General features: G+C 41.5%; 1 protein-coding gene across 1 annotated transcript; it reads left to right on the top strand.

The window, feature by feature from the left end:
* The first annotated feature begins 11,796 nt into the window (after positions 1-11,796).
* On the top strand, positions 11,797-54,151 carry CDH17 (cadherin 17). Its single transcript, XM_067535785.1, has 17 exons — positions 11,797-11,847; positions 21,175-21,276; positions 22,280-22,417; positions 25,064-25,202; positions 29,827-29,985; positions 31,989-32,188; positions 34,721-34,852; positions 37,228-37,378; positions 39,666-39,881; positions 41,267-41,343; positions 43,149-43,340; positions 45,239-45,483; positions 47,299-47,429; positions 49,342-49,578; positions 51,714-51,830; positions 51,948-52,064; positions 54,042-54,151. The coding sequence occupies exons 1-17, from the start codon at positions 11,797-11,799 to the stop codon at positions 54,149-54,151; spliced, it is 2,514 nt and encodes an 837-aa protein (XP_067391886.1).
* Positions 54,152-72,089: the final 17,938 nt, after the last annotated feature.

Here is a 72,089-nt window from a genome sequence, read left to right as displayed (position 1 = left end):
ATGTGAAGCATGGGGCAGGGTCGTCCAGTGGCGCGGCAGGGATCAGAACCTCTTTTCCACGCTGGATGGCTCTAGCCAGGCCCAGCACTCCGGCTCTGGGATGCAGGAGGCAGAAGAGGGGTGCTCTGGTAGGGTCCCATTTTTCTTTGCTACTGCACAGTGAGAGGAGATTGAGTTCTCATGAACTTTGTTATATAGTACAGGAGGGATAAGGGACAGAAATTAAGAACAGAGCCTGTCCATCTATGCAGCGGGGCCATGGTGGAAAAGTTTGTTAATGTACACAGGGATGTCCCAGGAATCCTCCATAGAGATCTGTAGGAACCTTTCCTGTAGGTATTCTGCAATCCTCTGCTGAAGGTTCCTTGGCAGAGCTGCCTTGTTTCTCCCCTCATTGTAAGAAACTTTGCCGCACCACTGAGTAATTATTTCTTCAGGGACTAGATTGGCACACAGATGAGCAGCATACAGAGCCAGTTTGAAGCCCCATGTATGCAGGAGATGCACCCTTGCATCATGGGTTACCCTTAGGAGTGAGATATTGGATTTGATTGTCCTAGCCTTTGGAAAAAGGTACCAATATTCAGAATAGGCTCCCTACCCACCTATAGTAACTCCCTTCGCAAACCACCCTTTTTTCTTGCCAATCCTCCTGCCCACCGTTGCCTCCCCCTACAAACTCACCATATTTGGGACTCACACAGACCTGCGTACTGGCAAAAGGAGAGTGAGAAATTGGTGTGTGTAACTTTTGTGATTCATGGCTGTCAGCGCACTCACAATACTGTCTCCATTCAATGTTTTACTTTGCCCTTCTGCAGATGTGCCCTTGAAGACCCACTCCTCGACACTGGTGGAGTGCATCTGCCAGATAAGATGCCGAACCAGGAGGAATAAGAAGAATATGTTTCACAAAGTGCTGCAGTCAACAGACGCAGTACATAGTGCAGGGATCAGCAACCTACGGCACATGTGCCAAACGTGGCATGTGAGATGATTTTGAGCGGCACACATCAGGGACAGGGAGAGGTGAGGAGGGAGGGAAGGAGTGGGGCTGGGAGCGGGGATCAGCCATCACGTGGCACTGCTTGGGGGCGGGAGCAGCTCCTGGCCGGGGCCGGTGGCGTACTGGGAGGGGGGAGCCATGCCCCCAGGCACCGGCCTGTGGGGAGGAGGGGCGCCAGCCAGGCCCTCGGAGGAGGAGTCGCCCTCCCCGCTGAAATCCCCAGTGGCCGTGCTGAACTGGCCCCTCAGACTCCCGTCCTCCCAGCCCCTCCTCTGCCCCCGTGCTGGGCCCATCAAGGGAGCTGCAGGGACACCGGGCATGCAGAAGCCAGGCAGCCTTCTCTCCCCCTGCTGCTGGGCAGCCCGGGGGGCATCTGCCCCTCTCATTCCTGCTCCCTGCTGGAGAGATCGGGTTGACACGGCCACCAGGCATGTCAGCGAGGGGCAGTTCCTCAAAGGAGGACGTGGCCAGCACCCCCCCAGGCTGGTACCCGGGGGCATGGCCTCCTCAGTATGCCACTGCTGCTGCACTGCCACCCCTGCAGCAGGGGGTGAAGTGGGAGAGCAGGAAATGGGCCTGCAGACCCTTCCCCCCCGCCATTGCTGCTGCCGCTGCCGAAGGGGGGTGTAAATACAAAGAGTGACACCCATATGCCACTGGCCAGGGCACTGGACCCATAGCCCTGGGATCTTTTGATGAGACTCTGGAGCAATGGAATTCATATACTGAGCATTTTCAGCTTTTTGTTATTGCAAATGAAATTACAGATGCAAAGAACATGCCCATTTTCTTAAGTGTTGTGGGAGCTAAAACCTATAGTTTACTGTGAAGCTTAGTGCACCCTGATAAGCCAGAGACAAAATCTTACGGTAACATTGTGATAATCCTGGAGGCACATTTTTCTGCAAAATTACTGGTAATTGCAGAACGATTTAGCTTCTGCAAAAGGAATCAAGAAGAAGGTGAAACAATTATGCAATTTGTAGCAGCTCTGAAGAAGCTTGCTGAGCACTGTGAATTTAATGATGTGTTAGATGACACCCTGTGTGTTAGGTTAGTGTGTGGTCTGCACAATGAAGCAATAGAGAAGCACCTATTGACAGGGGCCAAGCTCACCTTGCAGAAGGCCATTGAAATTGCAGTCTCTGTGGAGCTGGCAGAAAAGGAAGCACAACAGCTCAATGCATCAACCAGAGTTCATAAGGTGTCACAAGAACCTACCCACAAGAGAGTTGGGAATGTCAACCGCTGTGGAAAGCCTGGTTACCATGCATTGGAATGCTGGTGTAAAGACCTAGTGTGTTGACACTGTGGCAAAAATGGGCACATTGAGCGTGCCTGCAAACGAAAGAAAGAAGAGTCAAACAAAACAGGCCAATAGGAGAAAAAGAAGTCTGCTGTCTGGCGGAACAAAAAGGAAAATCTGCACATGGTAGAGCAGACAAAGGACGATTAAAGTGACACCCAGTCAGAAGAAGAAGTGCCACTCCACATCTTGTCCATGGCAGTTGGCTCACATGAATACTGGGTAACCCCGCTGTCAGAAGGTAAACCTGTACACATGGAACTGGACATGGGTGCAGCATTTTCGCTGGCCTCAGACACTGTGTATAAGGAAAAGCTAAAGCATCTCCTGCTAAAGTCAACAAAAATTGTTCTGAAGACATACATTGGAGAAGCTGTACCCATGTTGGGCACTACTGATGTTAAGGTGGAGCTCAATGGACAGAATGTTAAAGTGCCACTGTTTGTGGTGGAAGGCAATTACCCAGCCTTAATGGGAAGGTCATGGTTTAGGAAGATCCAGCTGAACTGGGAGAGAAGTGCACAGGATGGCAAAAGAAGAAACCGGTCTGACAGCTGTATTAAAGAAACATGCTGCTGTTTTTGGAAAGGACATGGAAAATATGAAGGGAATCACTGTGAAATTGAACATTAAGCCTGACAGCCAACCGAAATATCTGAAAACCAGAATGGTGCCATATGCCATCAGGCCAAAAGTTGAAGTGGACCTGGAGTGCTTGATCAAAAATGAAGTCCAAGTACCAGTTACCCATAGCCATTGGAAAACTATACTTGTTCCAGTATTGAAGAAAGATGGCTCCATTCGGATTTGTGAGGATTTCAAGGTCACTGTTAACCTGGTGTTGTGTGCAGAGCAATACCCTCTTCTCCACATCGATGACCTCTTCACTGGCTTGGCTGGTGGACAAAAGTTCAGAAAGATTGATTTGAGTCAGGCGTATTTACAGATGCACATCGATGAGAAGTCCCAAGAGCTGTTGACTATCATGACGCATAAAGGGCTGTACTAATACTGTTGCTTGCCCTTTGGAATAACATCCACTCCAGTTGTGTTCCAGAGGGCTATGGACCAGATCTTGAGTGGCTTGCCAGGAGTCCAGTGCTATCTTGATGACATCCTGGTCACTGGCAAGAATGAGGAGGCTCACCTTAAGAACTTGGATGCTACCCTACAAAGACTGGAAGAGTATGATCTATGAGTCCGCAAAGACAAAAGTGAATTCTTCCAGCTCTCTGTTGAATATTTGGGACATATCATAGATGCTACTGGCCTTTGTAAGGTTTCTGCAAATTTCAAGGTTATTGTGGAAGCTCCACTTCCGCAAAACGTAAGCCAACTTCGCTCTTTTTTAGGGCTATTGAATTATTATGGAAAGTTTATTCCACAGTTAGCAACACTACTAAAACCACTACATGAACTCCTTGCCCAGAACAAGGTCTGGAAGTAGACTGAAGCCTATGATGTTGCATTTAAAAAGGCTAAACGTGCATTGCTAAATTCAGAGGTTTTGACACATTTTGATCCGTCCTTACCTCTACAGTTGGCCTGCGATGCCTCCCCTTATGGTGTGGGAGCAGTTGCATCACACATTATGCCTTCTGGAGAGGAGAGACCCATTGCTTTTGCATCATGCACCTTAAGAAAGGCAGAAACTAACTATGCCCAAATTGAACGTGAAGCACTGGGAATCGTTTTCGGAATTCAGAAATTTCACCAGTACTTGTTTAGACCGAATTTCACACTTCTCTCGTATCATCGACCTCTAACATCCATTTTTGGACCACGCACAGGCATTCCACCATTGGCTGCAAATCATATGCAACGATGGGCATTGTTGCTTTCCGCACACACATATGAGATCAAATATTGGAGATCCACTCTGCACTGCAACACAGATGGTCTCTTAAGACTGCCTTTACCACTTAAACATCAAGATATTAGCCAAAAAGAAATCTTCTACTTTGAACAGGTAGAGAACACACCTATCACTGCTAGTCAAGTAAGGAGGGAAACTCGTGTTGATCCAGTACTATCCCAAGTTATGGACCTAGTGATACATGGAACGTCTCTACAGAACTCTCAGGTCTGACCCAACCTTCATCCCTACATGTCTAGGAGGAAGGGGTTATCAATCCATTCTGGTTGCTTGTTGTGGGGAATGCAAGTCATTATTCCATCACTACTGAGATTGCAGATGTTGGAACAGCTACATTCAGGTCATTGTGGAATAGTGCGCATGAAAGAAATTGAACAAAGCTACTTTTGGTGGCCTGGACTGGACAGTGCCATTGAAGAAAAGGCAAGAGCTTGTACCTTATGTCAGAGTGTGAGAAACGCACCTCAGTTGGCGCCCCTACAACCCTGGGACGGGCAGCAGAGGGAACCCATATCTCTGAGCCACTATGGGCGGCGGGGGTTGCCCAGAGCTCCTAGCCACTGCAGGGGTCACCTGGAGCTCTGAGCTGGGACCATGCAGCTCCCTGCCAATGTTGGAGGAGGGAGCTCTGAGCTCCCACAGATGGCAGGGGCACCCTGAGACTCTGAGCCCCCGCAGGCAGAGTGACCCTGGGACATGGAGCTCCCACAACTCCCTGCCGCCATGGTTGGCGGGTGGAGCCCGGAACTCAGCCAGTCCCCACAGATCTCTGGTGGTGGGAGCTGTGAGCCACCAGGGCAGAGGGTGCTGACCCCATACCCCTCTACTCCTCTCCTGCAGCAGGGCTTGGGCTCTCATCCCCCCCATCAGCCACATTTTGCTATGGTTATTTTTAGTAAAAATCAGGGACACGTTACGGTTCTGTGAATTTTTGTTTACTGCCCATGACCTGTTTGTGACTTTTACTAAAAATAACCGTGACAACATCTTAACCTTACCCATGATCTTTAGGAAAATTTGCAATGGCAAAATTTCAGCCTTAAAGATCAATTTGCAATTTGCAATTTTCATGATGAAAAGCATGAGAGGCCACCTACACACTTAGATCATCCAAATCAGGGACTGCTTACAAGCTACAGGCATCCTGGATCCTAAAGGCCAGCTGCCCTTGCATTTTCACTGGTGTACATTGTTATAATCAAATAAATATGTCATTCTGCCAGTCTGCCAGTTCACTAGATCATTTCTGGTCATAATATAGTATCTCTGCTTTCTAAACAGGATTAACCCAGTGTAACAGGAAGCAGGAACTGTTGCGCCCACTCCCCCCCCCATTCAGTTCTGATGCTACATTATGTCTTGCATCTCATAACATTTGGAGACATCTTTTCATAAACAAAAAATGGCCAATAGCTGCAAAAAGTTGCTTTTCCAGAATTTAGGAACAAATAACAATCATCATTTGGAACTAAAAGGTGGTAATAAACTTGGAAATACACAATTCATAATTGATGTGCATACTTCACTCTAAATTCAGACTAGAATTAGGCCGAGGTCTAAATGAATATTTAAAGAAAATGAATTTCTCTAAGGCATAGTGCTGCTGTCCTTTGCAACTTCAGTATGAAACACTAGCTTTTAATCTCTTTTGGAGCTCTTACAATATATAGTGTAAATAAAAGTAATCACTAGAACATGCACTATTTATTCCAAAGGAGTTATTTGGCTCCGTTACATCACAACCTACATGGATAATAAGAGCAACTAAAGTCTAACACCTCTCTTTGGTGCCAGCTCACTGCAAATCACAATGATGCTACTATAAAAGAAATGTGCTCCACAACACATTTTGAAAAGGTGTCAGAAAAGTAACAATAATCTCAATATAAGCAGATAAGAAAAGATACTGTAGTTATAGAGGTTCATCCAATTGTGCAAGAGGAGGATGTACAACAAGGATGTAATGACATCAGTTTAAGTGAGGAGATGAGTAAAAGAAAATGGAATAGCAAAAGAGAAGTAGAGGAGTGGGAGCAATGTCCAAGATGAAAAATGGGTAGGCCGAGGAGGATATGAGCAAAGATGTGGGGAGTGCTGTCTCTGGAAAAACTGACTCGCTTAACTATGAATCACACAATAAACACATGAACACTTGGCTTCTTTTCATCACATTTGCTCAAAGAAACAGCTGGATCAAGAAACCAGCCTCCTTACTGAGTTTCTTCTTGTTGCAATTTAATCTGCAGCACCATGTTATGACTGCTGAAAAGCCTTAAGTGCTTCTGGACATTGTAATGTTTTTGACATCATGACATTTTTTTTTCTTGTCTGGCTACAATCAGGAGGCAGTAGCTTTGCACCTAAGAAATTATTCCAATCAGGGAAGGAGAAAAGGGGTGAACAGACTTTCCTGGTGATATGCTATTATGTCTAAAAAGTACGTCACAACCAAAACCAAACATTTTTCTAAGCTCTAACTGTATGTGCATTTAGTTAAACAGAACTTGCAACTTAAGCCTCTGGAATGATACTACCTTGTAGCTCCTTATAATAGGCATCATAGAGTTCTAGGACCAAATTTGACTCTCATTTACACCAGTACAATTTCATTTAATTCAAGAGTTATTCTGAATTTTATCATTATAAAAGAGAACTAATTTTGTCCCTCAGTCTTTTGTTTATGTGCACTTAACTGTTATAGCCAGTAAGCCTTCTAACCATTTTGAAAAATAATTAATTATATGGAAAATAGCTTTACTGCTTTTTTCACTTGTGACTTCAATAAAAAAAAATCAGACAGTATAAGACATTTGACTTCAAGCCATTTACATCAGAGATGGATTTTGTCCCACTCATACACTATATATAATATTATACTGCTTCTACATAGCTTAAAATAGAGATCTGATGAAGGAGCTGGATCTGTACTGTGCTCTAAAGATAATTTGCTCCTAAAGTGCAACTTTTGAGAGGATCAGCATCCTTTGTGACGCACAGTACAGTTTGCGCAGGAAAGCATGTTAAAATCGTTAATAAATCAAAACTCTCGTCTTTCAGGAATAAATATCAAAATATTGATTTCAGGTTGAGAGTGTGATCTGGAGTTAAAGAGAAAGCTAACCTTTTCTAGCACTGTACCCCATCAAGCTGCAATTGATTTAAAATGTGCTTGTTTTTTGAAAAGATAGAATAGGAACTCACGAAATGCTTCAGGCATTACAGAAGTAATAAAGGAACAATTAAAAGTGTGATAGGTAAGGTTAAGATTTTGTCATGGTTATTTTTAGTAAAAGTCACAGACAGGTCACAGGCAGTAAACAAAAATTCACGGACCTGTGACCTGTCCCTGACTTTTACTAAAAATAACTATGACAAAATGGGGCTGCTGTGGGAGAGGAATAGAGGTGTGTGGGGTCCAGCACCCCTGCCCTGGAGGCTCAGAGCTCTTGGGGCCCCCGCCGCCTGGAGCTCCCCCCACCGACCATAGTGGCAGGGAGCTGTGGTGGCTTGGAGCCCCGGGGTCCTCCTACCACCTGCAGCAGCTCAGAGCTCCCTCCACTGCCGGCGGTATGGAGCTATAGGGTCCCCCGCTACCCATGGTGGCAGGGAGCGCTGGGGTTTCAGCTCAGAGCTCCGGGCTCCCCTCATGGTGGCTAGGAGCTCTGGGCGACCCTGTTGCCAGCGGTGGCTCAGAGCTCTGGGTTCCGTCCACTTCCCATGGGATCTTGGAACCCTGGGGGATCCCCACCACCTGGAGTCCCCCTGCCAGCTGGGGCCGTTCGGTGCTCCGGGCACATCCTGCCACCTGGTGCCACTCAGAGCTGTAGGGTTCCCCCACCACCTGTTGTGGCCCACGGTGGCTCTGAGCTCCCTCCATTGTCTGCGGTGGCTGGGAGCTGCAGGAGTTCCTTCACCACACACAGCAGCTGGGAGCTTCAGAGGGTCCCGGCAGCAGCTGAGAGCTGCGGAGCTCCCCACAGTGGCTCAGAGCTCTGGGGCTGGTGGCTGGGAGCTGTGGAGGTCCCCCGCCACCTGCAGTTGCCTGGAGCTCATAGAGGCCCCCTACCAGTCACAGAAGCTGAGAGCTGTGGGGTCTGCCACCTGGAGGACCCACCCCTGGGAGCTCCATGGCCCCCACCAGCTGACAGCACCAGCCCCAGCTGAAATGGAAAATGTCACAGAGGTCTCTGGAAGTCACAGAAGTGAGTTCTGTGTCCTCCATGACATAATCTTATCCCTAGTGATAAGATATTTAGGAAAGCTAAAATGGAAGTTAGAATCTAGATAAGGATTAACATCTGCATCTTTATTTCAAAACATTGGGCAAGAAAGTAAACCTATTGTGGACTCAAAACATATGAAATAAAAAGAAAACTAAGAAATTAGAATAAAAAAGAAGCCTAGCACATCACATGGTAGAATTTTAAACACTGCTACTCATCCTGAGTATAGTTTCAACAGTATTTTATTTACTTTTTGCATGCAATAACAACTAGAAGCCCCAACTGAACTCAGCACCTCATTGTACTAGCTATTGTACACACAAAAAGGTAAAAGATATTCTTTGATTTGAAGAGTTTACAATCTAAACTGACATGAAAGAAAAAAGGTGGGATGACGGAAATATTATCCCCATTTTCAGATGGAATTAAATGACTTGCCCAAAGTCAATCCCTTGGAAATCTGTGCTAGAGCTAGAAACTGAACCCAAATATCCAAAGTCCCAGTCCAGTGCACTATTCCCAGTGAACAGACTCTCTTCCCTGAGCATTGATCAACAGTCACAAAGACAAGTCACCTTCATGGCCAAGTCTTTGTCTTCTGATCTTGAGTCATCACCGTTACTAACAAAGAAACAACGAGAATTTCTCCCCAGAAGGACAGTGCCCTTTGTACATTCCCTTCCGATTCCTCTCTTACAGATAGGAATGATTTCTCCCCTCAGCCTTTATCTATGTAACTAGTTACCTTTAGCTCCTTGAATTCTTATTAAAAAGCATATTCAGGTTGAAAATACAAAGGTAAATTCAAATATTTTAAGAGGGGCAGATTATTTCACAATTATACTGCTTCCTTTCAGAGCTGCCAGTTCGTGCCACACCTAGTCATTATAGCTCAACAGTAATCAGTGTAGTTAATGTTTGACCCAACATGTAGGGAGAATCTGAAAACCCATAAACTGTGCAGAGATACACAGAGAGACATCGTTAACCGCAGCAGGTGATTCCAAGGGCTTAAAGAGGAAAATAGATTTTAGAGAGAAACAAAATTTTCATACTACAGGTAAGGGGTGATCTAACTAACTAACTAACTAACATTTCTTTGGAAGATTTTTAAGTGCTGAGGCAAGTGATTTGGGTTTTTGGTGATGTTAGCAACTTGGTGGCCTGCAGTTTTCCTTTTCCTGGAAAATGGATGGTTATATTGCTAATGTTAGGAATGGTTTGTATCTAATGCAGATCAATTTTTCTCCTTCAAGGCATAGTGGTTTATACTTTAAAACTTGAATCTCTAAAACAAAAAGTACAAAATAGGCATTTAAATTATTTTTTTAACTTTTATGTAACCAGATACTTTTAATTCTTCACTGCAAATATGTACTATATTCATAGAGCATTTATTTACCAAAAGCTGCATGTATATTTGCATATTGGATATTGTAGAGTCAGATATATTTCATTTTTAAGTGTTTTTAGACAAAGGATCCATAAAAAAGATCAGTAGGGATATCCAAACTGGTTAGGAAGAGAGAAGTGGGGGAAAATGAACTTGTCCAACCCTCAGCCTGGATCTCAGCTGTCAACTCTGTTTTTTGGTGTGTTTTAGAAAGAGTTTAGGTAAATATTGCTTCCTCTGCTTAACCCTAAACTGATCTTGTATGTGAGCTAAAACCCTTCTCTGAATCTCAGCAGGTTTTGCTTTCTATATTGGACCAGTTGAGTTGGATCAATTGGATTTATGAGTTCTGGGGTTTCCTGTGCCACAGGGATAGTGCATTTCAGGGGCTTCTGACCCCTGGGAATGCCAGAGTGCAAGAGATCTGGTAAGAACTTCTAGCCACCTGAGAAACACTGATCCTACCTTGGAGCGTGCAAGGCTAAGATGAAGAAATAAGCATTGATCAAATCTCTGTTCTAGGTCTTATCAACAGCGGCCTGTTTTCTAAACATTTTTATAAGGAATTATATTAAATTTGGAGGAAAAGAAATAGGCAGATTATCACCCTTCCCCAAACTATAATTTACCAAACCAATGTATCCCTCATATGACCATACTTCTCACTCATGTTGGGATTGTTTTAAGTGGATGAGATAGTACGTAACCAGCTGTGTGACTGGGTGCCTTTCCCAACCTACTCTACTACACAGTCCACATGGACTGTATGTAAAGTTCAAACTCATTCCCCTTTCTGAATTTTGGCTTTATTAAAAAAGGGGGGAAAAAATCCAACAGTAAGATTATATAAAGATCAGTTGAAATCCCTTCCCCCAGGTTTAGCTGCTCCTAGGGTTTCTCTTTCAGTACTTCTCAGCTCACATCCAAGATCTGGCCCCAGAGATAATAGTGAGTCATCTTCTTCATGTAACCCTTTTTCAGAGGAATCAATACCTGACAACCGGGTGTGGCATGAACCCATTTCCTGGCAAATAGCTATTTTTCAGTTTATCTAAATTCTTCCTGTAGTTTCACAGGAGTGCAGTTTTCTTCTTCACTTTCTATACCACTGCAATTAGTCCTTGTTCGTGCAAGGAGCCCGCCTGATTTCAGTGGGATTACTTGTACCACTAATGCCCGCTCATTTGGGTAAGGAGATTGCAAAGTCAAGCTCCTATTGTGTAGCGTTGTATGCAGTCAAACAAGTGCTGCCTTCCATGGCAGAGTGCTGGGCACCAGTGCTGGACAATATAGTTCCTACACAAAATTCTAGGAACTCCTTCATCTGTGGGTTGTAGAGGAGAAAAAAGAATTAAATGGGATGGAAAAGTCCTAAAAGGAGGGAATATAGAAAGGGCTGTGCTTCCATAATATGTTCTTCCCTCCCTGTGGTTGGGGCTTGGTAGCTTAAGGTTTTATACTGGGGAATGGGGGAAAGCCAAGATGTAGAGGCGCTGAGCACTCACGACAGCAATATGGATTATCAATGCAGAGGCTACCACAACTTTTTTGCAACATTAACTTTCACTGCACCTCAGCACTGATCTACAGAATCAGCCTCGTCCTTTAAGTTAACATGTACTAACCTGAGAAGAGAATTTCATTTTCATCAGTCCATTAGATTTACGACATGAAATGATGCACAGAACTGAGTCCACAGTTTTCAAAGCTGGCTTTCTTATGCTGGGCTCTTAATTGTAAGAGTACTGAACAGCCGTGTCTGTCATTGAGAGCTAGGCGTGCTCAGTCCTTTTTAAATTTGGAACACTTTAATTTTGGTGCCTAAATATCAATTTAGGCACTTAACTTTTAGCACCCAGGTTTAAAAAGTTTGGCATAAACCTTTATTCATAAATATATTAAATGATAATTCTGACAGATTAAGATAGCTTGAATGCATTGTAAACTATCATCTAATCATTCACAGGAGACAAAATAAAAGAAATCATCAAGATGTTTAAACTCAGTGGACTTCATCTACTCTATCTCCTGGTATTTCACTTGGTAAGTGATTGCTTTTCCTTTTGTTTAGTTGGTAAAAAATCTATGAATATCAGCAGATGTATCCAGGCCCTTAAACTATGATCCGCAAATGGCATTTCAGTATAAAAGTAGGATAGGCAGCATATTCCAAATAGGACTTTTATAATACTGACTGTGGACATAAATTCTGGACATTCATGTCCTTATTCAAAAGTTTAGAATTAATGTCAGACATTTAAAAAAAAAAGTTTGGTGACAAGCTTTAAAAAAAAAAGGAAAAAAAAGATCAGTCTGCTTCTTATACGTCTATAGTAACTGAATCTGCTAAGGGAGAGATACTGACATAGTGTCACATTTCTCTTTGCTGGAGCTGATCCTCACATTAATAAAACTTTGAAAATGACACTGCTATATCATCAAACTGTGAAGCCTTTTTATACTAGCTTTATGCTGTGCTCTGTATTATAACTTCCACTTGCGCTTCTATATTAAATGTGTTTTCCTAGGACATACAGTGCTATATCATTTAGATCATATCTATTATTTATTTTACTTAATTTCATATCTCCATTTATATCAATTTGCAGTGGATTGTCTAAGGCCTAAACCTTCAATCTTTATGCATATGAGTAATTGCCATTTATGGGGCAGGCCTATTGAAATCAATGACATTACTGATATTTGTAAAGGCTGAAGGATTGGGGCTTTAACCTGCATTTGTAATTAACATAAAGTATAAAAAAAGTCAGATCCAAACCTATAATAAAACAATGACCCCCAAATATGGAGACAAGAATAATCATTACTCTCATAAATCCTATTACCTTCAGTAGGTTACTTGTGTGAACAAAGGATTGCAAGACTGAGCCTATATTCCTTATTGTACTTCAAATTTTTATTGCCAGTGGATGCACCTATAGAACTCTTGAAATTGTACTGCAATGGTTGCAGTTAGTTTGTACAGGATTGTAGCAACTGCCAAACAGAAACTGGTCCAAAGAGATAAACAGCTCTCCCTTGTTGGTTCATGAATAGTGATTCACAATGTATTAATGCATTAGGAAATGTTTATGGCTCACATAAAGCTGTTTTAATTGACAGGAAGTGATAGCTGTTGCTTGAAACAAGAGCTAAACTTTGAACCCTGCAGTTACACTGACTGCACAGTGTTAGCATTTGCTTCTTCAGAATGGGTGTGTCATCCTATAAAAATGACAAAGTAAAATCCCGCCAAAACCAATGGTAAAAAAACCCCAAACAGTTTACAATCTATAAGGCTGTATTCTGCCTTCTTTGCTCTTGCTAAGAGGTATTTTACTTCACCAGTAGTCCTTCTGAACTCTCGGAGCCTACTTGCACAATAGAGTACAAACACTATGCAAGTAAAGATGGCAGATCCATGGTCATTATTCTGTCACAATAGGATCCAACATCATCTGAACCTGACCTGGGATACAGCACAATAGTATTTCATAGTTGTTGTTCTTTCTTCAAATTCGAAGATGACCAGGACATCACTGGTTGGTTTGTGTTCTGTGAACACATGAGTGGCTGATCAGGTCAATTTGAGCTTTGAACTGTTTGTGGCACACTGAAAAAGAGATGCTGCTGTGGGTTGCTTGATTAACAGCAGATGTGTTGCTATTGCGAGATTTACGCTGCTGGCACTTCTGCTCTACCTCAGCAGTTCTCCTCTGCTCATCGACTGCAGCTCCAGTGTGGATGAGACTTCACCAGGTAGGATGATCATGAACAAGATTTTCCCAAAACTCTGGGTCAATGTTGAAATGCCCCAAGGATAACTCGAGGGAGTCCTTGAAACATTTCTTCTGGCCTCCCTGAGAGCACTTTCCCTCCTTTAGCTTGCCTTAAAAGATCTTCTTTGGCAGTCGCTCATCTGACATTCTGGTGACATGACCTACCCATCTCATCTGTGATTTCATTCACAGAGTATGGATGCTTGGAATATCTGCTCATATGAGAACCTCATATCTGTAACCTTGTTTTGCCATCTTATCCTCATCAGTTTCCTCAGACAGCCCATGTGAAAGCAATTCAGCTTCACAGCATGGCGCCTGTCCGCCTTCCAGGTTTCGCATGTGTGCCTCAGAGTAGGCAACACAATAGCTTTGTAGACCTTCCATTCTGTTTGTTGAGTAATGCCTCTGCACTCCCACACATTTGCACATAGTCTGGCAAAGGCCGCACTTGCTTTGGCAATTCTGGCGTTGGTTTCATCATCGATGTGACTGCACGTGACAGCGTACTGCCGAGGCAGGTGAACTTGTTTGGCCATTCACTGTGATAGCAGGTGTCCATAAGGCTTTCCTAGTGCAGGCTACTACATCACTTCTGTCTTGTTGATGTTGATTGTGAGACCAAAGTTATGACAAGCTGATGAGAAATAGTCCTTACTCCGCTGCATGTCAGACTCAGATTTGGCATTCAGGGAACAGTCGTCAGCAAACAGAAGATCACAGTCACTTCCTGTACCTTTGTCTTCGCCTATAGTCTCCTCAACTTCAAGAGCTTGCCATCAGTCCAATTTCTGATGCCAATCCCGGTGTCACAGTCACAAAAGGCATCTGTAAACATGGAAGAAAACATCATACTGAAGTGGGCTGGGGCCAACACACAGCCCTGCTTGATGCCATTGGTGGCTGGGAACGGTTCAGATCAGTGGTTCTCAACTGGGGTACGCTTACCCCTGGGACCGCACATGTCTTCTAGGGGGTATATCAACTCGCCTGGATATTTGCCTAGTTTTTACAACGGACTATATAAAAAGCACTAGCAAAGTAAGTACAAACTAAAATTTCATATAGACAAAATGAGAAAGCAAGTGATTTTGCAGTAATAGTGTTCTGTGACACTTCTGTATTTTTATGTCTGATTTTGTAAGCAAGTAGTTTTTAAAGTGAAGTAAAACTTGGGATACGCAAGACAAATCAGACTCCAAAAATGGGTACAGTAGTCTAGAAAGGTTGAGAATCACTGGTTCAGATGACTCACTGTCGTCCACAACGTGAGCAAACATGCCATCATGGAATTGTTGAATCTTTGTGATGAATTTCTCTGGGGAACTGAATTTTAATTGTTACAGAATTGTCTGTTGCCTTTCTGCTTGTACAAGTGGATGATAGATCCATCCTTATACTCCTGGGGTATAGTTCCTTGAGTCCACATTGATTGAATTTTTCCAGTCAGTTTCAGAGCTGTGTGCCAGCCTTCAGCCTTGTAGACTTTTGCTGGTATAACATCTTCTCCAGGTGCTTTGCCATTTGACATCAGGTTAATCGCTTTCGTAGTTTAAGTCAGCACTGGGGGATCAGCAAGAGATATTGATCTAAGGCAGTCAATCAATGGCCTCCTCACTAATAGATGTTGTTAAACTGTTTTGCCCCCTTTGCAATATCTTTTCTTTGTCAGTGAGCAGAGTGGTGCCTTGAGCACTCAGTATTGGAGATGTTCCTGATGACCCTGGCCCACAGATTGGATCGTGGCCCTCAGAGCATCATAGAAGTTTTTCATATCATTCCTGTCTGTGTAGACTGAATCTCTTCTGCCTTATTGCTCAACCAAGAGTGTTGCATCTTTCTAAGTTTGCGTTGGACAGTCCTCTTCATGTTGTTGAAGGCTGCCTTCTTAGGTGTTGAAGTGCTGTCTTCTAAACAGGCCTTATAGAGCCGATGTTTCTCATTCAATAGTCTCCCTATGTCTATCATTTTCATCAAACCAATCTTGATGTTTACATGTGGTGGAATCGAGGGTATTGGATGCAGCTGAGTACACAGAGTGTCTAAAGGATGTCCAATTTTCCTCTGTGTTATTAGAATTCACATCAATTGTTGCAAGCTGGCTGTGTAGTTCTTCAACAAAAGCTTGTTTCACATTCTCCTTTTTCAGCAGGATGAGTGCATTGTTGTTGCATTTCCCAAGACCATTTTTTCCGATAATACTTGGCCATGCCTGGTAATCTGCACCAACTCTAGCATTGAAGTCACCAAGGATGAAAAGCTTGTCTACCTTCAGCACTTCTATGATAAGAGACCCCAGGTCTTCATAAAATTTGTCCTTGATCACATCTGGGTTGGTCATTGCGGGTGCATAGACACTGACAATAGTTGCACATCTTTTCCTGAACAATGGAAGTTTCATTAGCATCAGTCTATCATTCACACCCTTTGGGAAATTTGTAAGCTTGCTAAATAGCTGTGTTTTGATGGCAAACCGAACACCAGCTTCACGTCGCTCTTCTTGACTATGGCCACTCCAGAAAAAGGGATAGCTGGTACTTCATGGTAAATTGTATTGAACCTTGCAAGTCCTCTGTTACAACCTGTATAAAGTCGTTTCCTTGAAAGTATGTATGGAAGCATGTACTTTGAATACACTTGTCTTTAATGCAGCTGCACTTTGCTGCATCGTATCCAGGGGCTAGATCCACAAAGGGAACTTAAGCTCAACATTGTTCTACTTTGTATAAATAATTAAATATTCAGTGGGCCTGAGAGAGTGAAACTAATGCTGTAGCCTACAGGGTTAAGGTACGGATGTAGGAGACCAAGTTCCTGTTCCAATGACTATATACTTATTTATACAAAGTAGAAGAGTTTCAAGGGAAGAGATTGAAAGGAACAGCACCACCTCAGAAAATCCCATAGCCTAGTGGTTGGGGTGCTTTCCTGGAAGATATGGGAGCAAATCTCTGATCCAAATCAGGCAGAGGGGGGATATGAAACTGAGAGCCTACTTCTCAGAATATCTATGGAACTGAGCCCTACAGGCAAGATAGGCAGGGAACACTTAGTCTGAGGATCCCACTGGGGATAAGGTGTGAGATTGGTGATGGGTGTTAGGGTTTACTTAGGCAGCTGTGTGCATGTTTACTGATAGATTCCAGATTTGTAGGGGACATTACTGGCAGAAATTTAGGTGCTTAGATTCTTTAGTTGCCTACTGGGTGAGACAGCAGCTGAGCAATGATTTTGAGGATCTAAATTTTGGATGTAGGTACCTAACATAGCAGTTAGGTGCCTAAATCCCTTTGAGGCTCTAGCCTTGTGAGTCTGGATTTCTGTTGTAAATTTCTCCACAAAGGATTGAATCGCTTTCATGGTGAAAGGTATCCAACAGACAAGATTCACTCACAGGGCTTATCTCCACGAGGAAACTGTGCAGCAGAACACAGCAGTATAATTATACCACTCTAGCTATACTGCTATAATTCTTCATGTGGACACTGTGTTCTGGAATAACAGTGATTTTATTCCAGAATAATTAATTAGACTAATGCATTATGATGAAGTCTTTAATTACATGATCATATACTATTTTCTGCACAGGACCCCTGCCTCATTCAGTGCACTGGTTGGATGGGGCCCACTCAATGAATATTTTGATTTATTCTCAATGATCAAACGCTGCTCTGAAGACAGAATTATTAATTTTCTCATAGGCTTTTCTATGGCACTGATGCTCTACAAGCATTAGTTCATTTATCTTCACAACACCTTTGTAAGGGGTGGGGTTGGTATTATCCACATTTTACAGATGAAGAGCTAAGGCATGAGGAGATTAGGGTGAAAAGTCTCCACTAATTTTGGGTGTCCAATTTGAGATATTTAGTACCTATTTTTTCAGTGTACTTAGCATTATGTAGTACTTAATATGATCAAAACAGAGCTCCCACTGACTTCAGTTGCAGCTGTGAGTGCTCAGCACCTCTGAAATTCAGGCCGCAGGATCCCAGTTTGGGCACCCAGAAAATGATGAACATGCAATTAGTGACCACCTGGGAAAAGTTTGGTTTAAGTGATTTGTTTAGCATCACATAGGAATTCTGTGGCAGACGCAGGGAGAGAATTCAGTTTTCAAGGGTGACATTCAACTGTCTCAATTATTAGACCCTCCTTTCTCTTCCTGCAATCCTCTGCCTTATTCACTATACACCTTCCAACTTCTACCACAAATGAGTTGAGGGGGTTCCTACAGACAACAGCCTCCTTCCCTACACGAATTTGATTCACCCCCAAAGCAGATCCAGCCTATGCACTGAAGGAGATGGGTTCTGTGTAAATAACAGTAGGTAATCATGAAATTAGAGACTATCCTAATGCATATGAACAAAGGGGTTGAATCAAGGTTGCCAGGCAACCTTTATTCTGACCGTTCCAAACTTTTGAGTGCTTGACTTCAAACTTAATAGTGTTCTTTTAACATAGTTTTTGTGTGTAATAAACAACTACTATGGTGTTATGTTTTTATTTAGGAAATTGAATTGACATCACATTCCATGTGCCTACTTTAAGCAGGTATCATTATGGTGATCAGTTGTTGTTCTGTATTTTCCCTGGCAAAACAAAAAGAAAATTAATGGGAAGGAAATGATTTGCACTATGGACATTCTTAATGTTGCACATTATTAATCCATTAAAAGCACTTTTAAAAAATGTTCCGTAAATTTTGGAGCTTATTGAAACATTAACGTATCTATGTTAAAAGCTGCTTCTTGAAACTGGTTTGGTTCATGTTTTTTATAACACAGCAAGAACAGCCCTGAGGGATTAGATCAGGAAGCAGACTTTGAAAATCATGCCCGCGCATAGGCTGCTTTGGTCATAATAACCACAGATGTTCTGCTGGAACACTAGCGTTTACATTGAACATCAGTCCCAGTAAAAAGACGATAACTACAGCTATGTGTTTACCTTGTAATCTCAGTAGTGAAGTGCCTGAGTGAGTAGGGAAGACTATTGCTGTATAGTCTGTCGTTTAGATTTGTCAGTCAGTGACATGAAGCAAGTCAGTTTTAAACAAGAAGAAAAAAAGAATATGAATCTCGGAAATCAGGGGACAGAATCCACAAGCAATCACTGTGAAGGATTTTATTTATCATTTTGGAAAATCACTTTTCCTCACTGTTTGCAGATAAGAATCACCCTTTAGAGACTTCTTATGCCCCACCACTCTCTGCTCTCAGCTCAAACCACTAGCTTATATTGGGCAAGATTGTCACTTCCCCTTATGTGGCCAAACAGAGGAGTAAGGGCCATAAGCCCTGATGCCCATTGTTGGAGGCGCAGTACAATTTGAGTTGCTTGATCACTGTCCTACAGGCCTAGCATAGTTTTAGTTGCTTGCTTGGCTATTCTGACCCCTGTAGCACGACATCTTCCAGTTGGCAGAGATGAATAGGACTATTGAGTAACCTTATAGATGTCTCAATTTCTGCATAGCACGGCACATAATAAGACAAAATACAGATACTGTATGCTTGCAGCTGCACACAGATAACAGTGATGGGAACAACAAGTTATCCTTGAACGACTGGGGTACACTGTTTTATTGCCAAGGAGCATACTTTTACACTGCTCCTCTTACCACCAGATATTGTTTTGACAACCCCAATTATTATGGTGAGAATGGAATGTAGTTAAGGGTGAAAACCCAATGTAAGTAATTAGCATATATAATAATGAGTAGAGAGATAATTAGGTGAAGGTTGTTTATGGAAGGGTATAAGAAGTCACCACTTAGACAAAGAGGTGTGCTCCATCAACACCTGACTCCTCGGGAGGTGCTGCCAGTTGGACCAGAAGATCCACTGACTCCCTGGAGGAGCCCCTGAAGAAAGCCGTTCCTGTATACAGCCTTCTGAGTAACTGCTTAGCTCTCCAGGCTTAGTGCGTATGATATATTGTAGGCAATTTTAGGCTTTTTATCTAACTAATATATTTATAGAAAACTTTGCACATTAAACCTTATTGATCTGCAAATCGGGCATACTGTGACTCACTGGTATCCACACTCATCACAAAGTATCCAGTATCAACACCCATCCCCCTGTTGGGGCACTCTGAGCAGGGAATGGAAGAGCCAGCTCCTCAGCCCCCCACCCCCAAATACTATAGGCAAGTGGGCCGGGAGTGAGCCGAGCCTCCAGCATGCTGGCCAGGAGGAAAGTAAGCTGCTCCTGGGGCAGCGTAGCTGCCTGCTTTCCCTTATATGGGGCTAGACACAGGGCCATAACCAGAGTGAGGTAGGCACAAAGTCAGGTGGGTGGAAAAATGGGACAGCGTGTGCAGGACATGCGTGGTCATGTGTTCCCCCCAGATTTCCGCCTTCCATTTAGCACAGAGCTTTTCAAACTGTGGGGTGTGCCCACCGATGGGGGAGCGCCGCACAGCTTGAAATCAGTCACTTCTTGCCAGGAGCCAGCAGATTGGAAGCTGTTGGGAGCTGCCCAGCCTGCTTGGGCCTTAGCTCTCCCTGCTTTGAGAGCCGGGGTGCTGGCTGGTGACCTTGGTCCCTGAGCTGGGCCACCTCTGCACGACCAGGTGCTCCCCAGGCAGGGTGGGCAGCACCACTTCAAGCTGCATCCTGATGTGTTCTTGCTTTGCCCTGAAGGAGTCTGGTGCCAGCCAGCAATGCCCTGTGGAGCTGCCCACTGCCTGGCACTCCTGGCTTTGCTGCTGCTCTGCAGCAGTGCGTGAGCACCTCAGGGAGCAACTCACGGCAGCTGGGCTCCATGGGCAGGGGCCAGCTCCAGGGGGCATTGCTGGCTGGCGCCAGGCTCCTTTGGGGGACAGGCGAGAGCACGTTGGGGTGAAGTTCGGAGCTGTGCCTCTCATCCTGCCTGGTGAACTCTTGGCTGTGGAGAGATGGCCTGCCTTGGGGACCAGGGCAGGGAGGGCTGCTGGGCAGCCAGTCAGCACGCAAGCTCCCACAGCTAGGAGAGCCAAGGGCCCGAGCGAGCTGGGCAGCTCCCACCAGTTTCTGATCCGGCAGCTTCTGGCAAGAAGCGACTGTTTTCAAACTATGGGGCGTTCCCCCATAAGTGGGCACACCCCACAGTTTGAAAACCTCCGTGATAAATAGAAGGCAGAAATCGGCAGAAAAGCACATGACCCTGCATGCCCCCACCTTCCCCACATCACTGCTTCGGGCACAAATAGGCTCACTCGCCCCGGGTGCTAAAATGCCTAGTTGTGGCTGTGGCTAGATATATGTTCTCAATCTAGCCCTGAGTCCTTTTGTGCACACAAACTGGTTCCTTTTGCAAGCTGAGCATGCAACATTTCATTAAGTAATGTATTTATTTCGGCAAAAGGAAGCATTTAAATATTTGTTTTGAAATACAATTTTTAAAATGATATTAACTTTAAAAAATGGATCTGCATTAAAAACCAAGCTAGCCATTATCAGCACTGTTAACTTAACATTATTTTAGGGCAAAATTAAAAATAAAAAGCTTCTCTCATACTGCAGTGATGCTAAAGCTGCTGTTGAATTGCAGCTAGCATAGAAAAGATATTGATCATCTTCCTCCATTTCCCTCCCCCACAGACTGCGTGCCATGGCGTGAAGGACTTGAACCTAAGTGGACCTCTGCAAGACATGACTTTCTCTGTTCAAGAAGGTACAACCAGAGTTCATGTAATATACCAGGTAATCATTAACTCTGGGTGTTAGCTCTTTGTTCAAAATACCCATCCTATGATCATTGATCTCAATGAAATTTTGCTGTTGAATTCAATAGGAGCAGCAGCCCTGAGATGTGTTATGATATAAATGTTGACTTCCATTTTCTGATAATTCAGTGCTTTCTGATCAAATGCAAAACATCAGCCTCTATCAAACAAGCCTCAAGAGGATAAATCTAAAATGGATATTGCTATAAGTAGCATTCCTAGAGAATGATTTTAAGAAATTAAGTGCATCGCGTGTTCAGTCTGTCAGACAAAGGTGTAACAAGATCCATTGGCTGAAAGTTGAAGTGAGACAAATTCAGACTGGAAATAACACCTACATTTTTAACAGTCAGGGTAATCTTAACCATTGGAACAATTTACCATGAGTTGTGGTGGATTCTCCATCACTATCAATTTTTAATTCAAGATTAGATTTTTTTTAAAAGATATGCTCTTCAAAAGGAAATTTTTGGGGCCAATTCTAAGGTCTATGTTATACAACAGGTCAGATTAGATTATCACAATGATCCTTTCTGGCCTTGGCTTCTCTGAATCTATAAATCTATGAGCTGCATTCTATCTGATTTCCTTTTCTTTAGAGATTCCCATTATCACAGTGATAGTCACTCCAAGTGTTACAAGCTTTGTTTCTAGTAGAAGATGAATGGCAGAGCCAAGACTCAAATAGATGGAGGATGAGTGTGTTATTTTTTTCCATTCCTGTACTCAGACCAGCTTCTCTTTTTTTTTGCTTTCCCTTACTGCATCCTAGAGTTGGGAAAGTAATGTGATCAATGAATCATCAACTAATTTAAGACATGAAAACCACCAATGTGTTTGAATATCATTTGCCCAGCTCTAGCAGTTCTTGACCAATGTGGACAATGCATTTAAAAAATTGTGAATTAAATTAGTTAAACTCTCTGAAATATTCCTGAAAAGGAACATTTCCCCCCTAACTTTTCTCTTTTCCTCTCTAGTTTACGATTGAGCCGCCTGCTGTCAGTTTGAGACTGTCTGGTGAAAAAGATGGCATCATTGAGATTGCGTCAGAGAGAGGATATCTGTATCTCAACGGGTCTCTAGACAGGGAAAACAAAGAAATCCACAGGCTACAGGTGAAATAAACCAGAAAGAAAGCAGGTTGAAAAAAGGAGAGCGAGGTGTTATTAATTTTTCTTTTCTTTTTTTTTTTTGCCAAAATTTGAAATTAACACTTCTGTTGAAATTTAAGATTGTTCCTCCTAACCTCTGTTTGATGCCAACTAATTCACTGTCAATAGTGAGTTTGACTCCAGGACATTCCTCCTTACCTAGAAACATTGGGACAGCTGGCTATGTTATATTCATTTATTTGCGTGCTTGTTTCCATTTTTACAGTGGAGGGTTACTGTCGTCTGAGGAGAGGGGTTGGAACACTGAAAATGTGTTTTGAATGCTTTGTACCTGGGCAAACCTTTTATAAATGATCCACGTCTGACTGTACTATATCAGGGCTGGTACAGCCACCTATTACTATGGCTGCCTGACACATTCCATTATAAGACCTTGTTTTCACTAGCTTATAACTTTGCCAAATTGTAACCATTTGGGTTGAAATTTTGCATGCTGGGTATCTGCCCCAGACTGATTTTTTTTTTTTTAAATTTTAGTCAGTGTGGTTCAGCTCTTTCCAAGAATGAGGCTAGGAAAAGAAATGGTTTTGCCCATGTTAAAATTTTCTGGCATCCTTTTCTTTGAACAGCACTAATGAGTCTATGCTTTGGAGCAGGGACTTGAAATTTAGCAGAAGGAATGCCTTTGTGTTAAGGATTTGCCCTAGGCCATCCTAGGGAAAATCTGTCCAAATTTGGACAAGTTAGAAGCTTTTGAAAAGTTGCAGTTTGCACATGCTCAGGGGAGCAATCTCCAATCTGCAATTTTAGCAGCTAAAATTGATGAAGATTCTACCCATGTTCAAGCCTCTCACACCTCCTAGTGCTGGCCACCCAGTGTATCATCCTCACAGAGTGACTGAACATGCTCGAGACAGCAATACAGGGGTGAAACCAGACTTTCCCTGTAATTACTGCAATAGGGCAGGGTGGGGCCAGCACCAGAATTCAAAGCAGGGAGCCTGTCTTTCTGGTCGTCTCATTGAGCCCCCCTGCTGGAATCCAGGCAGCATGGAGAAGGAATCTGTCTAATTCAAATACAAAGGAGACAAGAGCTGGATTGTGGGGGCGGAGTGAATGGAGTAGATTGGGCCAAGGAGTCTGGTAAGACTGGGACTGGAGGTGGGAAGAGAAACTGGGACAGGGAGTCAGGGGGTGACTGGGACTGGTTGGGCTAAGAGACAGGGACTGGGAGCTGGGTGGGAGAGGAGGCTGGGACTGGGAGCTGAAGGGGACTCTGGGAAAGTTGGCTGGGGAGGCTGTGACTGGTTGGGCAAGGAGACTGGGATGAGGAACAAGTGTGGGGGGAAGAGGGGCAAGAGGAGACAGATCTCACAAGGATCTGGGTGCAAGGGAGAACTGGGACTGCCTGAGCAAATGAGTCTGGGACTAGGGACTGGGAGGAAATGTCGGGGAAACTGAGGTTGGATGAGGAACCTGGAGAGGGACGCTGGGACTGGGAAGAGAAGACAGATGTAGATCAGATCAGGTAAGGAACTGGGAGGGAGGATCAGAGACTGGCTGGAAGAAGAGACTGGGAGTAGGGAGAGGGAGACATTGGGAGTGGGAAGGGGAGATTGAAACTTGCACATGGAACATGGAGAGGGAAGATTAGGATTGGATGGGCATGGAACTTGGACTGGAATGAGAAGACTGAGGTGTGGAGACCTGCACTGGGTAGGCAGGGAGAATGGGACTTGGACAAAGAGGCAGGGCTGGAGAAGAGACAAGACTGGGACAGGGATGGGTTGGAGGGGAGGGGATGGGACAGGAGAGGTACAGAAGGTTAGGGGAAAAAGGCAGAAGAGAGTCTATGTTCGCAAGAGCACACTCCCCTTCAGAGCCTGGAACAGAACCCAAGATTCCTGAGTCTCACCCTTCCTCTGCTGTCAGCAAAAAGCTGTGAAACCCTGGCAAAGTGTTGACTCATTCCTCTCGAGTGCTGGCTCATATAGAGAATGACAGCCTACTTTGCTATCAATCACTCTGTTAGCTCAAGTGGCAAAGGTCTGTGCTGTGGACATAAGTTTCCAACTCTGTTTATGACCAATGTGGGTGTCAGACTGATGCCACGTGAGAGAATTTTTTTTTGTTTGCTTTTTAAAAACCAGGCAGGCAGCTGGCTAGCCAAAATGTTCTGCTTTGGTGCTACCAAAATGGAATTCTTCCATCGTCTCCTGTCCACACATTTTTTAAAAGATTTTTCAGAACAAAAAAACCCCCCCAAAAAAACAAAAGCCAAAATCTCAAAAGTGTTTACATGAAGGGAAATATCATTCCTGGACAGCTCTATCAACACACTGTTCTGTGGCTAATTCCTTAGGTTGACCTTGTGGCTCAGTTTACTTTTTCTACCTTTGTAAACTAGCATACTCAAGTAGACACATACTCACGCTTTTGTCATTGTGGTATGGAAAACATCCATTACTATATGGAGAAGAAAATTGTTAAGGGTTCGATCCTGAAAGGTGCTGTTATGTAGTGTCGTTGTCACATAAAAATGATCAAGTTCAGACCATTTTTGCTCTTCAGCTTTCACATGCTGGATACAATTTTCCAACTCACTTAATAGAAAAACTTTTCTTGCCATATCTTTCTTTTCAATATTAGGTGGAAGCTCTGAATAAAGAGGGACAGAGAGTGAAAGGTCCATACTCTATTACTATCAAAGTCCAGGATATTAATGACAATGCACCGAAGTTTGACAAGCCAAAATACTTTGGAGTAGTAAGGCAGAATTCCCGTCCAGGTAATGGCCTTTATAATTAATAATCATTATTATTATTACTATTTAAAATGCATACTGTTCCATTTAATGAGCATTGTGCTATATTGTACATTGAAAATGCTAAACAAAGAACAGCACTCCTTTCACAAAGGCTTTACAAAATAAAGGCATGACTGGGTACAACACAAAAAGCACATATGCAAACAGAGTGGTCTGTGTCTATCACCAACTGAAATGTTTCACAAAACTTACTATTCTGATTGAACAGAAAATATTCACAAAATCATATCAATTTTAATGAACTTTCCCACAAGAAAAATGTTTTCCAGAGCAAAATTTTTTTCATTTGAAAAAATTTTGTTTTGGAAAAAGTTCAAAATTTTGTTTCAAAATGAAATTTTTATTTTGAAATGTATTTCACGTTTCTCATTTTAAAATTATTTTTACATCATTTAATGAATGTCAGTGGTAATGGTGCATAATATGACATATATAATTTTATGTCATATTATGACATTATATAATAGTCAAATATTTTGTTTTAAAAAATTATGGCAATTGCTACACAGTACAGCCTGAAAAAATCAAAAGTATCTGTAGTTTGTGTTGTAATGAAAAGGGTCAAATTGTTTTGCAAACACAGGTAAACAGTGAGGTAACAAAGTTTGCAGATGCTACAAAATTACTCAAGAGAAGTTAAGTCCAAAGCTGACTACGAACACTTAGAAAAGGATCTCACAAAACTAAGTGATGAGGCAACAAAATCATAGAATCATAGAATATTAGAGTTGGAAGGGACCTCAGGAGGTCATCTAGTCCAACCCCCTGCTCAACACAGGACTAACCTCAGCTATATCATCCCAGCCAGGGCTTTGTCAAGCCGCAGCTTAAAAACCTCTAAAGATGGAGATTCCACCACCTCCCTAGGTAACCCATTCCAGTGCTTCACCACCCTCCTAGTGAAAAACTTTTTCCTAATGTCCAACCTAGACCTCCCCCCCTGTAACTTGAGACCGTTGCTCCTTGTTCTGTCAGCTGCCACCACTGAGAACAGCCTAGCCGTATCCCCCCTGGAACTCCCTTTCAGGTAGTTAAAGGCCGCTATCTAATCTCCCCTCATTCTTTTGCAGACTAAACAAGCCCAGTTCCCTTAGCCTCTCCTCATAAGTCCTGTGCTCCAGCCACCTAATCATTTTTGTTGCCCTCCGCTGTACTTTCTCCAACTTGTCCACATCCTTTTTGTAGTGGGGGGCCCAAAACTGGACACAATATTCTAAATGCGGCCTCACCAATGCCGAATAGAGGGGAATAATCACTTCCCGCGACCTGCTGGCAATGCCCCTCTTAATGCAGCCCAATATGCTATTAGCCTTCTTGACAACCAGGGCACACTGCTGACTCATATCCAGCTTTTTATCCACTGTTACCCCCAGGTCCTTTTCTGCAGAACTGCTGCCTAGCTCATCGGTCCCCAGTCTATAGCTGTGCATGGGATTCTTCCTTCCTAAGTGGAGCACTCTGCACTTTTCTTTGTTGAACCTCAGTAGATTTCTTTTGGCCCAATCCTCCAGTTTGTTTAGGTCACTCTGTATCCTATCCCTACCCTCCAGGGTATCTACCACTCCCCCAGCTTAGTGTCATCCGCAAACTTGCTGAGGGTGCAATCTACCCCATCCTCCAGATCATTAATGAAGATGTTGAACAAAACTGGCCCCAGGACCGACCCCTGGGGCACTCCGCTTGTGACCGGTTGCCAGCTAGACATGGAGCCATTGATCACTACTCGTTGAGCCCTATGCTCTAGCCAGTTCTCTATCCGTTTTACAGTCCATTCATCCAACCCATACTTCTTTAACTTGCTGATAAGAATACTGTGAGAGACAGTATCAAAAGCTTTGCTAAAGTCAAGGTATATCACATCCACCGCCTTCCCTACATCCACAGAGCCAGTCATCTCATCATAGAAAGCAATCAGGTTGGTCAGGCATGACTTTCCCTTGGTGAATCCGTGTTGACTGTTCCTGATCACCTTCCTCTCTTCCAAGTGACTTAAAATGGATTTCTTAAGGACCTGCTCCATGATTTCTCCAGGGATTGAAGTGAGGCTGACCGGTCTGTAGTTCCCTGGATCCTCTTTCCTCCCTTTTTTGAAGATGGGCACTATATTTGCTTTTTTCCAGTCCTCAGGGACCTCCTCCTGTTGCCACGAGCTTTCAAAAATAATAGCCAATGGCTCTGAAATCACCTCAGCCAATTCTCTGAGCACCCTCGGGTGCATTGCATCCGGCCCCATGGACTTGTGTATGTCCAATCCTTCTAAATAGTCTTGGACCTATTCCTTCAGCACTGTGGGATGTTTGCCTCCTTCCCATTCTGTGCCACCCAGTACAGTAGTCTGGGAGCTGATCTTGTCTGTGAAGACAGAGGCAAAAAAGGCATTGAGTACCTCAGCTTTCTCCACATCCTCTGTCACTAGGTCGCCTCACTCATTCTCTAAGGGGCCCAAACTTTTCCTAATCTTCCTCTTGTTGGCAACATGCCTGTAGAAACCCTTCTTGTTCCCTTTCACGTCCTTTGCTAGCTGCAACTCCAATTGTGCTTTGGCCTTCCTGATTTCATTCCTGCACGTTCGAGCAGTGTTTTTATAATCCTCCCTAATCATCTGACCAAGCTTCCACTTCTTGTAAGCTTCTTTTTTTGTGTTTAAGTTCGCCAAAGATTTCTTTGTTAAGCCAAGCTGGACGCCTACCATATTTGCTATTCTTTCTGCACATCGGGATGGTTTGCTCCTGTGCCCTCAATAATGTCTCTATAAAATACAGCCAGCTCTCTTGGATTCCTTTCCCCCTCATATTAGCCTCCCAGGTGAAATTCAATGTTGATAAATGCAAAGTAATGCATTCAGGAAAACGTAATCCCAACTATACATACAAAATGACAGGGTTTAAATTTGCTGTTACCACTCAAGAAAGAGATCTTGGAGTCATCATGGATAGTTCTTTGAAAACATCTGTTCGATGTGCAGTGGCAATCAAAAAAGCTAACAGAATGTTAGGAATAATTAGGAAAGGGATAGAGTATAAAAATGAAAATAATCATAATGCTACTATATAAATCCATGGTGCTCCCATACCTTGAATACTGCATGCAGTTCTGGTTGCTGCATCTCAAAATAGATATATTAGAATTGGAAAAGGTACAAAGGGCAACAAAAATTATTAGGGGTATGGACAGCTTTCCATAAGGGGAGAAATAAAAAAGACTGGGATTGTTCAGCTTAGAAAAGAGATGACTAAAGGGGGATATGATAGAAGTTTTTTAAATCATGAATGGTGTGGAGAAAGTGAATAAGGAAGTGTTATTTACCCCTTCACACACTTCAAGAACCAGGGGTCATCAATGAAATTAACAGGCAGTAGGTTAAAACAAACAAAAAAGGAAGTACTTCTTTACACAATGCACAGTCAACCCGTGGAACTCATTGCCAGGGGATGCTGTGAAGACCAAAAGTAAAGTGGGTTTAAAAAAGAATTACGTAAGATCATGGAGAATAGGTCCATCAATGGCTATTAGCCAAGATGGTCAAGGACACAACCCCATGTGCTAGGTGTCCCTAAGCTGGGACTGGATAACAGTGGATGGATCACTCAACAATTGCCCTGTTCTGTTCATTCCCTCTGAAGCATCTGTCACTGGCCACTGTCAGAGTCAGAATACTGGGATAGATGGACCATTGGTCTGACCCAGTATGGCTGTTTTTTGTTATGTTATGTTACAAACAGAAGACACTTCGATCAAAAATAAACTTAAATGTTTCAATCTGTACTAAGTAGCATCTGCCCTTAATTAAAGTATAAAAGACATGCCATGTTATATTAGGACATGATTTGATGTTACTATATGTCATACTATGCACTATTACTACTGACATGTCATTAAATAATGTAAAAATAATAAAAATATAAAAATGGAAAAAATACATTTCATTTTTATGTGAAATTTTTCCCAAATGAAATTTTCCCAAATAAATTTCTTTTTGAATTACCATTTTGCAGGAAATTTCTAAAACATTTCTTTTTGTCTGGGAACAAAACCAAATTTTACTATGCCAAAATTTCCCATGAAACCAAAATTCCAAGTTTCGACCAGCTCCAGTGTATAGCTACTTCTTTATATAGCTAACAGTTCTAAATGCAGTAACAATGCTGCACGTTCTCTATACACTCTGGGATAGAGTTTTGCATAAACACCACAATAGGGCCCTAAACTAACCAAAGAGAGCCGTCAGAGATTCCCCCCTTCACAAGGAACTCTGCGTAGGTGGAAAGCTGGCTGAGATGGTACTGCCACATCCTGCATCAGCCCATCCTTACCTCAGTATAAAGGCAAAGAGGGGGCAGGGCAAGGGCAGGGGCAGGGTGGGTGGGGGAGGCAAGGTCCCCAGAGGAAACTTACTTCTGTCAGTGATGTAAATTATGGCTGCTGTGCACAACCTTAGCTTGTGCAGTGTCTGTGAGGCTCTGAATCTCTGGGCTCTGAATCTGAGTCTCCTCCTCTCCCATACACCTGAGCAGCACATGTGTGAATTAGAGAAGCAAAGTGCTTTCTATATTCTCTTACTGGCTTTTCTTCTACATCCAAACAGGCAAACCCTTTATGTATGTCACTGCCACTGACCGTGATGATCCTACAACTCCCAATGCACAGCTGCGTTACAGCATTCTCCACCATTTCCCCAATCCTTATAAGCAGATGCTTTTTCAGATTGATAACATAACTGGAGCAATCTCCACAAATGAGAATGGTATGTAAAATTATCATTAGTATTGTTATTTTTTGTATGTTAAGCACCAACCACAAGTTCCATACTGTACATGATACAAAATAACAAGAGTTACTTCCTGACTTGAAGAGTCTATAGTTTAAATGACAGAGAGCACTGGGAAACCCAGAAGAGAGATAACTTGGGAGGAGTTGTCCTTAACTATTTCTAACCCTTTTGCCAGTCAAAGTGAGCAGCAACAAGGGCCGGGTTCAATATCTAGGAGTTCCTTTCAACCACACAACACAAAACCGGCCCGAGCTCCCACCTAGTAACCTGGGACAATTACACACCACCCTGGGGCGCCTCTAGAGGCAATACTCCCCCCCCTGCAAGCACGGAGACTGACTGTAGAAAAGAGACTTTTAACAAAAAAAGGGGAAAAGTAACCCAGCATTAACTTGGGAAAATGTTGCAAACAGGATTCACATCCATAAAACCATGAGCAAAACACACACCCTGGAGTACGTTGGTCATGCCGCATGTGGCACTGCCGGCTGCTTGGCACTCCACTGGCTACCCCACTGGCTGCTTGCCGTTCTCAGAGCCGTTCCGCTCTGCTGGCTGCTCTGATGCACACCGTCACTTTCTGCTGCCACCTGTTTTTCCACTGTGACCTCTGCAGGTCAATCTCCTGAGGTGCCTCCGAGCTCCTAGCGATTTTCAACTCAGTGATTTTTAGCGCTCAGTGGGAGAACGTCAGCACTGAAGCCGCCTGGGCAGGAACATTGTCCCACAGCAAGTGATTTCAGCTCTAGTGATCAGTTAACAAAACAAAAAGACGCCTAATGGAGCGTTAATTAGCTCTATCTTTGAACAGTGGGAAGGGGCAGGTCAAACCAGGCCTAGAGCTCTTAAGTGAAGCCCACACCTCCCAACAGGGACACCTATCCCTACCCCCTCTACCTTTCACAGGGGTCTGCATCCAAGCCCCTGGCTTACTGAGTTCAGTTCAGATGAGGATCACCCCCTCAATCAGGACTGGCTAAATACAGTTCTGCTGTTCTTTACTCATACAATAAGGGAACAACATTTCAGTACCCCTGCATTTAACACTAAAGTGATTTGTAACCCAACACCAGCCAAACTGATCATTTGGGCAAAGCAAAACAACTTCAAAAAGAGAAAGAAAACCCAGCCCATCTCAACAACATCAACCTGCAATAAAATAAATAGACATGCACCTTGTTTTTCTGCTGTATTAGTTAAATGCTTAGATACTAGAAGCATAGGTGCTATAGAAGTTATGAGACAGAGCTGGCTAGCATATGTCTGTCTTCTCAGTGATATTTTTGTTATTGTTCTTAACCATTCACAGAACTATAGTCTCATTTGCTGTTATTACTATTAATAGTCTGGGACCCCATTATGCTAGGTGCTGTACAAACATAGAACAAAGAGACGGTCCGTGCCTTAATGAGATTACAATCTAAATATGCTGGAACCAAGACTTGTTTAGGAATTTGTCAGGAACAGGTATAATTCTGTAACAGTGTTATCTGATAATAATTCAGACAAATCTAAACTCTGGTCAAAACATTTTCGCAGTGTCCTTTTGGATTTGATTAGATATTTTTGATATTTTTAAAAAAGTTTTCTGAGAGCATAGGTCTCAAAACACTAGTTCTCAACTTTTTCAGGATATTGAAGCAATTTAGCAGACTAAGAGCCTTATCCAACTGCTAGTGAAATCAATGGAATGATTCAATTACTTCAATGGGAGTTTGATCAAATCCTAAAACGTTGCCTATTCTAGCCAGTACCCATTGCCTCTCTTGGAGTGTCGCTTTCACCTGCTTCCCAAGTTCCAACACAGAGGCTCATTTTTAAATTCATGAAGAGGAGACTAGATGAACAGTTGTTAAAGCAGGACACCCCAGTGCAGGTATACAAAGTAGAGGTTGAGATCCTTCTGCAGCTTAACAATGCACCAGTAACAGAATCTTTGCTTACTTTCTCTCATGTTTCTTTATTTTGTTCCCTAGGAACTCGCTTGTTAAATCCCCTACAGCAGGAAAGTTTTGTCCTGGTTGTCACAGTGAAGGATTTGGCAGGAATGTCAGAGAATGCTTTAACCAGTAACACAGACGTGGATATAACCGTGAAGGAGAACCTTTGGAAGGCACCTCCAAAAGTATCTATCAAAGAGAACTCTACTGAGCCTCATCCCATCTACATCACGCAGGTAGGATCTAGAAATCACAAAATGACTAATGTCAGTGCATCTCCGAGCGCTAAATTTTCTCTGTCAGATGCATTATATTCTTCCAGTAATCAAGACTTTGGTACATCCTCCGTGTTGGATATTGCAGTTCAAGGGAGTTTTGCCCTAGGAAGGACAGTGTAAAAATGGAATATGGATTTCAGGATTTGGCCCCTGGGAATATTTTATATAAATTGTAAGAGGCCATTAGCGTGGATTTCCCTATAATGTCTTTATTATGAAATGGATGCCATGGATATGATTAAGGTATAACAATGTCAGTGTTACAGCGACACAAGGATTTTTTCCATTCAAGATTAGAGAAAGTGCTAGTCTTGGTATATTCTATGGCATAGGGAATTTTGCTGATGTATAGAAAACTCAAATGAACAGAAAGGATACTCATTCCAAGACTGTTTGTCACAATATGAATTACAAAAGCAAGAGCCTATTGATTTAATAGAGAATTTGTCTTTTAAAGAATTTAGGGAGGATTTTTACAGATGGAGAATGCAAGAGTTGGGAAAAATATGGGTAGTACTAGATACTACCACCAAAAATAGTAAATATAGGGCTTGATTGCCTCTCCCACTGAAAATCTCATGGGAGGGTGCCCAGCAGGGAGGACAACTCTCTCAAGTTCCCCTTATGCAATGTCCTCCAACTACATCAGTTGAGGGGTTGATAATGCCTTCACTCCAACTGTGAGGAAACAGCAGTGGTTCAGCACCTAACGTCCATGGGAGATCAGCTGGAGACACAGGGCAAGCTTTGCAGAGATTCTGTGGTAGGCATAAAGGTCAGAATTAGTTACCTTAAGAAAATAAAAAGTAAACATGCCGTCTAAGTTCTACAAACTAAGCAGGATTTGAATCAAGCAGTATCTCACCATGACAGATGGTACAGGAAGGTTACAGTTCCTCAATACACAGACTGGACCCCTTTTCCAGACTGGGACCAAGCTCCCTCAGTTCAAAGTCTTTCTCTTCCAGACTTTCTTTCAGATGTTGATATGGTGGGTGAGACAGGCCAAGTGTTGATATCACTGTCTTTCTTTTTATACCTTCTTCCAACTTGCTAGAAAGATGCCTGCTGTGAAATGGAGTTTAAGCAGCCCTCACTGGTCAAGCAGTCTCCATTGATTGTGTGCTTTCTCTGAGAAGTCTCTGGGATGGCTATTGGGAGAGTGGATTCCCTTTTAATGGGCCATCAGCACGTGTCTAGGTGGTCCTTTGTTGCCACTGAAAACTTGGTTGTGAGTGTCTCCCAAACTCACACTATATTTCGGTAACACATATTGCAGTACTTCATAACTTCACCTACAATTATAGTACATACATTCCAACAGGATTATTAATGTTCAACAGATCAAGACTTTTCAAATGATACATCACAAGGCGTGCATTGTACAAAACATAACATAACCATATCACAGTGGTGAATACGGGGTTTCTAGGGTGCTACTTTCAGGTACTGAGTGTCACACACAGTAAATATTAATTAATAGGCAAACATCTAGAAATGTTTGTGTTTGGAAGTTCACTTGGCATTGGCTCACACAATGTGCTCATGCTTAGGGTATTACAAGATTATTCATACTCTGTTTTTGAGACTAGTTGGTTTGGAAAATGAGAAATAATGGGCCTTATTCTACTCCCATTGAAGATAATAGGAGTGTGTCATAGATTTCAATGGTTGTAAGATCAAGTCCAGATAGATTGCATCTGGAAGAAAGACCTATGCGCACCATACGTAGCAAAAGTAATACTTACATTTTGGGAAAATGTATATAAAATTTTCCCATAGAAATCATAGAAATGAATATTGTCTCTGTGGAGCAGGGAATAGCAGTTGCTATATCAGAGTCTGCTATTTAAATAGCACTCCCTACTCTTTAGTATGTAAGAAAAAGACATAGAATTTATGAGAAAAAGCTTACTGTGTTTTATTTTCAATAGAAAGATCACACAAAATACCATATGTACCAGACCAGTCAGATAATTTTATGTGTATAATTTACACACACACACCCCTAAGATTTGACTTGCCACTCTATATTTCCATCTGTGCACCCAAACTGCTTAGGTGGCTAAAGCTGAAAAGGAAAAACACAGAAGTTGGTTGGTATGAAAAGGTGCTATAAGTTAGTGTTTATGCCATTAAAATACTTTAATAATACAGTTCATTCTTACATAGTGCTTTTTGTTTGTAGATCTCAAAGTGCTTTTAAAAGGATGTAAGTGTTGTTATCCACATTTTATAGATAAAAAAACTGAGGCAAAGATAGTGACTTGCCCAAGATTATTCAGCAGACCCATGGCAGAGCTGGGACCATCATCTGGGTCTCCTGAGTACCAGTTCCAAGGCCTGCCAAATTGTTAGTTTATTTTAGGTAATAAACCTAACACGCAAAACAGGAAAAGTGTATTTTCTTTTTCAGTTCCCAGCACTTCATCCAGTTACATCTCAGACCATGCTTTTAATCCTTGTCTTAATTCATTTGGGGAATTTTAGGTGTGCTGGAATGACCCAGGGGCAAAATATGAACTTATGCAAAAGGAGAGGCTGTCCAGGTTCCCATTTACAATTGATCAGAATGGGACTATTTACGTGACTGAACCCTTGGACAGGGAAGAAAAGGAATTGGTAAGTAAACATGAGAAACCTGACTGATGCAGTTGCCCAAAGGCTGAGACTGAACAGTAGCTGTGCATGTAAATGTAGGAGAGTTATTCGGGGAAGCAAGGGGAGAAAGAGGAAAGACAGGTTTAGTTTGATGTGGTTTCTGGATGAACTTGGGTGATATGATAGCCATGGAATCTCATGGAATTTCATAGCAGGCATGCCCATCACATATTCATTCATCCAACAGCCATTAATTCAGCCCTTTGTAATATTTCTCTGTAAACCAACACCAGTTCTGTAGCTATTGCAGTGTTCACAGCCTACCCTGAACTACACAGAACATATGTTATGTACAGAGACAGTGTTACAGTGTTACCTGATTGAGCGGTGGACTGTGGCCTTTCCGGTGGGCAGAAATCTTAGATCTCTCAAGCCTTCCTTCCTTTCTTCTCCAAAAGGTGGGGCAGGGAGGTATCTCTTCACACTAGGCAAAAGAGAAGAAATGAATTTACTGTAAAGATCACGAAGAGCTCACCCAACAACAGACATTATCAGACTCTCTCTTCAGATACATTCCTACATTCTTTCCACAAAGAGGAAAGAAATTTATCATGTATATTCCGTGGTGCCTACATTGGGTAGGGCTAAGATTTAACAGCACACACATGCATATGCTTCGCTAATGAAAGCAAGTGTTCATAAAAAGAGCTCTTTAAATTTGAACTGCAGTTGTAGTCCCAGGGTTGCTCCAAGTTGTGCCAGCTGTCCATGGCTTTAAGAGGTCTGTCTAGCAGCTGGGGCTATCTAGCAGCTGGAGCAGCCCTCTGGCCAAGCTCCCTTTTCTCGGCTCATAGGCCCTATGCTAGAGGGGAGGGTGGGTGAGCAAGGGGATTGGGTAATGGAGCTGCTACGCTGGCCTGACCCCACCTGAGGCTTCCCCCAGGCTGGGGAATTATGAGACAACTGTATCCACCAGCTTTATGACTGTTTTGTGCTGGCAGATTGGCACTGTGGGTATGTCTACACTGCAATTAAAAAACCACTGCTGGCCTGTGCCAGCTGACTTGGGCTCACAGGGATTGGCCTAAGGGGATGTTTAATTGCAGTGTAGACCCTCCCATCTCACAGGGCCCTAGAACCTGGGCTCCAGCCCAAGCCCGAACATCTACACCACAATTAAACAGTCCCTTAACCCAAGCCCCACGAGCCCACATCAGCTTGCACGGGCCAACCATGGGTTTTTTATTGCAGTGTAGACATAACCTCAGTGGCCACAGCGGAGTCCAGGATCTGGCCTGTTATTTTGAATAAACACAAAATTGAAGAGCTGCATTTTTAACTTAGTCCCAGGAATAGTCCATGATGCTGACAATAAGTCATCATGTAATTAAAGTGAGTCTATTTTGGTATTAATCTTATTCTCTTTATGTAAAAATTGTTGGACAAGGAAAATAAAGACATGCTTTTCATTGGACTAATAAATATATTGTATAATTTATAAGCTTTCGGGCTATAAATCTCACTCCTTCTGGTGTTGAAAGAATTGCTAAAATACTATATAGTGATCAGTCAGCATATGTAAAGGGATATTAACTCCTTCACCATTTTGTGGTTGGTGTTTAATTTTAAAAATGGTAATTTTCATAGTGTTTCTCAGTTTGTTTTCTTTAACTGTACAGTCAGCATTTGCCTGGGTATTCACTGACCTCACAGCAATGCATCATCAGGAGGGGCATGAAAAGGAGATTTAATTAATAAAACTGTGATCATTTGCATACTTCTCACTGAAGGTTGATAAATATTTCCAGGAGACAATGACCTAATTATGCAAGGAACAAAAGCAGGTGCCTAACTTTAAACACTTCAATGAGACTATTCAGATGCTTAAAGTTAGGCACATTCTTAAATACTTTATTAAATTGTGACCACGGAGAGGAAGGATAGTCTTGTGGTTATAACAGACACTGGACTGGGACTAGATGGAGATACAGGCTGAAATCCCAATCCTTTGAAATCCATCGGACTTTTGCCATTGACTTAATTGATGCCAGGATTTCACCCATAGATTCTATTTCAGCTCTTGCACAGCCTTCTTGTGCATTTCACCTATCTGTATCTGAGTTACTCATTGGTGAAATGGAGAGAATAATGTTTTCTTACCTCTCATGGGTGTTGGGAGAATAAATTCACTGATGAATTATGAGGCGTTCAGATAACAGGTAATAGGTAACATATAAGAACCTATAAGTAATTAGTATTAAAATCGATGAAAATGCTATTAAAATAGAAAGAAAGATCTTTCATTTGGTAGCAAGGTTTTTCATTGTGATACCTTTAAATGTAAACTAATATAGTTCTTGCATTCATGATTCTTAATTGCAATACTATCATTGTAGTATTCGTTCTTTGCAACTGCAAAAGATGAAGGAGGAGAAGAACTGGACAAGCCATTGCCAATTTACGTTCTGGTTGAAGACATTAATGATAATCCTCCTGTGTGCCAGAATGTTTTGACTATATTTGAAGTTCAGGAGAATGAAGGATTAGGTAAGAAAACATCATGAAAGAACTATTACGTAAAACATTCTTACAGTCTGAATATTGTTTCCATTTGGTGAAACTAGAATGAACACTTTCAGGGCCCAATTCTGTCACATTTATTCACTTTGAATAGTGCTTACTCATGCAAATTGTCCCACTGACCACAGTTGGATTATTTGTGCTACTAAGCTAATCAAGATGAGTGACCGTTACAGAATCAAATCCTCAATGTGTAAAACAGAAATATTTAAACTACAATATTATGCCCTCCTACAACTACAATGCTAAACAGACTTTGCTTTCCTTTTTTAAGATAAAAAATATTGTTTGCTTTCACTGGAAAAGTGCTTTGATCCTCATCACTTATATGGATGTAGATTGGTGTAACTTCATTAATTTCATTGGAATTACTTCTGATTTACACCAATGTAAGATAAATCTGCCCCTAAGTCTCTACATTACTTGCTCAGGGATTTTAAGGCAAGAAGGGCCCATTATGATCATCTACTCTGACTACTTGCTGAACATAGGCCATAGAATTGCACCCAGTAATGCCTGCATCAACTCCATACTGTTGGTTGAGCTAGTGCACAGCTTTAATATAAAGCTACTGTGTTTCTTTACAGTGTTTTCCAAAGACAAGGTGGGTGAGGTAATATTTTTTATTGAACTAACTTCTGTTGGTAAAGGAGACAAGTTTTTGAACTCGACAGAACTCTTCTTCTAGTTTGGAAAAGGTACTCAGAGGGTCACAGCTAAATACAATGCAGAACAGATTGTTTAGCGTAAGTGGTTAACACATACTGTAAGAGACCATTCAAGGCAAAGTGGCCAGTTAACACCTGTGCAGTCATAGGACAAAAAAGGGGGGTTCTGGATTACAGATTATTGTAATAAACTATAAATCCATTATTTTTAGGGTCGAAAAGTTATGAATTAAATTTCCAGCTTCATCTTGTGAAGGTGTTGTGCAGGTTTCCTTTGAGGATGAGGACCGAGAGATCAGATGAGTGATTGTTTTGTGAAAAGTATTCACCCACAGGTGACACGTTTTTGTCTATTATCATTTTTCTGGGAAAGTTCATCTGAGAGTGTAGTAAGTGTCTGGTTTCACCCACATAGTTGTAACTGGAGTATTTAGTGCACTGGATGAGGTACACCACATGCTGTAATAGGCATGTGTGGCACTCATGCATCTTAAAAGGTGTGTTGTGGGAGTTATTGATCATTGTAGCAATGAAGGTCTGCAGGTTTTGCATCTGTTCTTATTGCAGGGTTATGGAACAATCTGTTCCACCTTGTATTTACCTGTGGCACTCTAAGTACCCTTTCAAGACCTGAAGAAGAGCTCTCTGTAGCTTGAAAACTTGTCTCTTTCACCAGCAGAAATTGATCCAATAAAAGATATTACGTCACTGTGATGGGGTGCCTATCCCACACAGGCCCTGAAAGAGCTAATGGGGGCCTGAAGGGCCAGCTAGGGTACCTGGCTGCACGTGGAGGAACAGCCAGGCCTAACTGAAAAAGAAATCCAGCTGAGCTGGAGTAGGCTGCATTTTAAAGCCAGGAAGTTTGCAGCAGAAAGAATATGCAGGGAGAGAGTCTGCAGTCACTCTTTGGGAGGAGAGAGAAGGGGAGGTGAAAACCCAGGAGAGAGAATAATACCTGGGGTTCTAGACCTAGAAGAAGGGAGCAGTGGAGAAAGGAAATCTGAGAGGGCTGGCTAGGAAGAAGCCCAAGGAAACGGCAGCAAGGGGTAGGACTGTACAGACCTTGACTGCTTGTTGTAGGGTTCCTGGGCTGGAACCCAGTATAAAGGGCAGGCCTGGGTTCTCCTTCCAGCCACTGGGAAGTGGCACAGGAGCGGTGGAGATGCCAACTGGACAAGCTGATCTGGCAAGACTTTGTTACCACAGAAGGGGAGGAGTATAGTGACCTGGCCAGAGGGCTGAGTTACGAAGAAGGAGTACCCTGAGTCCTGGAGAGAGAGGGGCCACAGTGAAAGGAAGGGGGCATAAGATCTGAGTGGAGCTAATCCACAAGGAGGCACCACAAGGAGGGGCCCCTTGTATTGAGTGAAGCCCATCACACTCACCCACCTTGTCTCTGTAATATCCTGGGACTGACACTGCTACAATAATACTGCAAACAGTATTTTCCAGGCAATTGACATTATTACGGTATCTGTAATATACATATTAGCAGTATTGTCTGTAGTATTTAATTCAATGGAAAAGTAGGATAAACTGATAGATGTGTTATCTAACTGCCTTCATTCTTTCCTTGACCCTAGGGAGTAATATTGGAACTTTGCATGCTACGGACATGGATAAAGAAAATACTCTTAATTCTCGCCTGCAGTTCCGTATTGTGGACCAGAACCCCAAAATCCCAATTGATAACCTGTTTATTATCCAGCAAGAAGCTGGGACTTTCCAGCTATCTAGCTCTTCATTAAACAAGCGGGTAGTTTCTAATTATTCTGTAAAGGTGGAGGTGACAGATAAAGGTCAGTACAGACAGCCCATCACACACTGACATAATTTAATTCTTTAGATTCCTGTTTCAGTGTTCAGGATCCAATTTGTTCATGTTAAATGGTTAAGGGATTCAAAAACAGGGCATTACAAGAAGCAGCAATATAGAGGGCTGCTCATCTTATTGAATTGTACTTAATTGTTTTAAAGATGCACAGAGAAATGGCTTATAATGTGAGACTTAAATTCAGCAAGCACTAGGGCACAGGGTTCACTAGAACTCTCCATTAAGAGTTTCCTACTGCAAGGGAATCTCTGAAAGGATTGCATGATTTGTGATGTTTCCATGGTTTTAATGAAAAGAATTAATGTGTCTCACTGAAGAAACTTCAGTGAGTTTAGTGCAGCTGGCCTGAGAGTCCAGATAGTTTATACAAATATGCAGAACAAAAGTTCATCTGCAAAAAGATTTTGCAAGGCCCATTGTCCAAGAACCCAGAAAGCCCTGGTGGTTAAACTGAATAGGCAGTACATATATTTTTCCATTAAAGATTAAGGGCTTCATCCTGAAGTCCATAGCCAAGCAAAACATACAAAATTCACATTGCCCTCAGTGGGAGATACAAGCACATAGAGAAAGCAGGATTATATTTCTCTTACATTAATGAAACAGCATGGTTTAAACAAATGATAGGAAAACTTCCAAGGGCTTGGTGGTTGATTTTGGAAGCTCATTTTGAATTATATCTAAACTAGTTTGTTTAGGATATTCCCTGAGTCTTGGTTTATGACTTACATGATAGAGATACTGGGATCTGACTATGTCTGAACAATTTACAGTCAAACAGAGCAGATTTTTAGGACCCATAAAACCAACTACTAAGGGCTTCCCCCATTTGTGACACATTCCTGGATTTAAAATAAGACTGCTGTCTGAGTTCACTGATTGGCATTCTGCTAAATGTACTATTTTTAGGCCCAGCTATAAGCAAAGATCAGAATGCTCTCTGATGACCCACATAGGGAAAAAAAGACTGATATCTCGGGGAGGGAGATGCCTCCTTGTAATCTCCGTGTTGTGAAGAACACAGAAAATTCATTATCTTCCTGATTGGGGGAGGGAGGTTTGGGGGGGTGAAAGTAAATTTAGGAAAATGAACAAGGATGGACGAAATATTGAGGGAACTAGGAAAAGGAAAGGTGAATCCCCCTGAAAGTATAAACTAATTGTGGCTCCCAATATCTTGTGGTCAGTCTTTCTGAGAGCAATAGGATTTTGCTTCGATTGCTACATTGTTGTATTGCCATGTTGTATGCTTGTACAATGCCTATCACATTGTGGACTCTATTGCACCTCCCTCCCCAGGTTTTCTGCAGAAAGATTGCTTGTAACATTGCTTTATTCTGTTTTGTACAGTGTTCACAACATTCTGTGACGTGAAAATAAACGTCATTGACATCAATGATAAGATTCCAATCTTTGAAAAATCAGACGTGAGTATTCCTCATAATATTGTTTTTGATATTACAAGACAAACTTTTTACTAAACCTATGGCCAGTTCCAATGCCTGCTGAAGTCAGTTGGATTCTTTCCATTAATTACAATGGCCATGGGATAAGGCTAATAAGTGAGCAGCAGAGATACCATTATGCCATTGCAGCAAACCCTGTCTATGAGATCTAAATAGCTGCAGTAAACAGAGTGACATACCCAAATCTGGGTGATAGTTCATTCTGAAGTATGAAAATAAGTTAAAATGCATACCGCTCATTTAAAGGGTCAATATCAGGAATTTAGACCTGAAATTTAGGTTTTGAAAAGGAGGGGAAAAGCCTTTACAAAATTAAATGGATTAAAATGGTTTAATGTAAAAATGTATTGGATTTAAGATTTCCCCCTAATACCACAGCAAACATAGCACTATGGACGAAAAAAGTAAAATTAAACATAAACTTAAGTGAAACTGATTAGCCAATTTTCTTTCTGAAAAAAATGAAAGTGTAAAAGATAAACAAAAAGCATGAATGGTGAAGAGCGGATTACATTTTGAAAGCTTGTTCAATTACAATAATCTAAAATGTTATTAGTAGTACTCACATGTTTTATGTAAATATACATTTTAACCGGGCAACATCCCTTCAACTTCTAGACTGCAATATGAGGTTTTTAATAAAAGATTTATTCTAAAGAAAAATTGTAACAAGATATTTTTAGATTAAATAGTTGGAGGAAACACGCCAAAGGCCAGATTATGCCATCAATTATATCTCTATAGTCCCTTGATTAAATTTTACATATGTTTGATTTCAATTAAATAATATTCTGCAATTTCTTTCCTGAAATAATAATAGCACTGTGAACTGTAAGAATACATAGTTATAATTATGATCTATTTAAAATAAAATATTTTGCAAATTAAAAAATAAATCTAACCACTGCTTCCATGAGAAGTATTACTTACTTTTGTAAATTAATTCAAGTGTTAAGGAGAAAATCTTTAAGGAGCATGTTGGCAGTTTGTGAGAGTTTTTTTTTTTTTAACATTTGTCCAATGAATCTTTTGTCTGAGGTTTGTACAAGGGTCTAGAAATTTCAAATAGGCACATTTAATTAAAGAATGATTTAGGGCAAAATCAAGAATTATTTAAAATCATGTTTAATAAAGGATTTAAGGGCAAAATCCACTCCATCCACATAGTGCCCAAACATTTGGGGTCTATATAAGTGAAGTAGTTAGGGAGATGAAATGCAGCCATCCAACCCAGGGCCAAGATTCAGGGCTACTCTCTCTCTCCCTCCCATCCTCCCATGGGCCAGTATAGCAACCACTCCCCATCTTTGCTAATTGGATGGGCACTGCAGTCATTTGATCGACATAACGCTTTTTTTTTTTTTACTTTATCATTCAAATGTTTACCTAAACTAGAAGGATGGATGGTCTTTTTGGAACTGGAGTAGGACTCAGGAGATTGGGGTGGAATTCCTGGTTCTGCCACAATTTTTCTGTGTGACCTTGGGCAACTCATTTAGGCCCAGATCTTCAAAGATATTTAGCCACTAACTCTCATTTTTAAGCACCTACCTCTCATTGATTTTAATGGGAGTTAGGTATTGAAATACCTTTAAGGGTCTTGGGCACAATCTCTTTATGCCTCATCTGTAAATAGTGATATTTCCCTACTTCCTTATGTGGTGAAACTCATTAATGATTGTGTATCACTAAGTTGTTGTAGCACTGAAGTTCATTTCCTTGAATGATTCCTGGTGTCTCATGTTTCAATTATCTTTTCTCCTTAGTATGGTAATTGGACTATTCCAGAAGATACACCAGTAGGAGAAGTAATACTAGAAATTCAAGCTACAGATGCTGATGAACCATTTACTGGGAGTTCTCAGATCATTTACCAAATTGAAGAGGGAGACCAAAATAAAATCTTCAATATAGAGACAGATCCCAAAACAAATAGAGGATTTGTCAAGATTAACAAGGTAAGTGGATCTCTTTAATCCCTAAATTACAGTAGTACAGGTACATTTGTTTCTTATTTTTGTTCTTAAACATCATCCAGTAATCTTTTCTTTTAATTGCCTACTGGCAGTGGATTATGGATCTCCAGAAAAAACAGCTTAAAATAGGTGTCTCATTGGTGCCCCCATTGTAAGGTTTTGAATATTGAGCAGGAAGGAAGTTGCCAATACAGTAGCTTCAGAAGTGAAAATTAAATTACCTGCATCCTAAGAAAAATGAAAAAAATGAGGAACAAACACAGTATAAAAGAAAAATGTGTGACTGAAGCCAGAAGAATATTTATAACTCTTTACAAAATGGCTGTAGCGTAGCAGAAAGTGTGTTTTAACTGTTAAGTGTATCACAGCCCTATGTCACATACAATATAAAGAAAGCTGGTAATGTTTTGTAAAGCACTACACAATAGAGGGTCTTGATTTCTAGCGAGTTACCCACAAAGATAAATTTTATTTGCCCTTCAAAATATGGATGTCTTTTATCGCTTTTACATCAAAATGTACCTGTTACCCACATCTCTTCAACTGAATCAAACACTAAACAGATTCATAATTATATTTTAATTTTTACTAGAGCATCAGTATTAAACAAATTACTAATTCTAGTCAATAAATTAATGAATGCACATCAGGGTAATTTGTTCCTTATGTGGAACTTGCATTGATGTCAATGGACTTATGTTGACATATTGAACATACAGTGTCCCTTATTGCAACTCTTTAGTTTCCTTAGAATATATCACAGGATATTATGATGGCATGTTATATTATAGATCTTTGTGCTCCATGAAATCATTGTATTACATGTTGTGCAATATCATGACAAGGTCACTGGAAAACTAAGCCAAGTAAACATTACAATGTCTCACAGATATTCATTTGTAATATGATACTGGGTAAAAGACATCTATTATGGGATGGAATCTTATAACTGGTGAGCACTACCATCCACATGGACTATTACAGCAGGAGTTGCAGGTGCTCAGCATGTATCAGGGTCAGGACAATGCAGAGTTTGTTTCTGTTAAAGTGAATACTGACTAAGACAAAGCCCAGGTCAATATTTACCTTGGTAGATAACAAATCATGGTGCTCACTGAAGCAAGAAGTCAGTGAACATATAATCAGAAATACCAGAAAAACTCTGTTTTATGACTGTGAGTTTTAAAACCCAGAGTTGCTTTTCCTTTGATGTTAACCTTCTCAAAGGCAGTTGAAGTTAGAGAGATAAAAAAAAATCAAACTATTATTCATCATCTAAGGGGTAAAATATAATTTTCATTGACCTCATTTGCAGCCATTTTGAGTGCAGTTCAGTTTTCTTGATTAACATTGTTTCAGACCTCAATATTATTGCTGTCCAAGGAGGTAGCCATTAGAAACGTATTGACTAATAGCATGACTATTTTCAACCAGTCATGAGCCTTCTTGTATGTAACAATAAAAATTAATGCTATAAATGGAATTGGAAATGTTATTTGTTGAGGGACCCTCCCAAGGTCTATTCATTTTGAAATAATTATTTCTAGTGCCGTGCTGTTGTCCTCCTACAAGACGAGTCTGCCTTATCTCTTCTGTACCTGAGATATAGTCCGTCTCCAAAGAAGAAGAGATGGTGCCATTGTGCATGTTGGCTTCACATTAGGGGAAAATCAATAGATTTCCTGAAAGCCTTACTTTTAACTTCCCGGTTTATTTGCAGCATTAAGAATACCCACCCTTCTGCTTCCAATCACCCAGCGATGGAAATCTTCAAATGATCTGGAGATTATAGGCATGCATGAGAAATTTCTCAATCATTTATCTTACTGGAGAGACCAGTGAAATTATTGTTTTTTTGCAAACTCTCCCCGTTTTCCCAGGTTCTTGATTTTGAAATGGCTCCAGCATACAACCTGACAGTCAAGGCCACAAATCCAGAACCTTTGGTGCATGGAGTACAGTATAATTCAAGCTCCACTGCCTATTTCAGAGTTACTGTGGCAGATGTGAATGAAATACCTGTCTTCTCCATGAACACTTATATAGGAGACACATCTGAAGATGTTCCTGTAGGTACTTTGGTGATGACAGTGATGGCCACTGATCCTGAGGGAGACAAGTTAAGGTAAAAACAAAAAGAAAAGCAAAAAGCCACAACCAAACAATAACCACTTGCCTTCTATTTATTCGTAGTTTATAGCATTTACAGGGATTCTGATATCAATTGTTAGTCTAGTCCTGAGCCTGTGGGCAGCTAGATAGAAATGCTGTGGCTGAGAACAATAGAACATCTGTACTAGGCAAAGGACCACATTCAAATATGGAATACAAGGAAATGCAACAATTTTGTCAATGTATGTATAGTTTACATTTGATTGTTGAAGATAATACAATGGAAACAGTTGGGTGTATTCCTGTGGCAGTACATGGTCCGCTCTGCAGCAAATCCTAATGTAGAGCCTTTTGTATTTACCTTTATTATAGCAAGAATAATTCCAATGGAACGCATGGTTTATGAGATTAATAATGAAAAATAGACCAAAGTAAATCTCCAGAGAACAATCCTTTGTGCATTAACCTGTGGTTTGAAATAGGTTTAATAATGAATGAGTTGTGTATAGAATACTCCTAGAGAGAGACTAAGAATAAGCAAGAGGACAATGATTTCTTTTCAAGTCTGTAAGGCATTTGGTTAGTGTTTTTCAATCCAGCAGAACACACCTACAAACTAAACAGAGTTTAACACATCTAAAGACTGTTTCCAATAATATATTAGATTTTTTTTTCAAATCAGTTTTCTTAATTCAATTCTCAGAGTCTAAGCCTCTGTTTAGGATGCAAAAAATGCTCTGCTACTACTTCTGCATAATTCATACTGAGGGTTTTGAGGAAAAACAAACAAACTTAGCTAGTTTTGAGCAAAACACCAAGCAAGTTAGTCCACATGAAGGATGAATCTGACCTCAGGTCTCCCCAAAACCACACATATGTATGATATTTTACAATGATTCCATTAACATGATTTGTCTCCAAGAAAATGCCAATGCTGACACCTAGAGGAGCTCATTTAAAGACAGACTGACAATCTGTCCGCCCCAATAGATTAGCATGAAGGGAAAACACTCAGGGTAACAATTGTGTCTCTCTGCCCTGCACTAACAATCACTTATAAACATTGAAGCATGATGATCACAATTTGTGACTACAATACATCTCCATAGACCGTCTCCATCAGTCCCAGGATATTAGAGAGATCAGATGGGTTAGGCAACATCTTCTATTGGACCAACATCCGTTGGTGAGAGAGACAAGCTTTCAGGCTTACACAGAGCTCTTAGAAGATCTTTCAGATCTGAAGAAGAGCTCTGTAAAATCTTGAAAGCATGTCTCTCTCACCAAAGAAGTTGGTCCAATAAAAGGTATTATACCTCACTCACCTTGTCTCTCCATAGTCAAGGCAGAGTTGATCTAATTTATCTATACTTTTCTTCTACCACTGTGCCTCATACAAATCCTCTCTTTCCCCCCACTGGTAGAATATACAGATACAAATGTTCTTTTTGTCTCTATCCTATACTGAAGGGCATCATACTCCCTGTTGCTGACTATTAAGGTTAAGGCCCCTTTACTTGTTTGTCTTTTAAATGGCACACGTGTAAAGCATTGGATCTCACATTTTTTTCCACTTGCATTTAACCCTAGCTGAATGGCAGTCACCAGGGCATCTCTTGAGTTACATCTCTCTTTATAGGTGGAAAGACTATCAGCTTTCCCCAAGCAATTCTATCTTTGTCCTTTGGATATTATACCAATCAAGCTATTTGCCTATAATTTTTCAATCAGTACAGCTAATTTAATATTTAACCAATGAAGAGACATTTGCTTTATAAAAATTTTTGTGGTTTGGGACAGAATACTTATTTATTTATGCTTTGTGAAGATACACGTTGAAAAGCAACACGAGAAACTGGCTGCAGATTGATACATTTTCTGGAAATATATCTACTGCTGCCCCTTTGGATTGGGAAGTAGAACGTGCATACACAGTACAAGTCACTGCAACAGAAGAAAGTAAGCACAGTGTATTATATGTTTTTCAAGGTTACGTGCCCAGCTAACAGCAAGACCTTGACTATATCTGATATAGTTATAGCAGCCGCATTGTTCAATTATTTTTGATGCATCTTACTGTTTATGCTTGGGAGGATATGTTCCTTAAGGAATTACTTTCTGTAAATGAAACTTCAAATTATCGATAATATGGATTGAAAACTGCAGTGAGATTAACTACCATATACAATTTGTTCTTGAATAGCAGAAATCTTTCTTTAAAGGTTATGCTGCTATCCAGTATATGGTTAAAATTTTCTTGGATTTCTTCTGTAATAAATAATTTTGGGCCAAATTCTGTCTTCAGTTTCACCTGCACAGCTCTGTAGATATCCGCAGGATTGCAATGTGTAACTGAGGATAGAATCTCAACCCTTTTGGTTGGTAAATTTATCTTCCAAAATGATTGAAGAATCCTCCTCAGGAATGTTAGGAATTTATCAAACCTACTGGGACTAGCAGACTAGGGAGCTGGGAGTCAGAAGACTTAGTTTTACTCCTGACTCTGCCACTGACTCACTGTGTGATCTTAGACCTTGCCTACATTTATGGTATCATGTAGGGTATATGTAGCTACATGCTGAAGAGAAAGGCAGGCGGCATCCATGCTCACTGTAGTGGCGGTGAAAAGCTCTGGCAAGGGGGGGGCAGCAGGGAGCTGCCCACTGCCGGAGCCTTTCCCTGCTGCCTCCCCCTTGCCAGAGCCTTTCCCTACAGTGGGGAAAGGTTCGGTCAGCTGGCAGGCTGCATGACACTACACTGCTAGAAATAGCAGTGTAGACAGGGAAAACAGTGCTTGGGTGTGCAGAGTGCTGAGGGTACAAGTCCTAAGGTTCAGACATGTAGGGTGTTCTGTCCTACTCTACTCATACATGCAGTGCCTCATGGGCTACACTACTATTTATGTCTGTGCTAACTGGGCATGCAGTGTGTGTACTCTACATGCCATCATAAGTGTAGATCAACCCATAGGCAAGTCATGTCACCACCCTGTGCCTCAGTTTCCCCATTTAAACATTTTAAAATGGTGCTACAGTAATAATGTTCAACTACTTTTGTAAAGATGTCTGTGATCCTGACATGAAAGGTCCTGCTGTAGTGCAAAAGGGTATATGTTTAGGTTTCTTGGACACATAAGTAAGGAGCAGTGTACAACACCATGCATAGTATTCTGTTTTATAACAACAGCAAACACTGTAAAGAGAATGAAGAGATCTAATCCAGTTGCTGGTAGATTGTAGGCAATGCATCTCAGGGGATTTCATTTTGCCAGCTACACTGCATGGATGGGTAACAAGACTGGGATGTATCTGGGTTCAAATCTGTCATTTGAGGCATAAACCCAGATTTCCCTAACTAATTAGAACACAACAGGAGGTACTTAACATTTAATTCTGTCCATTGATTTCGACATATTAAAAGAAAAGTTGAAATTAGATGTTATGGGGAAAGAAAAGGTCTTCTTAGATGAAGAGCTAGATTAGGGCTGCTGTTGCAGGGATGTGCAAAGGACAGGAGAAGGCTCGGACAACCATATCCTGCCTTTTGCATACTCACACAGGGACTAGTCAGAAGGCTGGGACTTGTGTTCACTTAACATAAAAGGCTGGAGATCTGTGTTCCAAAGAGGGCTTGCTGGGCCCTCTACCACCTCTGCCACTTCTGACTGACAACACCCCCTCTGTACCTCTGGAGACTGCCTCTGTATTTTGCAAATAGAATAGCTCCGGCACCTGTCTCTCTGATGTGGCACCACCACACCCACTCTCTTCAAGGCTACTGTGGCTGCAAAAGCAACAATCCAGTCCTAAGTGATCATGAATTTGAAGTACAAGGCCTGAAGTATAATTTTGCACTGTTTTAAATTTGATAGATAAAGAATTTCAGAGCTCCACAGCAGTCTTCATACTACACATAAAAGATGTGAATGATAATCCTCCCCAGCTAGCAAAGGATTATTTTATATTCTTCTGCCATCCGCTTCGTGGAGGAGAAAGAGCAGAGATTGAGGCCACCGATAATGATGAACAACCTCATTCTCCAGAATTCACTTTTTCTCTCGATGGTGGTGAAAATATAAAAAGTGCTTGGGACATTTCTAGAATTAATGGTAAGTTTTTCAATCATATGTCAATGTAGCATGTACATGGGGCTATACATGTATTTATTCTGTATATTTAGGAAATGTTGGATTCCTTTTTCATTCTACCTTTGTGTGCAATATACCATACATTGAAAATACTTAGGTTTATTGAGAAAGTTGATTCATACTGAAGTACATGGTTATTTCAGCACATTAGGTTGTTGTAGGCCATTGTATCTGGCTTTATTTTACATTGACAAAACCCATTGTTTGTAAGAGATGACACTTTTATTTAGTGCGCAACCAAACTAGGATTTTGCTGACGCGCGGGAGAGAAAAAACACTTGTGACTCAAAGTGCTGTAGGAGCCTACTTCAATATAAACGTATAAAATTATTTTTGATAAAGGAACAAAGCAGCTAGAGTAAACTGTGCATTAGAGACTTTTTCCAGGACATTGATTTTTTAAGGGCCATATTCTGAAGATTTACAGTATGCATTGTAGCTGGGCTAGCTAGAATGTTTTGTGAAGGCTTCCCCATTATACTGGATTAGTCTGAATGCATCAAAGGGGTGGCCTATCCTGCTAGGTGACCTTGGGGTACTTTATAGGAAAGCCTGCCATGTTGGGGTATCATGGGGAGTAATGAGAAGATGGCCTACCCAGTTGGTTTAGATATTCTGAAATGGCTGCATTAATGTGGAATTCCTTCTGAAAACAAGAGGTGGTGTTTATAGAAGTTAAGATGCAGAAGGCACTGAGTGAAGTCTATGGCCTGTGTAATGCAGGAGGTCAGACTAGATCAGTGGTTCCCAACCTGTGGCCCAGAGGCCAAAAGTGGCCCATGGGGTCTTTCAAAGTGGCCCGCCACTCTGCTCCTGCTGGCTGCAGAATGGAGCTGCTGCCTAAGGACTCAGGGGGAGCATGTTGCCAAGGGCTACAAGATCGGTGCAGGCTGCTTGCTGCAGACAAGGGGACAGGAGATCAGCGCTCCCCTCCCCCTGGCTGAAGAAGGGAGCACAGCAAAGCGCTTCGCCTGGGACCCTAGGTGCTGGGGACCCTGCTGGAGCCAGAGGGAGGGGAGCACTGATCTCCCACCTCCCTGGCTGCAGAAGGGAGCCACGGCCTAGGGACCCAGGTGGAGCACACAGGACTATAGGACGTGTGCGGTTTCCCTGCTGCAGCCAGGGGGATGGGAGATCAGAGAGGAGGCAGCCTCCTGAACTTCTGTCTGGCTTCAGGGCGCCTGGGGGGGAGGGCTGCTAGTGGAGCAGCCAGGACCCACCATGCTTGTGGAGGGGCAGGAATCTAAAAATCAGGGCCTTCCGGTTTGTCATCCATCCTGACTTAGCTGCCAGGTCATGTGCTTCAGTGTGTAGTGACAGTCACTCAAAGTCACTAGTGCTTTGTCTGTGAGTGTGAGAAATACTGTGAGTAATTTGTAGGTGTAAAATAGTGAATGTAAACACGAACATAGTCGCATCAAAATGTTTACTTCAAATATGTAGTGATTTATAGCCTGTAATGGTGTATACATCAATACATTTTTTATGAGTTGATAAAATGGTGGCCCTTCAGGATTGTAAAAATGACATTTGTGGCCCTTGAGCCAAAAAGGTTGGGAACCACTGGACGAGATGATCATAAATGTCCATGTGTGGTTTTGCAGGAGGCAGAATAGCCCACATGTAAGAACTCCCTGGGCATCTGATTCCTTCGCATACATCCACCTTCCCCCCCTTCAATCTGCTCGCACCCTGCTTCTGCCCCACTCCTGGCCTGTCCCAGAATATCCCTTGTGCATGGGGCCCCTGTGGAGGTGGCATAGAGTGATGGAGGCAGTAAGTGTCAGACACAAAGGCTCTCTGCACTTGGAGTTATTCCACTGGGGGCCTTTGCATCTGCCCAGGAGACCCTTTACAGCAGCTTGCCAGAGTTCAGGAGCTGTAGGACAAGTATGTATATATGGATATATACAATTATTTAGTGGCAGTCAGATCTCCAGGGTATGGACTGGGGAACCACTAGATTGTATAAAGAGTCTTAAAAAACAAGACCTGGGCATTAGAGCATTTGCAGATAGAGACGGTGTTTAGTGAAACTGGATATATTTTACAGTACTTTGTTGTCCTGATGCTCATATCCAATTTCATGTTGACAGGCACCCATGCGTACCTCTCCCCAAAGCACACTAATCTAGAGGAGAAACATTATGACATTCCATTAATAATTAATGACAATGGAAAACCACCTTTGGAAGGAAAGGTGAAACTTAAAGGTATGTTACACATGACATTTATGCTATTAATTTACAAATAATGGCAATATTCACAGATAGTTGCGTGGGGCTGCTAAACTATTCCATTAATCTTATGACATTTCTCTTTGACTGCAGTAAACATTTGCAGGTGTTCAGATGACAAGAGATGTTTTATAGAAGCAGAACGCCAGAATGGGTTGCCAAGCACAGGCATGGCAATTGGTATTCTTCTTGGAGTAGTGCTATTCATTGGTAGGTGATATTTCTTAAAGACCTGGTTACTTTAACTTCTCAGTTTAACATTTTCCATTGTTTAACTGCTGTGAGCTGTGAGACACCAGCATGTGTATGAACAAAGCATGATTGTAAAGTAGATTGTATTACAGCACAGGATTGTATTGAGCTAGGCATGAGCTGATGGAATGCAGACAAGCAGATTTATACCAGTTTTCCTAAAACAAGATAGAATCCTTTTGGGTATTCTTTTAATAAACTGAAGCACAAAAGGAGTCGGAATGACTGATTGATGAGATCACATCCAGTCTCCTCCTCCTCCCAACCAAATAAGTAAATAACACAAGAATTCAGAGCACAGTCTGTGATTTTTGGGTGACATAGCCACAGTCAGCAGACTGGGCGACTGTGACTCAAATTTAGAGAGGGGGGAAAATATCAGAAAGCTGAAGTTAAATGCAGACATCATCTCCAAAGGGGTCAGACAAACTGAGAACATGATATAAAAAAGTTACGTACGTTTTCCCATTACTTCAGGAAAAAAGAATGGGCACTAGAGAACAAGTTTTCTGCCCTGCAACTAGGAAAAGGAAACCAAGATTCAGTGATGATAATAATATCATAAATTATAATATGATAAATAAATGTATAATATAATAAATGCATATAATAAAATAATATATGATATTGTAATAATGATAATGTAATACACAAGCCTCTGGAACAAGAGAAACTACCTATGAATATTATTTGGTCCTTACAAGACAAAAGGGGGAAGGGGGATGTAGTGTGATTCAAAGAAATCTAAGAGAATGGGAAAAGCAAAGCTCAGACTGCAACTAACGGAGAAAGCCCATACATTAGATCTATGTTCAAACATATGAAAATCACTATTTCCCTATAATACCTTCATCTGATCCCTCATTTAATAAGATCTATAGACAAAGTGCACCATAGGAAAATTAGATTAACAGGAATAGCAAAACATGCTGCTTAGTAATAAAGACTTGATCCCATATCCCTTCTTTTCTTGAAATTTCTATTCGCTGTTGGCTTGCCAGCAAACTCAGTGAAGCCATTTGAGCCAGCTCTGTCCTGGCTTACTTTAAAGAGGCCAGTGAAAGTAAGTTTTAAAAAAACTGTATCCGATGCCTCATGATTTTTAGAAGAAATTACTGTGCCAAACATACAGCTTCATTTTCACACATCTAAAGGGTTTTTTCCCATTTGAATCAGGAACAAGAAGCATAGCTGCTCAGACAGATATAGCAGGGGCTTTAGCGCTGGGCAATGAAAAGGAAGAGAGACTTTCATGTGTGGAGAGATTGAAAAGATGAGGACTGTTCAGTTCATAGTGGAAACTAATAAGAGGCGACATATTAAAGATGTACAGAGTAATGAATGGTATAGAGAGGATAACTCAGCCACCCCTATATGCCTTATCAGAAGAGAAGAACAAGGGGACATTCACTGAAAACGAAAGACAACAAATTTAAAACTGATAAAAATGGGCTTTTTTACACAGTGCAATAATTGCCACAAAATATCTTTGAGGCCAAGGGCTTAGTACAATTTATAAAAGAGATTGAACATTTTTATTGATAATGAGAACATCTGCAGTTACACTAGATAGGATAAGAAAAATGATAACGGAACAAACCCCACATGCTTTTGGGCATAAAATAACCTCTAAGTGAAGAGGATTAAGGAAGAAACCTCCCCTGTAGGCAGGTCATCCCATAACTGTCCATTATGAGGTTTCTTCTCAGAAGTACCTGATCTTGTCTCTGTCAAAGACAGGCAACTGAACCAGAAGAACCACAAGTCTGGTCCAGTTTGGTAATTCCTATATTCCTAACATCTATTTCATTCCAGTTAGGGATGGGAAAGTATTGTGAATATTTTGTATATTAATAAAGATTAATCCCTTGCTGAAATACTTCAAGAATGTTTAAAAATTTCCTTTATTAGGTCATGATTTTTCTTCTCTTTCAGGTTTGGTTGTAGGAGGGATATTTCTTCATATGAAATTGAAGAAAAAGAAGGGGAAGAAAGAAATTAAAGCAAATGCAACTGACATATCTGAACTAAAAGTATTAAAATAAGAATGTACAAATTGGTTGATGTGCTACTATATTATAATATTACAAATAACTTCCAACCCTGTACACATTTGATAGTAATTATATGTTCTTCCAAAGGATTTATTGTCTGACCATGAAACCAGGACAAAAACCAAAGTTGTTTGGCAGGATTTAACACAAAACTTTCCGTAAGAGAGACCAGAAATGGTAACTTGCCAGGAGCCAGTGGGCTGTATCTAATTCATGCCTGTTTATATCAAGATGGGGTAATTGTTTGCTGGGACTTATCATCTCTGTGTAGAACGTGTCTATGCCTGAAGGCTATATCTTAGATTTCAAAGAACTGCATTTGGCCCATGGGCCTCACTTTGGGAAGAAAATACTAAGAAAATACCGTTGGTTTAAAAAACAGGCTTATAGTGATGCATTATTTGGTGGTACACTGATGAAGTGTTGTTTGTTTTGTTTTTTTAAGCAGGGAATAAAAACTTAAAAATTATGCACTTATGTCCCAAATTTGAAAGGCTATATTCTTTTTAAAAGGATAGGAAAAAGCTCCTCTGAAAGGGAGGGAGGGGTGTGCATTTTTACGTGTTTATATAACAATTTTTTGGTTACTTTTAGATAAAGTATAGATCTGGAAGGAAAGGAACATTTTTCTGGTAGCATTGCATTAAAATATGTTTTCCTAGAGTACTGCCAATAAAAACCTTGTTTTTGGCCTTCAACTGTGTCTCACCATATCACATTGTCCAGCTGTTGAAGGTTAGAAAGGTTTTGTTGTTTGCTGTGGGGGTTATTTGATCTGCTGAAGTGTATTTTATGGTAGGAAGATCAGCCCATTATGTTCGACAGCTGTGACATTAAATTATGTCAGAGGGTGCAGTGTTAGTGATGAGTGTATTTATATTTTTATAAATCATATAAATAAAATAAATGATTAGGTACCAGAGACCACCACTGTACTTGAATATACTCATATGGTTCTATCTCAAGAGAGAATATGCAAAAAGTCCATTCTGTATTAACTTCTGTTTTAGTTTCACTCAGACCGTCTCCTATTTAGGACACCTCACTTTTTTATAGGAAGGTAAATACATTATACGGTTCACCTCTATTTACCCTGCTGAGCCGGGGATCAATTCAGATCAATTCATGTGCCCACAGCTGGGAACCCAGTAACCATATCAATGAAGGCCAAAAAGTCAGTATCTTCAGTGCAGAGCTATTGTTTATTGAAAAGCAGCTATCAAAGACAAATAGAAAGGACTATACAACGCCTCTCCTTAGTAAGCCTCAATTTCCCAAGCATAAACCAACAGTAACTATGCTGGCCCCACACAGTATCCTGATTAGTAAGCAAAGCAGGATAGCTACCACTCCTAGGTGAAGACTGTCTCTTCCTTCTTCAGGTTCCCTCAGATCCTTGGTCTATTTTCTGAGTCCCTTGTAGTGGGGTCTTGGCTACCTCAAGGCCCTCTGATCTATGATTCCTCGGAGCAGGGTCTAGGTTACCCTGAGGCCCTCTGGTCTTAATCTTTCTTCTGTCCGACAGTATCACTGGCCCTCTTAGATATATGAGATATAGATAGAACAGCTAGATACCACATGATCTTCCCAGTACTTATACCCTCTTCCCAAAGAAGTCACATGTCCCCAAAATATGCAAAATATGCTTTGCCAGCAAATTATGTGGCATATCCCAAAAATTCATAATTTGGGAGGGAGCTGCAGGGATCGGCTGATATTCACTTATCATGGACTATTCCCCTCCAGGCACCTGATGTCATGTCATTCTATAGGGTCAGTTGACCCAGGTCAGCTCGCCCCAGATTCTCCATTACATGCCTCCACATGTACACACCAGGCAAACTGGCCATTGGCTGATTGTGACCATTGGTCTGCCACATTAGCATAGCTGCTTATACAGGGTCTGTGCAAACATTTGTGACACATATTGATGCCAAGTGCAAGTTTGGTCTTTTCAGTGATTTTTCCACAGTCTAGTGATACGAGGCCCTGCTCCCAGTATCCTCTAGCACTCAGGCTCACCAAATTAGTCCACTGTGATACTATATAGTGATTCAGCACCGTCCCAACACACCCCATCTAGAAAACATCATACTGTATCATTGAGTTTGGCACCATAAGCCTGATTCTACATTTCTTGTGCTCTGTCACAGAGTTGTTACCTCATCCTGTAGTGATGCAGGTGCTGTCTCAGTTTCCTCATCTCCTCCCTCTCTGCAAAGCTTCCTTCCTAGCTGTGGATAGCTTGGCCGTCAGGACAAATTTAAAAATCTGTTTGTTCCAAAGTAATGAAAAGTCCAAAAGAGAATATCACCATTCCAAATCTTAACCCTATGGTGCAGGGATTCCACAACTTCTTTCACCCTCCCTGGACCACAGCCCTCTCTTCGTGGTCCATGGGACCTCAAACTCCTCCCCTCATCAAGGGTTCACCCTTCTTGCAGGTAGGGGTCTACAAATTGTACTTTTCATTTGGTCGTAGGGGTCTCAGCAAAACCACTTCTGTGCCCTCCCTCTACCAGGGGGTCCAACACTGAGGCCCTAAACACTAAAGTTGCTAGCCTCTCCAGTCTCAGATATTCCTGCTTTATTTGTCCCTCAGGCCTACTTCCTATGCTTGACAGCCTGCCTCTTAGGCCTTCTCCCCAGTCCTTCCACAATTTTGTTCAGCCCAGCCCCTCCCTTGCTCCTTCACTGGCTCACTCTCTGCTGAGAACCCCTCTGCAGCTTTGGCTTAGACTTAGCTCTAGGAGAAGTTTGCTATTCTCCAGGTCTCCCTTGCTAGAGAGCAGGTTCTGTTCCTTTTGATTCTATACTGAGGAAGGTAAGTGAACTTTATTAACCTCTCTTCCCAACATGCTTTGCTACCAACCTACAGTTCCTAGGACCCTCTGAGAACTACAACTTACAGAATTCCTTGTTCTTCTGGGCCAGAACTCAACCTGAGCCTGCCTTTGTAGGGCCAACATAGCCTGACATATGCTTAGTGTCACAGGGCTCACACTCTCTGCCAATTCCTTACAGGGGAAACCAAGTCTGTGCTAACTGCATCTGTGATAAAAAGTCCTGCTGGGAGCAGGGAAACTGAGGCATAGCTAAAAACTGCTGCGTGTCAGACCTCTGCTGGGAGAAGGTGGTAAAGAATACTCCCAAACTCATGACACCTGCCAGAGGGTGTGAAAATCCCCAGAGGGTATGAAGAAACTGATTTGGGAAGATGGAAAAGAGGGAGAAGATTCTTCTTAGTGCATGGTTTCAGGGCGGTCAGTCAAGATGTAATTGATCCTGAGGAGGATAGAGGAGGAAGCACAACTCATCTGTCCCCAGGAGTGTAAAAAATGGGACTGGTTTTAGGAGAAAGTAGGGAGATATCACCTCACCCTAGGACAGGGACCACTCATCTCCCAGAGGCACTGTAGAGCCAAGACACACCCTGCAGACAGACAAGCCTCTCATAGACAAGCCTATCCATCAGAAGTATTGAAGTGACAAGAGCATATGGGGGCCCATGAACTCTGCCCATACGTACCCCTCCCCTTTTTCATAAAATGGTATATTGGTGCATGTATATGTGTGTATATGTAATCAGTGGGATTATTTACTGACTGAATGTATGAGGTTTGAATTAATAAGTAATAGCAGATGCTATGTCTAGAAGTGGGATTCCAATACATCCCTGGAGTACTTGGCATGTGTCCCTGCTTCATTCTTCTTTGAGTGGGAGAAATTTGGGAAAACTGTATGAACAACTTATGAACTCTGTTTGATTTTGGGGGCTCTTTATATATAGCTGTGTCAGACTGCAGACTCCATTTTGGATGTGGGGTTCTTTACCGTCTCTGTTCTCTGGCCACCATGTTGGACTGACATTTTGAAGGCTGATGGCAAAGGGCTGACAATAGAGGGCCATTAATGATTTTTCATTGAAATTGAATCGCTCTAAACAATAGGCTGACTCCTATTGACTCTAAACAATAGGTTGACCAGAGAACTGGTTTCTCAGGAGAGTGGTCACCGAGCAACAAAGTCACCTGGAAAGCATCTGGGATCACCTGAAGAGGCTGATCTGGGGGTCACCTGTTTGAAGGACTAAAAGTTTGTAAAGGAGTCGCAGGGGAAAGACAGAGTTGCAAAGGAAGTTTTGGGCAGGAGAGCAGAAGAGGAGACACTCATCAAGATTTGAGAACCTTGATGAGTGCACCTGGGGGGAAGAACCTTGATGAATCTTGATGAGTGCAACTGGGGGGGAGAAGGGGAGAAGAATCCATGTTTCAGAACATAAGCTGTACACCGCAGCAGAAGAATCCTGGGTGGCCTTAGAAGATCCTGGACCTAAGTCCAAAGAACACTCCATAGCGTTAAAGCAACTGAAGCAGGGAAATGCATGTAGGGTTTATTAGTGTTGTCTGCATTTGTATATTTCTCATGCAATTAAGTAAAGAGCAATGGTTTTAGAATCCTGTGCAAAAGTCTGTGGGTGTGTTGTGTTACTATTCACATGGCCCTTGAAGAGGTAAACTATCGGCCCTTAAAGCCTTCTCAGCTGGAATTCTGGGAGAGGGTGTGTTTAAACCTCAGAGGAAGCCTGAGGCATCAGCCCTGGTTCTAGGGCTTTGGTAGTGGGTAACATGGTTGCAGTTCTCAGGAGGGGTTGCTAGAGAGAGGGTTGCATCCCAAGGGCATGCCCAGGGACCCCAAAGACAGGGGTATCACACTTTCTCAGAGTGCTCAGGACTTTGAGTCACCTTCTTACCTCTCCGCCTCAATGAGAGAGATACTTACTGATCCTGCACTGGGTGTCAGCTCTCCATCACTTCAGTCTTTTCACCACCCAGACAATCTCCTCAGAAGCTTTGCCAGCCTTTATTTGCATTTCAGGTTAACTTTAGGTGCACCTCAATCCTGACCCGCTTTGAAGAGCCTGCCTTGTAGTATCCAGCCCTTATCACTGGACACTCACAGAAATGACCAAGTTTTCTGTATCCAGAGAGACAGTGTACACACTGTACACACTAGCCTGTTTGGTTCAGCTGAGGATTCACACTTAATATTACCACACCATAATTGTACAATAAAACCAAGAATAAGTCTATTAATAAAGAACCGATTTAAGTGATACCAAGTAAAGTGATTGTAAAGTAAGTATAATGATACCGAGTAAGGAGAGTAGTTACAAATAAAACAAAAGTATAACACTTTTCTGAGAAACTAAAAATATAACATTAGCAGACTACAGTCCTTCAGCAAAAGCAGTTTTTCCACTCTCAAAGTCTGTCTGCAGAACTTGCTGCTTTTCCCTCATAACCATGATCCATAATATTTGCAAATCACACCCTTCCGCAGAGTGTCCCTCAGTGAAATGGACAACAAAGTGTCTTTTTCCTTCTCCTTGTATTTCCTAAAATTAATTGTTTTGATCCCAGAGATAGGACAAACCCTTCTGGTTTTAGGTATCTTCCCATGCTGATTTCACATGGAGGTCAACCTGACTTTTCTCCTATTGACTTACATGCAAATACAGCTCCCATTGTGTTTAGCTCTTACAGTGCTTGATTTACCTCAAGGACATGGGGCAGACAGTAAATCCACATTCTTTTGTCTAGGACAAACTTGTTTATCAACCCTGCCTGGTTACGTGGTTTAAACATATCTTTCAGAACATACATACAACTTCTTAATTATCACCCATCCGTACATCATGACATGCTTGTGATTACCAGTAGGATATAAGCTTTCATTTGATACCTCACACGACCTTCTTTCCAGACAAATACTATGATGGCAATGTGGTTAGGAGTTGCTGTTACAGGTCAATGAACTGTTTGGCATTGAGGGGCTCCTAAGGTTACCTGGGGCAGTGCTTGGACTTTGTTCAGACTCTGGGGGCTTAAAACATTCAGGGATTCAGTGGTTGGATCTCCACAGAGCACTCTGGTGAGTGTCCAAGGGTGACTCAGCTGGGGAGGTGACGCTCCCAAAGCACAATTTCACTAAATTTTCAGTGTAGAGCTTAAATTACTTATGAACAGTATTGTGAAGACTGAGGCATGCCTGTTGCTTAAGATTGAAAGACATCTTAGGTCAAACTTCTAAAACTTTAGCCATTTGGATGTCTATGATTAATGGTACCTAAATTTTACAATTTTGTCCTAAATTCATTTTCCAAGCTTGAGCAACAGGTATTCCACATGTATCTGTGTGCAAATGTGTATATTTATATAATATACGCCCGTCAAATCAGCTAATCAAATTTGGTAATCAGAAAAACTCACAGAACTATTGCTATAAACAGAAGATAATTAGCAGAAACTAGTAAAGGGGGGCAGAGACCTGCCCTGCCCACCTTACACACAGAAATTAATGGGACAGGGACCGATTTTTTGTTCTGTGTAGTAATAATAAGAGCAGGAGGATTTGGCACAAAACATGACTTTATACATTGGTGAAAGAACTTTTACTATGTTTTTGATCACTTTGGACTTTAATCATATCCTTTCTGCCAAGGACAACACTACACAGCCATTGATGAATTCTATTGAGAATGTTCTGGCTCTGTTCCTTTTGATGGCTTCTCCTTTAAATACGTAGAGTTATTACGCTCAAAGATAGCAAAGAATGTTTGAACACATTTTATTTCTTTATATAAAAGATTAAACATTCATCAGGCTTTAAACATTATCTCCAAAATTCATGACATGCATTCATTAAACTGACAGAAAGTATATTTTTTCCAGTCCTTTTGTAAATAAGTTTGTTATAAAAATCAAGATTTTCATCTGAGTTTGTAGAAAAAATGCCATAGAACTGCACTTATTGGGAAAAAAGTTTCGTAATTCCAGCTTTTAAAGTACAGTACATCTCTATTAGTCATATAATCATAGACACTCTACATGGAAGAGACCTACTCAATACTCAGCCAATCTCCAAGCCAATGCAGGATTGCATCCTACACTACATTATCTACTGCTTTGCCTGTTAATATTGGCAGAAATGCATTGCCAATTCTGATTTTTTAGGTTCTATGGCTCATCTGGAATAAGACACTCCATATCAGGTGTGTGGAATAGGACAAAAGGGAACTAAGGAAGAATTAAGGAACTGGCCTATAAAATTGTATATGTCACATTGATTGGACTGCTGCATGTGGCACAGGTGTCTTCCCATCCTCCCTGTCTAACAGGTATTTCTGAGTACAATGCACAAGTACTTTTGGAAGATTTTTTTTGAAAAATCAGTTGTGATTGTTATATCCTCAAAATTGGATGGCAGCTTTAGTTATAACTGGTATATTGTGACATCATGCAGGGGCTGTAACTGACTAAGATCCTGTGTACATTGATCAGAGAGGGATGGGCAACCCACACTGACCAAAAGATTACATACTACCCCTCGATAGAAGAAGCTTGTCCCCAGCATCTGAGGCCAATGGCAATTCAAATCCCAGACAAGTCCCCACTTCTGTCATGGTCGCCAAGATAGCTAATGCAAGGGGTTGAACTGGAGACCTCATGAGCCTGCTGCTTGAATTATAAAGCCAGGTCCTCTAGCTGGAGGCAATCACATCCTCTACTGATTGGATATAGAAAGGGACATGTAACTCCCACTGGCCAGTGGGTTACAGTTATGTACGTGAGCGCTCACAGTACAGTTGAAAATGCCTGAAGACATTCAGAATGAAGAATTAGATTCTGTAAACAAAACTTTAAATGAAGTGAGCCAGGAAAAACATTTCTAACTTGTTCTTTATATTACATGTTCCAAAAGCAAAACAGAAGATAAAAAACATGTAACAGCAGATCTTTGAACTTGCAACTGAACAGCTTGTTCTTACATTGCTAGATGTTTGTCGGGCAAATGATGCAAAATGTCTGAAATAGGTAGGCCTGTTATACATACAATGGAGTAAGCAGAACCATACGGCTATACGCAGGGGAATGGATATAGAACAAGTGTTGTTCCAAAGGACGTCACTACAAATTAACTTAGCAGAACGATGACTAATGTAGTGTCATGTAACTTGCAGTGAATACTATTATTATTATTATTATTCATAAAATCATTTGGACTGGCAAGGACCTCTACTGGCTCATCTGCTCCTTCCTCCAGTATCATAATCAGATTGATTTAGTTATTCCTCAACCAACCCTGACCAATGGATGTTACGCTGCATGTGTCTAATGAATGAGATTCCATGTTCTCCCTTACTGACATATTTCACTAGCTAACTGTTATGGCTCAAAAGCTTTTCCTAATATTTAACTTCTATGTTCTCTGCTGCAGTTTAAGTCATAAGAACATAAGAATGGCCATACTGGGTCAGACCAATGGTCCATCTATTCTAGTATCCTGTCTTCCAACAGTGTTCAGTGCCAGATGCTCCACGGGGAATGAACAATTATTGAATGATCTCCTGTCGTCCAGTACCAGCTTCTAACAGTCAGAGATCTAGGGACCCTCAGAGCATGGGGTTGCATCCCCAACCATCTTGGACCCATGATGGACCCATCCTCCATGAACCTATTTAATTATTTTTTAAGCCCACTTATACTTTGGCCTTCACAACATCCCCTAGCAATTAGTTCCACAGGTTGACAGTGCATTGTGTGAAGAAGTACTTCTTTATGTTTGTTTGTATTAAACCTGTTGTCTATTAATTTCATTGGGTGACCTCTGGTTCTTGTGTGATGTAAAAGGATAAATACTTTCTCCACACCATTCAGGATTTTATTGACCTCTTTCATAGTCAGTCTTAATTATCTCTTTTCTAAGATGAACAGTCCCAGTATTTTTAATCTCTTCTCCTATGGAGGCTGTTCCATACCGCTAATCATATTTGTTGCTCTTCTCTGTACCTTTTCTGTTTCTACTAAATCTTTTTTAATATGGGGCGACCAGAACTGCATGCGGTATTCAAGGTGTGGGTGTACCATGGATTTATATATCAGATTTATGATATTTTCTGTCTTATTATCTATGCCTTTTCTAATAATTCCTAACATTGTTAGGTTTTTTGACGGCTGCTGCCCATTGAACACATGTTTTCAGACAACTATTCATGATGACTCCAAGATCTTTCTTGAGTGGTAACAGCTAATTTAGAACCCACCATTTTGTATGTATAGTTGCGATTATATTTTCCAATGTGCATTACTTTGTATTTATCAATATTGAATTTTATCTGCCATTTTCTTGCCCAGCTTCCCAGTTTAGTGAGATCCCTTTGTAACTCTTCGCAGTCAGTTTTGGATTTATTTTGAGTAATTTTGTATCATCTGCAAATTTTGCCACCTCATTATTTACTCCCATTTCCAGGTCACTTATGAATAATCCCATCACATCTCTTTGGTTCTCATTGACTAATGAGAATAATTGATTCTTACATGTATATTAAAGAAATTAATAAGAAAAGCAAGAGTCTATATAATCTATATGCTAGGAGAGAAGAAAGCTCTCACTGAGGTGAATTGTTCACCTTTACCAGAAAATTGTTAATAAATAAATGCAAAGTAAATAGACTTGACATAAATAGACATTTGGAAATGGAGATTTTGGGAACACTTCTTGAGTGGAGGTACCAAAATGATTGTATATTAGGACATAGCTGCCAAAGGTAAGATACCAGACAAGGACTAAATTTCATATGACAACTAAAATTGTGCCTGCAAGTTGTGCACACACCAATCAAATATCTAGACATACATAGAAACTACCCAATTTGCATATGCAAAACTAATGGGACCATTTATAAGGGGTCAGTTTGGAAATTTGTTCCGAAGTGTCTAGAGATCCTCTAGACATTATTAAAATGAACATAAACCCATAGTGGAATGGTTGCATGTACTATATTATATAGAGAATACAACTCTGAGGAATGTATAATAAGATATACACTTAGGCAATATAGTGCAATTTGCTGAGAGACATCATAGCACAGTGACAGTCTTTTGGAGACAGCTAATGGGAACAATGGCATTAATAGAAGTTGAACAGCAAACTGGTCCTAGTTACACAATTAGAAATCCAGAGTAAATCCATGGATATTAACAGCATTACACTAGATTTAACTGGAAGCAGAATTTGGATGTTGGCTACACAGGTAAGGTCAAGCCACATGACTTTCATCTTAGACTCATATGGGAAGTGTGTGAAATATTGTTCTAGGATAAAACTAGTGAAAATGCATTGGAGTCATTAATAGCATATACTTATGGGGAGAGGAAAAAGGGAAAGAGTGAATGTTGACATTGTATGGAAAGTGGTACATATTAATTTATATTACACTAGCACCCACTATTCCTAACAACAGAGGAAAACACAATCCCTGCCCTGAAGAGCTTAAGGGTACGTTTTCAGTGCACTCACTCGTTATCTACACTTGAGTTACTTCTCTCGTGTTAGCCTAGCTTGAGTGAGAGCACCCACACTGTGAAACAACACTCGAGCGGTGGGATCCACACTAATACTGCATTCATTTGGGTGACATTAAGACTTCTGGGAAAATATCCTGTGGTTCTTTGAACTGCAGTGAACTGAGCTTCTCTATGAATCCTTTCCCAATGAATTGTGGGAGAACTTGTCTGTCCTTTCTGTGTACACAAAGGGAATTGTGGAAATGCATGTGAGAACTAGCAGAAATAGAATGGAGCTAAACTACAGAGTGGTCATGTTAGCAGCTGACGAATTGTGCTCATTTGAGCTTTAGATTATACCTACTAGCAGGCTGACCAACCTACGTTAGAAGCAACACCACATTTGAGTTAAGGGTTGTGTGTGTGGACTGGATTCAAGTTAGAAGCAGCATTCACATTGTAACTCCAGTTAACTTTTCAGGGAATACAAGACCTAAAAAGACAACACAGGCAATGAGTGCATCTTGTCCAGCTTAAGTGATCAAGGTTATGGTGAGCTCAGGTCTTACTGACTCTAGGTAATTTTTGTTATTATTTGTTGATTATATTATCATTTTGTTTGTTACAAAATTTTCATTTTAGTGGGGCTTTGGAGGTGGGAATTAGGGATTGAAGTAGGGAAGAGGAAGGGATTATTGGAGAAATAGGGAAAAGTAGGAGAGAAAGGACAAGAGAAGAGAGGGAAGATGTGAAGCATAGTGGGCAGGGAGAGAGAGGCTGGGCAGCTGACGGGTTGTAAGTGGTAGGAAGGGACAGAAGGGAAATGAAACCAGCAACAGGGACAATATAGCAAATGAGAACAATGTATGCAGAGCCCAGTTTTAAGAACAGAGTCAATGATGATGCCTGGAGTCTGTCAATGCCCCTTACTATTGTTGTTCCTCTGCACCTGGAAGGGGACCTTGGAACCAAGTGTCCCAGGTACATCCTTCTGGGTCTGGCAGTCTCAGCAGGGCTGGGAGTCAGCTAATGCTGACTGCTTTGGACCAGGAGCTCTGAGGCCTGGGGATTTCCATAGACACCCCCCCTCCCCACCAAGTTCCTTCTGGCTGCTGCTGCTCCCAGACCCGATTTAGCTGTCACCTTTTTTTTTTTTTCCATGTTTGGCCAATGTGAGAGGTTTCAGCTATTTCCTTGCCCTTCAGATAACCTTGTCATGTCAAAAATGACTCTTATGAAATTTTTTCCATTTCCTGGGGAAATATTTTGTGTGAATACTGTTCTTATCCCTTTTTTAAAAAGAAAATGTATTGTATCTGCAATGTATTTTGCCAAATCTAATTTTTTGAGCCTTACACATTTATTGTCTTAGGCCCTGTTCATAAATGTTTCACCGGGTTCCTTTTTTCCTGCCTATATTAGTGCTTGTGGCTACCCTTAAAGGATTCAGAAGGTGCAGAATACAGTGGTTTACTTCCTAAATTGGGTGGATCACTGTGAACTCATATCGCCAATGTTCCATGTTCTTCATTGGTTACTTGTTTGCTTTTATGTAGAAGCCCATGATTTTTAAACCTCTAATGGTCCTGGACCCAGTTGCCTCGGAGATTTCCTCTTCCTCCATCCACACAATTAAGGTTTGCTGGGTAGCTTTTGATGTAAATTCCTGAAATTTCATTGCCCAGGAGCAGTGACAGAGAGGTCTCACCCGCAGAGCTTGCTCCCTCTGGCAGTCTGCCAGAGCCAGTCTGGCACATATCATTGTAAATCTGCTTAATAAGGCCATTACTTAACTATTATGGCAGACCCTGCTGCTCAGTCATTTATCTTTACCTGAGACACTATTTTTATGTTAATTGCATTAATTAGTGTCACCCACTAGTGACCCATTAGTGAACCCATGATCACTGTGTACCAATAAACTTTTAAAATAGAACAGAACAAGCAAGAATGAAACAAAGATGCTCTAGATAAACTCTAGTTTACAAGAAGTAATTATTCCACTCTACTCCATGCTTATAAGACCTCAGCTGGAGCATTATGTCCAGTTCAGGGCACCAAATTTCAGGAAAGATGTGGACAAATTGGAGAAAGTCCAGAGAAGAGCACCAAAAATCTTTAAAGGGTCTAGAAAACATGACATAAGGAAAGACTGAAAAAATTGGGTTTGCTCAGTCTGGAGAAGAGAAGACTGAAGAGGGACATGAAAACAGTTATCAAGTACATAAAAGGTTGTTACAAAGAGGAGGGTGAAAAAATTGTCTTGTTAACCTCTGAGTATAGGACAAGAAATAATGTGCTTAAATTGCCGCAAGGGAGGGTTAGGTTGGGCATTAGGAAAAACTTCTTAATTGTCAAGGTAGGTAAGCATTGGAACAAATTGCCTAGAGTGGTTGTGGAATCTCCATCACTGGAAATTTTTTAAAAACGAGTTAGACAAATACCTGTTAGGAATGGTTTAGTTATTACTTAGTTCTGCCTTGAGTGCAGGGGACTGGACTAGATGACCACTGAGGTCCCTTACAGTCCTACATTTCTATGATTGATGTTGTAAATGGAAAGTTCAACTATCTGCCTTGCACTGGGGAAGAAATAATTTTCTTCAGCACAGCCCCAAAAGTTAGCACTGATGACCAGAAAAGGGGATTGGCCAGAAAGCACACTGATTCAGTACCTCTCACAAATAAGTACCACTGACAAAGCTCTTTTGGAGGCTCTGGAAGGATGTGCAGCTGATTCCTATTCCAGTTGAAAACCTGAAGGACCATGGCAGTGCAAATGCCTGCCTTTCCTTAAACTGAATCCCCAATGGGATGCAAAGGAGTTAAGTGATACAGAGAGGTGTAATCTACTTGCACTGGGCTGGTATGCCTTAGACCCCTTTGCAATTCTTTGGGGTGAAAAATACTACAGAAATATGTACTAAAACATTACGATTAATATTAGCAAATACTGGTGTTTTTGTTTAATTTGCAGTGACATGTTGCCCAGGCTGCCTTTGATGTTTGTGCCTGCATACACACACAGAGCACATCCATTTCATTTTGAAATGTCTTCATTTTCTGCTCCAATGCCTCTCTTTGGCAGGCATTCAGTAATTTTCATGGTCATGGACAGAACCTTAAAAATATATCAGTTTTGTTCTGTACTGCATACCAGCTACTACTTATAGTCTGGTTAGAGATTTTATTCCTGCAATCGTCTTTATTGTTTCACCTCTAAAATCACCACAGCACCCATTCAGGATATTTGCCTGAAAGTGGAATTCTTGCAAACAACCCCTTTGGACTCAAGTATGGCATATTATCAAAGAAATACTATTTCTCCCTCCAAAGGAGACATAGAAAGAATGTAATTCCAGATTACACCATGGCAGGATTAACATGACACATATGTACTTCCCAAAAGTATTCTGAAGGCCCACACAAGTATAGAGGAATGAATAGGACTGCATTAGTTGCTGTAATTAAATGTTCAACAAGATAATTTCTGTAATTACAAACTGTAAGTTATGCAGCATGTTGATCCAGTCTTATGATACTTCACTCACAACACAGAAACAAAGTATCCATGCAGACTAGTACCATGTTGATATATATAGCCAGGAATTTGCCTTAAACATGCTGTGACAGACAGTGCCTTGGGCTCCCCACTAAACAAGGGGGCACTGCTACACCTATCCCATGCAGGCCCCAAAGTGTCATGCCTCACCTCCGGCTGTCAATCACACCACTGTTTGAGACTGTTCCCTGGTGCAGTGGGGCCCAGCAAATCCCCCCATAGCCAGGCTGAGCAGGAGGTGGTCCTGAACTCTCCCTGAGCGTGGCAGGGCTCGCTGAACAGTAGTGCTGGGCAATAAAGCAGTCCCAACATCTCTTTGGGAGTGGCAGAGCCCTACAAACAGTAGTGCTGAGCAGTAAAGCAGTCCTGCCACCTCTCTAGGCACAGCAATACTCAGTATAATAGCAGCAGTAAAGTAGTTGTGTGTCTCCCCCACCCCCAGGCATAACAGAACTGCATCCCTCCCTTCTATTGTCCCCACACTTCTGAGGCCTCTGCTGGGTTTTTAACCCCTGCTTCCTGCCAGGGAGTGTGCAGCCTGTGTCACAGGGAGGGGCCTTTCTGGCCACTGAGGAAGCTGAGGGCTCCCCCTCTGGCGGAAGGGGCTGGTACACCCGCCTCACACATGCACAATGAATGCACAAGCTTCATCTTTCACTGACAAGTTCCAGAGTACCAAAGGACCCAGTAACTAAAAGTAGCATGTGCCTGTCCATTGGAGACAGAAAAAGGTTGTGCTCTCTCACCTGTAGCATATCAGACAGACTGCACATACCACATAACACCCCCAGTTTTGGGCACCCCCTAGGGATTCTCTAACTTGCTGAAGGTAGGAATCTGCCAGGCTTGTGGTGCAACTTACAGCAACCCCAGTGGCAGCCTAGAATCAGATCCATTGTGCAGTGCGCAGTGTGATGACTGTACTGCGGAATACAATCTACCAGAGTGGGAAACCCGGTGAGGCGGGAACTTCTCCAGTACTTGGATGTTCCAATGGCTGCAGTACAAACATACTACAACTGGAGGACACCCTGCAAGGTGAGCCGCCATAGCCTGCAATAACTCACTACAGCCCATTGACTGCAGGCAGCAGAGGGAGCTGGTGCAGAAAAGGCAATACTGGTTTTTCTATTTTTCATCCAAATAAATGATTCTTACACTGATTAGATGAGACACGAGTGTTCAAGAGAGGTGGAAGAGGAAGACATGCTTGTGATTCTCATGCAGTGCCAGGGCATATCTGATGTATAGTGTCATCCTTGCATGATGAATGTCCAGCAATTCGCCCCATGTCACACAGACATTGAGTTATGCATTGTATACAAAGAAAGCTGAGGTAGCTTTATCTTCCACAGCCAAGTATATCAGAAACATTATAGTTTTGTTTTAACAAAACAATACAATCCTCCCCTTAGAATAAGATTCCCCACATCCATCCAGCTGCCATGTATTGATACCGAACCCTTCACTGTTGTACCAGAGCACAAAGTTTCTTTATATTCTATCCCGTTATTTGGTCTTGCCCATTCCCTCAGCTGACAGAAGACATGTCTCCCACTATTGACCCAACAGTATCAACTTCATGCAAGGAGATCATGTATTATCACCTTCCATTTGAGTATAAACATAATAGAGCAATGAACAAGAAGCATTTTGCAATGCAATTTGCTTGTAACAGAAAATGTACTGGGTAGTACAGTTACGTGGGCTGCAGTAGAGGTTCAATAAATACAGTTTACAGAGAAGTCAAAATGAAACAAGGTATAAAGTGGATTAAGTGTTACCATAGGTCTGTCATCTCTGTCATTACACACACAATTATAAGGATTGCTTTGTTTAAAAAACGTTTTGAAGTCAAAGCTTGGATAAAGCTAATCTGTAAAGGAAACAATATTTTTCTCTCTCCTTATGTAACTGTTGTACTTATAAATTCTAAAAAGGTTGAAATGTGGCTTTTTAAACAAACTATTGAACATGCAGCTGGACTGCAGGAAATGTAACTATTGTAAACACCACAGCCTTCAACCCTCAACTAGGGATGGGCTCACATTGCAAAGTTATGATTTAGAGCAGGATCTAGAGCACAGTATCTCAAAGTTTAGGGGTTTTAAGATCCAAGACTTTGGCATAGTCCACAGGGAGCAGACACAAAGTTTGGATTCAGGTCCAGATCCAAACTTCTCCATTGGTTAGGGATACTCAGACCAAGGCTTTTGGTTCAGGTCCATTGTGACATTTCCCAGGGTACAAACTGGACTGCTGAACGACTGTGTCCCCTCAAGTCTCCTTCCTAGACTGCCTTTTACACTGCTTCTCTGTGAGATCAACCACTCCTGGTCTGCTCTCACACAGCCTCCAGCATGTAAATTACTCCTAGCTATACTGAGTGCTATATAAGAGTGCTTCAGCTAGCCATTCCTGAATTATATCGCAAAGTGATACCAGCAAATTCCCAGTCCCAGACTGCATGTCTTGCACTGCCCAGCTCTTTCCTTCAGTGCAGTACAAGCTCATATAAAGTCCATTATCTCATTAATAGAAAATGATATGCACAAACCCTGTTCTCTCAAAGGAAGTTTCTCAAACACTTTAATCCAAACACACACTGGTTTAAATAAAACAAAGAAAAAACAAGTTTATTAACTACAGAAAGATAGATTTTAAGTGATTGCAAATGATGAGGCATGAAAGTCAGAATTGGTTACAAAGAAATAAAAAGGTAAAATGTAAACTAATACCTAATTTATCTAGCTAAGTGAATTCAAAGCAAAGATTTCTCTCACCATATGCTTACAGCAATTGGGCTGGATCTTTCAGCCAGAATCCCTCTCCCAGTTCAGTGATGTTCCTTTTGTCTTTCAAACAGTGTTGATGCTGTAAGTAGAGATGAGGGGAGAGAGGTGATTTGTGCACTCTGTTCTCCCTTCTTATAGAATTTCTCTTCTCTGAGAATTATTTCCAGCTGGAATTCAGGCGACAGCAAATCTGTTTGCCAAAATGTTTCTTGCTCACCCCCTTCTTCCTGCCCAGAAATGGCCACTTAACCAGGTGATCTTCCATTTGATTTTGTTGACACCTGGCTGAGGTGTCAGTTTGCCTTTTGTCTTTGAGGAACTGGTCTGTGCCTGCTTATCTAAATGTGGAGCATGTCTCAGCAATGTCATACAGTAGAATCTTATAACTTTACATACAATGTTGTCTCACATATTTTACCAGGACAATAATGATCAGCACATTGTGAATTTTCAAATGATGCCTCCCAAGGCATACTTTTACAAACCTATGATAAATCTTGTACAAAGTGGTGAGGATAAGGATACAGTCTGTCGCATCCATCTCTATTCAGACCATCTGAATCCTTAAATATTTGATGATTGAGCTGTAAATCTCAAAGATTGTATACTCTATTGCTCCTCATGCTACTTCCACTATTTTCCCATAGATCGCACTTCAGAGGCTATGGCAGCATTTAAAACACAGTGAGAAGGAGCACAGGGAACAGAGAATAGGGGAGGAAGGAGACAGTTCTGGAAAAGGAAGAAATGATAGAGTAGAGAAAGCAGATAAAGTACAGATAGCAGAGAGAACAGGGAAACTGGAGCAAGTATGGCAAGTGGAAGAAAAGGCAGCAAGAGAGTGGAGAAGCAGAACAAGGGAGCAAGGAAATAAAGAAAGCAGGCCAAGAAGAGTGAAAATAGGAGTGGCCACAGTCAGGTGTGGGAGAAAGAAGGCACCAGATGGAGGTGGGAGCGAGCAGGGAAACAAGGAGAAAGAAGAAACAAAACAATAATTATTTTTCTGTTACCTTCAGCAACAGGCTCCTGATTCAGCAAAGTATCTAAGCAGGTGCTTAACTTAAAGCATGTGTTTAAGACCCATTGAAGTTAATAGATTAAAATTAAGCATATGCTTACATGTTTTGCTGCCGTGGGCCTAGAACAGAAGGCAAATTAGGAACAGAAAATGGCCATCCTGCCCCAAATGCCTGCACATGAAACATTTCTGTTTCTAATTGTGTG

The sequence above is a fragment of the Emydura macquarii genome, unplaced genomic scaffold (assembly GCF_026122565.2).
Source record: "Emydura macquarii macquarii isolate MOO-44397 ecotype Brisbane River unplaced genomic scaffold, CSIRO-AGI_Emac_v2 contig_383, whole genome shotgun sequence".
Lineage (NCBI taxonomy): Eukaryota > Metazoa > Chordata > Testudines > Chelidae > Emydura > Emydura macquarii.
The sequence above is the reverse complement of the archived record's forward strand: the minus strand, read 5'-3'. Positions and strand labels throughout refer to the sequence as shown.

Excerpts from the sequence above, each read along its gene's own strand:
- CDH17 (XM_067535785.1), top strand. The coding sequence starts at position 11,797 with ATGTTTAAACTCAGTGGACTTCATCTACTCTATCTCCTGGTATTTCAC. Across the intron at positions 37,379-39,665 it reads TCAGGAGAATGAAGGATTAG|GGAGTAATATTGGAACTTTG; the intron begins GTAAGAAAACAT and ends CCTTGACCCTAG. Across the intron at positions 45,484-47,298 it reads CCTGAGGGAGACAAGTTAAG|ATACACGTTGAAAAGCAACA; the intron begins GTAAAAACAAAA and ends TGCTTTGTGAAG.